The sequence below is a fragment of the Pristis pectinata genome, chromosome 10 (assembly GCF_009764475.1).
Source record: "Pristis pectinata isolate sPriPec2 chromosome 10, sPriPec2.1.pri, whole genome shotgun sequence".
Classification (NCBI taxonomy): domain Eukaryota; kingdom Metazoa; phylum Chordata; class Chondrichthyes; order Rhinopristiformes; family Pristidae; genus Pristis; species Pristis pectinata.
In genome coordinates this window covers 63,976,346-64,045,243 of record NC_067414.1, presented here as the reverse complement: position 1 = coordinate 64,045,243, position 68,898 = coordinate 63,976,346, and the positions used below count along the sequence as shown (strand labels likewise).

Genomic DNA, 68,898 nt, shown 5'->3' with positions numbered 1-68,898 from the left:
TCACTGACCTGTTTGCGCAGGCCATGCCAGACGAACTTGCTGGCGACCAGTCGAACAGTTGATCTGATGGACTGGTGTGCCAACCCGTGTACTGAGTCTAAAACGCGTTTCTGCCAGGCGCAGGAACTATAGGGTAGGGTTGACCTGTTGCGATATCGCAAAGGAGGGTCTGCTGACCTGGACCAACTAAGAAATCTTGGAGCTGCAGGCCTGAGACTGCGGCTCTGTAGCTGGGCAGCTCGTCGTCGGCTTGCTGTGCGTCAGCCAGGGCTGTGTAGTCAACACCCTGGAATTCCTGCAGGCCTTTGACCGTGTTGGGACAGGCAAAATGGCGGATAGCATCTACCTTGGCGGGTAGGGGTGTTGCTCCTTCGCTGGTGATTCTGTGGCCGAGGAAATCGATAGAGTCAAGTCCGAATTGGCACTTGGCCGGGTTGATAGTGAGGCCGAAATCATGGAGACAGGAGTACAGTTGGCGGAGGTGGGAAAGGTGTTCTTGGCAGTCACAGCTGGCGATTAGTATGTCATCTAAGTAAATGAACACAAAGTCCAGGTCTCGGCCTACCACGTCCATCAGCTGCTGGAAAGTCTGCACGGCGTTCTTAAGGCCGAATGGCATTCGAAGGAATTCGAAGAGGCCGAATGGAGTGATAAGCGCAGTTTTGGGGACGTCGTCAGGGTGGACTGGGATTTGGTGGTATCCCCGGACGAGATTCACCTTGGAGAAGATGTGGGCCCCATGTAGGTTCGCCGCGAAGTCCTGGATGTGAGTGATGGGGTAGCAGTCCAGGGTGGTGGCGTCATTCAGCCTGTAGTAGTCGCCGCAGGGTCTCCACCTGCCAGTGGCTTTGGGGACCATGTGCAGGGGCGATACCCAGGGGCTTTCTGACCCGCGAACGATCCCCAGCTCCTCCATGCGGCGGAACTCTTCCTTTGCCAGGCGGAGCTCGTCTGGAGGTAGTCGTCGTGCTCGGGCATGAAGGGGTGGCGCTGTGGTAATGATGTGGTGCTGCACCCCGTGTTTGGCATTGAATTTGTAAACTGAGGAGCCAAAACCGATGGGAACTCAGCTAGGAGCTTGGTGAACTCGTTGCCAGACAGGGAAACGGATTCTTGGCGCGGGGCTGGTAATCTGGCTTCTCCCAGGGGGTAGGTTTGGAAAGTTCTGGAGTGCACTAGCCGCTTCCCTCACAGGTCAACTAACAGGCTGTGGGCCCGAAGGAAATCAGCTCCCAGGAGTGGTCAGGCGACGGCAGCAAAGGTGAAGTTCCAGGTAAAATGGCTGTCGCCGAATTGTAATTGAACTGTACGGGTACTGAAAGTCCGTATCGTTGTGCCGTTTGCGGCATTGAGTACAGGACCTTGTTGCCTGTTACGAGTGTCGCGGCTGGTCGGGGGCAAAATACTGACCTCTGCTCTAGTATCGACGAGGAAACAACGCCCAGACTGCTTGTCCTGAACGAATAGGAGGCTGTGTTGGTGGCCAGCCATCGTAGCCATCAGTGGCGGCTGGCCCTGGCGTTTCCCTGAAACCTGCAGGGTGGGCAGCATCGATGGGCCTCCGCGCCCCACCTCTGATGGTAGAAACACAGCTGGTCGCCAGTGTCGTCGTCTGTGTTTCTGGGGTGTGGTCGCTCAGTTGCTGGGACTGGTTCAGCTAGGTGTTGGGCTCGCGGCCTGGCGATTTGGCCGACGGACAACCCGCTCTCGCGTTTGGCCTTCCACAGGACATCTGCCCGGGCAGCTACCTCATGTGGGTTGCTGAAATCTGCGTCAGCCAACAGCAGGTGAATGTCATCGGGTAGTTGTTCAAGGAAGGCCTGTTCGAACATTAGGCAAGGCTTGTGTCTCTCAGCCAAGGCCAGCATCTCATTCATTAGGGCCGATGGGATCTGTCCCCAGGCCGTTGAGATGAAGCAGGTGGGCGGCGTGCTCGCGACGGGAGAGACCGAAGGTCCAAATAAGAAGGTCTTTGAAAGCCAGGTACTTATCCTCCTCCGGAGGAGACTGGATGAAGTCTCCGACCTGGGCAGCTGTCTCCTGGCCCAAGGAGCTGACCACGTGGTAGTACTTTGTGGAGTCAGAGGTGATCTGCCGAAGTTGGAATTGTGCTTCAGCCTAGTCTAACCAGACGCTGGGCTGAAGCGTCCAAAAGGTGGGCAGCTTGAGTGCCACTGCGTTGGCTGCTGCGTTGTCGTCCATTGTGCGGGTCCAAAATCCGTTTGGACCGTCGGGGTCACCAACGTAGGGGCTGCTACTGCGATGTGAAAGCAAGACATTAGTCGGTGGGCTGTAGAATAAAAATTGATTTATTTTCCCGCCTTGTGCGGGCCTTTTAAGAGGAACGGTTCCTGCCCACCGAAAACGGAAATGACGTATGCGCTATGTCATCAAATTTTTCCGGCGCGCGGGTTCTCCCCATCGCTTGGGGAAGACAAAAGCCCAACGCCATCTTGGGCCTCGCCGCTCCAACAACGCGCAACCCGACCACCGAGCCGGTTCGCTTGCTCGGACGGTGAGTTGCTACAACTTCATTGTTTCTTACTCACTTTCATTTCATATATTTGGAAAATAGACGAATAGGTTAAATTTATTTATGAATATTAATGTGGTTTCAGATAATTTTCGAAATGACCAGCTGCCTCACCATCACGTCATATTTAAATTAAAATATTCTGTCCCAGAAATTCATATTCACTCAGCCTGGTTCAAATGCATGCAATGGATAAATGTTAAATACTGGTTAAAGTATTTAAATAAAGCTCTTGAATTTGAAGGTCCTTCTGTGATATTGTTCATCCTCTTCACCTGACTTGCCATGTGAGAAACTCATTCAGCAACTGATAGCTCTGATATGCTAGCCAGACACTTCAATGGTGCTATTACCTCACTAAACTTCTCGATAAAGATTAGTTGGTATCCTCCCATCTTGGTTAATTTATAGGCATCCTTTGATCTGGAGGCCAATTTAACTGTGGGTTTTCAGTGAACATTTCTCTTTCTTAAAAGAATTAAACCAGCCAACTACAGAGTAATTAACACCATTGAGAAGGTTATTGCAATCAGTGTTAAAAGATCATGGGTAGAGGAGTTTGGTGGTGACATTTTTTTTGGTGATAGTACAAAAGACTCGGCAGGGAATCAGAGGTCTATTGAGCAAATGGAAAAGAAACTCCGTGTTGGGTGGGAGGATTTGCCAAAAAAAAATGACAGCTCATTTGCTATTGCAAATTTTACATGATGACTGAATATTTTGAGATGGACAATATGATCAAAATATTTGGCAAGAATTTCAAAAAAGGAAATTCATTTTGGCCTTATAAGTTGCTATAAACTTCATTTAATTAAATCCAACTCATGAATCCAACTCTAACTCAGTGAGAATTCAGTAAGCAGAACCCTGCCCCAGCATTAGTGGTCTGCAACCCCAGCCAGACTTAAGTCACCCCAACAATCAGGGAATTTTAAAAAAATTTTCATTCAGCTCACAGAATTAAAGTTGGGCTGGAGAATGTACAAAATCAGTAAAGTATAACAGCAACTTCAATTTCTATAGCGTCTCTACCTTAACAAAAAACATTTCAAGGTCTTAATGGGGCATTATTCAACCAAAAAATCCTGCCAAGCCATTTAAGAAATTTTATAAAAGATGAATGTTTTAAGGAATGTTTTAAAGAAAGGAAGCGAGCCAGGGAGATAGAGAGGTACAGGGAGGGCATTCAAGAACTTGGTGCTTTTCTTGCCAAAGGGATGGTAGCCACAATCTGGTGAGCAAGAGACCTGAGTTATGGGAACCCATTAGCATGTTTAGAGCAAGAGCAGATCACAGAGATGGAAGGGGTAAGAGTGTGAAGGACTTTGAAACAAGGATGAAAGTATTAAAATGAAGATGTTGCTTAACCAAGTCTAGGGTAGTCACAGCACTGGATTGTAAATAAACAGTGTGAAAATTAGTAGATGGGCCAAGAGATGTGGAGAAACGTCTAATTTCAAAATTAGTCAAAACAATTTTTTTAGTTCTATTTAATGTACTCACCAATAATTTCCACCAGTGTAAAAAATAAAATGTAAAATGGTTCACAGAGCAATTTTGCTCCTGAAACTGAATACAACAGAAGCTTGTATCAAAATTAAAAGAAGTTGAAAAATTGGAATCTGATAGTGGCTGGTATCATTGACTTCTGGCCTTTTTCATTTGTTGGAGTTGATACATTTCTACCCTCCTTTCTTACTCCTTAGCTTTGACCCATACCCCAGTGGATCTGCTCTCCACTCTTCCCCCGCACCTGCCTATCACCATCTCTTACCTGCATCTACCTATCACCACCTTGTGCCCACCCCGCCTCCCCTCTTTTGTCCACCTATCACTGCTCTGCTTTTCCCTCCTATATATTGGGCTTCCCCTTTTCCTATCTTCAGTCCTGAAGAAGGGTCCTGACCTGAAATGTTGACTGCCTGCTTTTCTCCACGGATGCTGCCTGGCCTGCTGAGTTCCTCCGGCATCATCATGTTTTACATCCAGATCCCAGCATCTGCAGTCCTTTGTTTCTCTGCGGTACAATATCTATCTTTGATTTCTAAGCTCTTATACTCTGGTACTTTGGGCAGGCAAGATATTGAGCCTGAATTTAACTAGACTGGCCCAGCATAAATGAGATGTTGTTGTATAAAACTAAAGTTATACCTTGACACCCAATCTACACTGGTACTCTAGCTTATATGATTTGGAAGAATAGCCAGAATGTCCACCAGTTTGTAGCTGTATTTTAATATGGAAATCTTCAGACATTGATTTGGCCTTGATTCCAGTTTTGAAGTAAAATTGATCCTAAATCTAATTTTAATTTAATTTATGTAAGCACCATACAAATACTGTGGGCCATTTGAGGACTAGCGATTCTAAGCCCACACCAACCTTCTCCTTCACCCCACCTACCCCATATGTTCCCAGCCTTTCAGACTGACCAGCTAGTGAGTTAGGTTTGTATTTTTACCGGTGGACTAGAAATTAATTCAGGTAACATCAAAAAATGGTGCTGTGGCAGTGAAAGCCAACATAACCCAGGGCAGAGTAATTTTGCGTATATCTCTGGGTGCCTCGGTGTCCACCAGGAAATTCAACTCATTTTTCAGCATTTTTTTTGGCATAGGACTCCCCAAAATGATGTCAACATACAAAATTCATCTACAATGAGAAATTCAGCATCACTGGTTCCTATTTATTCACAGAACAACAAGCCTTTAAAGGGCCAACACTCAAACTGCATTCTTTGTCCCTGCTGAGGGTTCTCCCCTCTGATGACCTCAAACAAAACTGCTCAGTCACTTTGCCCATTGAGGTCAGGACAGCAATCAATCTCAGCATCTTGCCTCAGGATCACACCAGGCGGCCACTGCTAATCTCTGCCATTTGTCTCAGTTTTCTGCTCACTGCTGCATTAGGAAGGTCACCCAAGCTCCAGACCCAAGGAGAAGAGACATCATCTACTTTCCTGCAGCTCCCAAGCAGGTGGAGAGGACATGTGCATTTGCTTGTATTACAGACTTCCCCAACATGCAGGGATTTAGACACAGCACATATGTCCTTCTATAGACTTCCCTGGCAAGCTCCAACCAGGACCACCCAGCTGTGGTCCTGGAGGATCTCCGTAGCTTCCTTGCACAAAGAGCAGGTCTCCTGCAGGCACTGTCTCTCACCAGCCTCAGCAGATCCCTCTGAGCAATCTCCCGCCTTCTCCCATCATTGCAGCAATCATTCATTCAATACCAACACTCCCCAGTAGCTGGAAGAGTGTTGCTTATGTGATGATATCTCCCTTTCGGAGCTGGCTGAAAAGATCATATCTGCAATGCTAAATGCTAAGAACTAAGAGAACTTGCAACATGCCAATGGGAAACATTGCTCTGAAGACGGCAATAAAAGTTTCCCCTGGCAACATTATTGGGTGAATCTGGCAACTGAAGTTCTCATTCTTTATGCAACTTTCATAAATTGTGTTTTAGAGTGGAGCAATTTCTAGGCCAACATTTCTCTTTTGGCATGTGAGCAATATTAATTGGATGCTTATTTAGGCGAGCTAGGGCCATACTAATGACAGGATTCTCAAAATGCCTCCTTATCCCTGTTAGCTCAACAAGCAGATACCTATCACAATAATGATTAAATAAAATATTAATGTGAATTGATAAAGCTGGCTGTTGCTTCCTTACTGCAAAATTACTTTAGGCAAGCTGATTTAGTCCATATTATCAATGGTGTTTAGAGATGGTTCAAATATTGTTTGTCTTGTTCCTCTTCAGGTGACTTGCTCTGGCGTAGTGTATCTTTGGACTTTTTGAAATTCCATTATAAATTAATAAGGATTAGTAAGTCATATTCTAACCCATAACAAGATAAAAATGATATGAAGTATTTGGATAGGGCATGGATCTGATCATGGTTCCAGTGGGATGGAATTTCTACATGGTCTCTATGGGTTTCTTGCCATGCTCCAGGTGGAGTCAACAGACCCTCATGGAACCTCAACCTACAAGAATGTGAACAGTCATTTGTAAGGACCAAATCTCAGTTATAATTTGGAGTTAATCATTATCAATATTATAAATAGTTTCATGTAATTACATGTCATAATGAAAATCATGTGGAGGGATAGGATTTTATTTTGTATCTCATAGGAAAGGATTGATATCTTTTCAGTTAAAGCTCAGCCCCTTCATTATTTGATTCATGTTCTGCTTTACTGTAGCATTTTCTGATAGTCCAGAGAAATAATACTGTATCCTTAGTGTAATTGTTCACGGCAATAATTTCCATGTGGACCTAAAATAATGAAAGCCATCTGAATTTGTCCAAGTTAGCTGTTGGAGGCATATCGTATTCCTCTGCAAGTGACGTGTTGACAATGCTGCTGTGAACTTTCAAAGTATTGATAATGCCTGTTGTAAGGTTATATATAATATGTATAACCCTTTTTATTTGTCTTGAATATCTTAGAAAGTAGCTTTCATTCCACAATAGGTGCTAGGAACATCTCTTGCTTTGAGATTCATTTAAATGCCTGGTACTGCTTACAAAACTTTGATTTACCTTCTAAATTCTTGCATTCCTAACCTAAGGTTGCAGACTCCTCTCTCTTTACAGTGATGTGGGCTACAGCAGTTTTCCAGTACCTTTCTTGACTAATTGTTATTCATGTGTAAGGAAAATGCAATATTTTACTATTGAACTGGTAACTTAGAGGTCACAATTTAGAGAAAAAAAACGCAATAAGTTGTGAGATTTAATTAATTAAGTCAGACATTTTATGGATAGAAGCTAGGGAAATACCTGAAATCATCATAAAAACCCATTTAGGTCACCAATGGCCTTTGGGAATAAAGCATGCAATATATACTTGGTCCTCTCTACACATTACTGCAGTATTAAAATCCATAATTGACACCCCATGTCCTCTGGAGAGACCTGGCATGTCACCAAGTTATAAAAGAGTCACTCAAACAAAAAGTACCAACATAATAATAGGCTTGCAAGTGTGAACTTTCATGATCCAAAGATTCCTAAGAATATTCTTCAAATAAATTATATTTTAATAAGAATTGAAATAAGTGTTAATCAACTAAGAGGTGGCAGTATATGGGGCACCATGAAATTGGTCTTAAAGGTTTTCCAATTAACTCTCAATATTTTCATTGATTATTGTTGAACTATTCACAAACTCCACATCTGGACAGTGTTTTATAGGAGACAGATTACCCATGCTGGTGAACCTGCTTTGCAGACTTGTACACCTGGAGCTTGTATGAGCCCTCCCTCATCTGGTAGAACTGTCTCTCTTGGAGATTCTTCCACTGTAATAGAATGTGGAAAGACGATTCAATGAGCAGGAAGGATCAGCAAGAAGATAAAGCCAAATTCTATAGAAGTTCTGGATTCTACAGAATGGTGTCCAATACTAAGGGAGAAAGTTTGGTCCCCAGTCTGTGTTGAGTTGGCTGATTTCACCGGAGGCAGCAGAATACTGCTAGACTCAAGGCCCATCCTTAAGGGAGAATGAAGCAGAGAAATTTTGTCGGAATTGGGAAAGTTCCGAAGAAGGGTCTTTCAGCTGAAATGTTAACTCTGTTTCTCTTTCCACAGATGTTGTCTGACCTGCTGAGTGCTTCCGACATTTTTCGTATTTGTTTAAAAATTTTAAAACTAACTGGTTGAGATGGGTGGGTTAGTAAGTTTGCAGATGACACAAAGATTGGTGGAGTTGTGGACAGTGAAGAAGGTTGTCAAAGGACATAACAGAATATAGATCAATTACAGATATGGGTGGAGAAATGGCAGATGGGGTTTAATCTGGGCGATTATGAGGTGTTGCACTTTGGGAGGTCAAATGTAAGGGGAAAGTACACAGTTAATGGCAGGACCCTTAACAGCATTAATATACTGAGGGGTCTTGGGGTCCAAGACCATAGCTGCCTGATGGTGGCCACGTAAATAGATCAGATGGTAAAAAAGGTGTGTGACATGCTTGTCTTCTTTGGTTGAGGCACTGAATATAAGAGTAAGAAAATCCCGTTGCAGCTATATAAAATTCAGGTTAGGCCACACTTGGAGTATTGTGTCTAATTCTGGTGGCCCCATTACAGGAAGGATGTGGTGCCTTTGGAAAGGGTGCAGAAGAGGTTTACCAGGATTCTGCCTGGATTAGAGGGTGAGCTATGTGAGCTATAAAGGGTGATTGAGAGAGACCGTTTGCAGGTAAAGAGATGTTTGGCAAATGGGTGACTTTTAAAAGTGAGCTAGGAAGAGTTCAGGGCCAGCGAGTTCCTGTTAGAGTAAAGGGCAAGGCTGGCAGGATTGGGGAACCCTGGTTGACGAGGGATATTGAGGGACTAGTCAGGAAAAAAGGAGGTATATGTCAGGTATAGGCAGCTAGGATTAAGTAAGTCACATAAGGGATGTAGGAATACACAAGAGGCAAATCTGGAGGACAAAAAGAAGGCATGAGATACCTTTGCAGATAAGGTAAAGGTGAATCCTAAGAGATTCTATATTAAGAGCAAAAGGGCAACTAGGGAGATAATAGGTCCTCTTAAGGATCAATGTGGTCGTCTGTATATGGAGCCACAGGAGATGGGCGAGGTCATAAATTAATATTTCTCATCTATATATACCATGGACAAGGTCATGGAAGCCAGGGAGTTCAGAGAAGGAAATATTGATCTCTTGGAACATATCTACATTACAAAAGAGGAGGTGCTGGTCTTAAAGCACATAAAGGTGGATAAATCCATGGGGCTGGACCAAGTATATCCTTGGACATTGTGAGAAGGTTGGGAAGAAATTGCTGGGAACCTGCCAGGGATAGTTGCATCATCATTAGCCACAGGTGAGGTCCTGGAAGACTGGATATGGCTAATCTTGTTCCTTTATTTAAGAAGGGCTGCAAGGACAAGCAAGAGAACTACAGGCCAGTGAGCCAAACATCAGTGGTGGGAAAGTTACTGGATGGTATTCTGAGAGACAGGATCTACCTGCATTTGGAAAGGCAAGGCCTGATTAGGGGTAGTCAGCATGGTGTTGTGTGTGGGAAGTCATAACTCACAAATTTGATTGAGTTTTCTGAGGAGATGACCAGGAGGATTGATGAGGGCAGGGCAGTAGGTGTTGTCTACATGGATTTTAGCAAAGCCTTTGAAAAGGTCCCACATAGACGGCTGGTCCAAAATGTTAGATTACATGGGATCCAGGATGAGCTAGCCAATTGAATATAAAATTGGCTTGGTGGTAGAAGTCAGAGGGTGGTAGTGGAGTGTTGATTTTCACATGAGAGGCCTGTGACCAGTGGTGTGTCGCAGGGATCGGCGCTGGGTCCACTGTTGCTTGTCATCTTTATTAACAATTGGATGAGACTGTAGATACCATGGTTAGTAAGTTAGCAGATGACACAAAAATATGTGGTATAGGGGACAGCGGAAAAGGTTATCTTAGACCAATTAGGAAAATGGGCCAAGGAATCACAGGAGGAATTTAACTCGGACAAGTGTGAAGTGTTGTACTTTGGTAAGTTAAACTGAGGTAGGACTTATACAAACAGCAGGGGCCTGGAAAGAGTTGTAGAACAGAGAGATCTAGGGTACAAGTATGTAGTTCCCTGAAATATAGACAAGGCGGCGAAGAAGGCATTTGGCATGTTTGCCTTCACTGGTCAGGGCACTGACGACAAGAGTTGGGACGTCATGTTGCAACTGTACAAGACATTGATGAGACCGCACTCGGAGTATCATGTGCCGTTCTGGCTTCCTAACTATAGGAAGGATATCATTAAGCTGGAAAAAGTGAAGAAAAGATTCACAAGGATTTTACTGGAATAGGAAGGCTTCAGTTATAAAGAGAGACTGCATAGGCTGGGGTTTTTTTTCCCCTGGAGCATAGGAGGCTGAAGGCTGACCTTACAGAGGGGCATAAACAGGATGAATGGTCACAGTCTTTTTCCCAGGGTAGAGGGTAGGGGAGCCTAAAACTAGAGGGCATAGGTTTAAGGTGAGGGAGGAAAGATTTAAAGGGGACCTGAGGGACAACCTTTTCCCATAAAGGGTGGGGTTATATGCAACGAGTTGTCTGAGGAAGTGGCAGAGGCAGATACAATTACAACATTTAAAAGACATTTGGACAGGTTCATGAACAGAAAATATTAAGTGGGATATGGGCTAAATGCAGGCAAATGGGATTAGCTCAGGTAGGCAACTTGGTTGGCACAGACAAGTTGGGCCAAAGGGCTTATTTCTGTGCCGTATAACTCTATAATTCTATGGCTGAATAGTCAACTCTTGTTCCTATCTTTCTAAGTTTTCTTCTATATTTGCTGCACTGTTAGTTCCAAGCTGAGCTCTTAACCTTACATTTGCTCCACCACCAGTATCATTTACTCCTTTCTCCAGAAGATTGACTTTTTCTGGTTGCCTCATCTTATTTGCTGCTGAAACCCTCGACCATGCCTTTGATTGCTTGGAATAACGGAAATGTTAACTCTGTTTCTCATACCGCAGATGCCTCCTGACCAGCATTTTGTGTTTCTATTCCAGTGCCCTCTGTAAACCTCAGTTTGCCAAATTCTACTATCTGAAATGGATTGTTATTAATTTGGGGCCAATGTGCTCTAATAACTTACCCTGAATAATTTTGTAAGCTAAGTGGCACCCACAACGGATTCTGAGAAATGGCAGACAAATTAGTCCACTACCATCTCACATCAAATGGGAACAGCATGCTTGTATTGTCCACAATTTCCACTGTTGTTTAATTAATGTTTATTTTAAGTAGCTTAAACACCCCACTGCATGACCAAACTTCACTGTCCTGAGACCTTACATTCAGTGATACTGCCCAACATGCTGAGGATTTCCAGTAATTTTGTGTTTTATTTCAGATTTCCAGCATTTTTTTTACAATGCGATGTACAAGATGTTGGTGAGACCGCACTTGAAGTATTGTGTACAGTTTTTGTTACCCTGTTATAGGAAAGACATCATTACGCTGAAAAAAAAATGCAAAGAAGATTTATGAGAATGTTACCAGGACCCAAAAGCCTGAATTATCGGGAGAGGTTGGGTTGGCAAGGACTTTATTCATTGCAGCATAGGAGACTGAGGTGTGACCTTATAGAGGTGTATAAAATCATGAAGGACATAGATAGGGTGAATGCACAGAGTCTTTTTCCCAGGGAGAGGAAACCAAAAACTAGAGGGTGTAGGTTTAAGATGAGAGGGGAAAGATTTAACAGAAACTTGAAGGGCAACTTCTTCACACACAGGGTGTTTCATATATGGAATGTACTGCCAGAGGAAGTGGTTGAGGCATTGAGGCAGGTACAATAACGACATTTAAAAGGCACTTGGACAGGTACAATGGACAGGATAGGTATAGAGGGATGTGGGCAAATGGGCACCTGAGTCAGCATGAATGAGTTGGGCCGAAGGGTCTGTTTCCGTGCTCTGTGACTCCATGGTTCTATATCGACCTCAATATTATCCAACGAGAACTAGAGGGTTATCACTGAGCCTAACTTCAATCAGCTCACTCTAAGACGAGCCACCAGGCAATTTCTTGCCAACCGAGTAACTCCTCCCCACCCCTCCGCGCATTTTGCCTATATAAATTAGAGTCAGAGCACGTTCGCAGACACTATCTGTAGTTAACATTATCTTGATGATCTGCTCCGAGTTTCGCTCTGAGTTTAATGATGTCATCGGAACCTGTCTATATTATATTAGTTCAACCCATTTCAGCTTCTCTGCCTCAATTTTCTGCAATCAGGTCATTAGTTTAGAATCAAACACCGAATCTTCTCTCCTAAACAGGAACACTCACCTATTAACTTAACTTCACGCCACAATTATAAAATTATTTATGAAAAGATTTCAGCCGTACTTGTGCCGAACGCGTGAGTACCTAGTGTAACCTTTGGACTTTCCGATAACTTTTGCAACTGCAGTGAACTTCACAAACAGATTGCCCGATGATTATATAAATAGTGAGCCAGGATACTGCGTAGTCACTTCGACAGATCACTCGAAGGAACATCGGCAGCTCAACATGGGCTGCGCCGCGAAGCTCAGTCTTCTGCTGCTGCTCAGTAGCTGGGCTTCTGCACGTAAGTTCATAACAATTCATTGGCCATGAAATGCCATTTAAAATATAGCACATTCGTACGACTTCTTATTTGCTGTGTACTCAAGCAAATATTCAATTGCTGATTAATTTCATCTGTAACCTACAGTTCATATCTTACAAAGGAAAGTCAGTAATTCATGCATATTCCGATTAATATTCGTCCAAATTCGTTCGCATTCATTATGCTTGCTACTATTTAGTTACGACGAGAAGATAAATAGTTTTAAATGTTTCCTTTAAAACATTGAGAGAAATTATAAACAATTAATTCATTTATTTCAACCAAATTAATTAAAACACATTTTAAAAAGAGATATCGTAATATTTTCCTCTTATCTTTAAGTAGTTCAACGACGTTTGGCATAAATAACAAAAATCCAATATTGCATCAAAGCTGTTTGATTACCATGTTTATTAACGAAGAAACAAACAATTCGAAGGATAATTACTGAAAAATCATCCATTTAATGTAGTCAGGGGAACCTTTGAAAAGAAACGCGTACCCATCATGGTTAAGTGTTCACATTAAAATCTATCTTCACTTTCTAGAACTTGGATCCGAAGACAGAAAGAACACAATATGTCCAAGTAAGTAGTCTTAACTATATCACTATTCCTGCTGTCATTTGGTTAACCTCAAGTATTTTGAAACCGCAATAATCTCAGTAACTCCAAAATCTCAAATAACTATTTCCAAAACGGAGAAGAAGTCACATCTTGTTTATTCAGCAATAAATTGGCACAAAGAACTGGAATTATCCGTAACGAATTGATTAAATTGTTAAAATTACTATTCAGATGAAGAACAGGAGGCCTCTGGGGCAATGGTAGAATTTGGAGAATATTTAATACAACTTAAAAAAAAATTAGCTTGATGAAACACGGTCCTCTTAGTTCCGTGCATATGAAGACAAACTTGCGATGAAGTTGGAGCGGTGATCGGTGGAAGTTCGGTTGGGGAGAAACAGTTCTGTACCAAGGTCGGCTGGTGGAACAGTACCGCCTGTTGGGGGCTCGCTCTAACTGCTTCGGTATCCCCAAGACTTGGCGACTGATGGTCGGTAGTCTAGCATCAATTTCAGGTGAGGTCGTTTTATCGGACATGGGAACGATAATATGAATTTATTTTGTCCAATGTAGAACAGTCCACTCGCTTCAAAAATCTCAAGAAGTTTTCATATCACTATGAAGCTGAGACCTCCAATGGAATATTCGGGACAGCCAACTCACGCTCCGGTGTCCAGATAGCTTGCAGAGTAAGTTGGAATTTTTTGTCGATGTTTTCCGACGTGGGGGAGTTCAGTATTTAAACCAAATCTTACTCAGAGAAAGGGAAGGCCACCCCATGATGTTCTATATTTATTTCCAAAAGCGAAATACTGCGGGTGCTGGAAATCCGAAATATAAACGGAAAATTGCCCAGAAACGCCCACAGAATCAGGCTTCGCTGATGCTGACTTGCTGAGTAGTTGCAGTTTCTCTACATTTTTTCCCAGAATATACTTCATTCATAGTATACAATCGGTTCACGTTTTTCTCTACATTCATTGTATCATCAATTCAATATGTTCTCTTACAACGCATCAATGCCACACATATTACCTCCTTAAGTACACCTGTAGAGTGTCTGAGAGACCTGCCCCAATCCTTCAATGCCCAGTGGCAGCAGGGCCCAAGTCTGTAATCCTTCCCCACAAAGCCTTTGCCATAGCTGCACTGAGCTTCAGTGTGTCCCTCACACCTGCTCTGCTCCCTGGCAAGTGCCACTCAGCATCATTTGCTTGTGGACATCTCCCAACACCGGAAGACCAACAGGTTTCAGGCAGACCAAAGTGGGTCTTTCACCAAGTTGATAATCTTCCAGCAGCAGCTGATGTTTATCTCAGTAATGTGTCCTTGGGAAGAGCCTGCAGAGTACAGAGTCCCGTGTTACACACCTTTTTGGGGCCATCCTTGACAAGGACCACCTCTTCCCTTTCCAGACCTTCTTGGGAAATGCACAGTTCACAAGGGGATGAATGGTACTTTTAAATTTCAAATATATACTTTATTCATAACATAGAGCTGATAGCAGAGCCTCTGCCTCAGAGCACCAGAGGGCCAGGTTCAATCCTGATCTCAGATGCTGTTAGAGTTGAGTTTGCATGTTCTCTGTAACCTCGTGGATTTCTTCCGGGTGGTCTAGGTTCCTACAACGACCCAAAGACATGAGTGCAGATTGGTAGGTTAATCGGTCACTGTAAATTGCCCCTGGTGTGTAGATAGACTCTGGGGATGGGGGGAGTGGGGAAGGGAGTTGATGTGAATGTGGGGAGAATACAAAGTGGGATTAACATATGATAATTGTTGCTGGGTTTTTGATGGTCAGTGTGGAGTCAGTGGGCTGAAGGGCCTGTTTCTGTGCTGTATCTCTCTGTGACTTTATGACTCCATAGCATATACAGTAAATACTATTGGTATACATCTTTCTCTGTGTTCACTATAGCATCAGTTCAATATATTCTCTTACAATGTGTCAACACCACTCATGTTTCCTCTTTGTGAAATGTTTCAGAGGCTGTTACACAGGGCCCAACCCTCAATGTCCAGGATGGTACTTTTACTGAACTATTTTCAAATAACTAGCCGACTGTAAAGTTGACCAAAACCCATTCTTAGTAATTAATGTTTCTTGAATTAACTTTGGGGTGCCATCAACATTCTTCATTTACTCAAAATAAAAGGCTGTCCAAACACTGAAATAAAATAGTTGTGATAAGTACACGATTTAAAAAAAATCTGGGTTAATTTCTCTAAACTGCATTTTTGGATGTTGATGTAACTTTTAATTCACATGTTAATTTGCAAATGCGTCAATCCCAGATATGACTGCACATTATTTATGTAGCATATTAATACTATGGACTAAAATTGAAAAAGAAAGCTGAAATCATTAGCTTAATCTGCCTTCTTTCTACAGCTGGAACTTGAAGTACCTCAGTACTGTGCCTACAGCATGCGGATAAGTTCATGCAGCTTGAAGGAAGTGCACAGCATCAGTGCTGATGGCAAGCCAAATTTGGGGCCTTCTAAAGACAATGAAGAGTTCCAGCAGGCTATGTCCAAGTAAGGAACCCCAGCATTTCTGAGCAATAGTGGCTGTAATTTCAGTGGGTGTTTTCCCATCAGCTGCTGAGGTTCCCAAAAGTTTGTGGATGACACAAGGAGCTAATGGTTGAAGTGGAGATGACAGGGAGTTGGTGGAAAGTGATATTCCACACCACTTGGAGTTGTTTCAGTTAAGCAAGGTGCTATTTTGTCTGCAAGCAGATATAATGATAGAAATTACCATTACTAATAATGGCAGCTGAATAGTAATGCATTTATCAGACACTGTTCTGTTTTACTGGAGGGTTTAAGCCATTTGAAATAAATGATCAATTAATGGCATTGGAAATAGTGGATAAAACAAGCATTTAATCTCCCTTTGATGTGTGGTAGTTGTGGTGGACTAATTTATCCATCATTTCATGGAATCTGTGAATGCCACTGAGCTTACAACATTATTCGAGATACAGTCCATCCCCAGATTAGGAATGCCTGATTACTGGACAGCCCTATATACGAAAGAGCTCCTGTAATATTATTAAATTCAAAGTCCGATGTACTTACATATGTTCATTCCTGCAAACAGCAGAACTAGTTCTCTTTCTCTCTCTCTCCACTTCTAATAATTATTCTTTCTTATCAGTCTTGTGTGTCTTTGATGCCATTCATTACAATACTGTGGACGTTACCATATCGAGTGGTCACCATATCAAGTGATTTTTTTGTATATTTTCTGACTTACGGACAAAATTGACTTATGAATGTCTCTAAAAACAGAGCCATTTGTTACCCGGGGACGGTCTGTACATTGTTAGGACATATTGACCCCCAAATTAGTCTTTTCAGGTACATAACCAGTTACAAAAAAACAATTACCAGTTTAAGAGCGCAGGATTTAGTGCTGAATGCTACTTAAGCTTCAGCAGACACCGTGGAACCTGAAATGGGATTTGCCCGGCTCCCACTTGGGTCTGCAATGATCAGCTTCAAAGAGAGTCTCTACAATGGGCATTAGGCCTTTCATTTACGCATGTTAGAACCTATCCACTATTTTCAATACAGCAAACTGTTGCTAAGAATGCTCAGTATTGCTCCAAACCAGTATCAGTTTAGATATCTTTTAGCCATCCACAGTCAAGGAACTGTGGCGACACAAACGATTGCAAATGCTGGAATCTGGAGCAACTAACAATCTACTGGAGGAACTCGCAACAAACAATCTGCTGGAGGAACTCAACTGTTCCTCCAGCAGATTGTTTGTTGCAAGGAATTGTAGCCTTTGATTCAGTGAAAACAGGCGCAATGAGGTTTCTGGGACAATTCATTTAGACTTCTCAAAAGGCAATGATCATCCTAGAAAATTATAGGAATAATTTAATGCTAAAATAAGGAGTACTTTGGGGGATTTCTAGATTGATGAACTAAAATGGGAAAAATAACCTTCCTCATTCATAAGTCATGTAATGTGGGATAGGGCAGAAGAATGGGATTGATGTAGACAGCTGCAGATGAAGAGCTCGCACTAGTATAGTCATGATGAGCCAATTGAGTCCTTCAGTGCTGTAAATGTTATGATTCTATGAAATATATTACTTTATAGATATGACCTGAAATTCACCACCACACATGGACACATGGATGTCACTTTATACCCAAATAAAAATGAACCAACCAACATCCTCAACATCAAGAGGGGTATAATTTCTGCTCTTCTGGTGCCAGTGGTATCTAGTAAAGATGAACAGTTAATTGACATGGTAAGAATTTTTAAATTAGTTGATTACAAATTTAGTGGTTTTAATAAAAGAGTTAGCTTCTAGAAGTTCATTCAGTAGCAAGATCTTACAGTCAACCTCTTGCATAATATTGTAATATACACTCACGACTGTGTGGCCAGATTCTGCTCTAACTCCATCTACAAGTTTGCAGATGATACCACCGTTGTAGGCCGTACCTCAAACAGCGATGAGTCGGAGTACAGGAAGGAGATAGAGAGCTTAGTGGAATGGTGTCATGACAACAACCTTTCCCTCAATGTCAACAAAACAAAAGAGCTGGTCATTGACCTCAGGAAAGGGGGCAGTGTACATGCACCTGTCTACATCAATGGTGCTGAGGTCGAGAGGGTTGAAAGCTTCAAGTTCCTGGGTGTGAATATCACCAACAGCCTGTCCTGGTCAAATCATGTAGATGCCACGGCCAAGAGGCTAAAGAAATTTGGTTTGTCCCCTTTGACTCTCACCAACTTTTACCAATGCACCATAGAAAGCATCCTATCTGCATGTATCACGGCTTGGTACGGCAACTGCTCTGCCCAGGACCGCAAGAAGCTGCAGAGAGTTGTGGACACAGCCCAGCGCATCACGGACACCAGCCTCCCCTCCTTGGACTCTCGTTATCTTGGTGTAGCAGCCAGCATAATCAAAGACCCCACCCAACCAGGACATTCTCTCTTCTCTCCTCTTCCACGTACCACCAGACTTAAGGACAGCTTCTACCCCACTGTGATAAGACTATTGAACGGTTCCCTTATACAATGAGATGGACTATGACCTCACGATCTACCTTGTTGTGACCTTGCACCTTATTGCACTGCACTTTCTCTGCAGCTGTGACACTTTACTCTGTACTGTTACTGTTTTTACCTGTACTACATCAATGCACTTTGTACTAACTCAATGTAACTGCACTATGTAATGAATTGACCTGTACGATCGGTTTGTAAGACAAGCTTTTCACTGTACCTCGGTACAAGTGACAATAATAAACCAATACCAATATTAGCTGCCTCTCTTGCTGAGGTGTTCAACCTAGGACTAAAGCAAAGGATCAGTGGGACAAGAGTAAGCATTCAACCCTCGACTTTATTCTGACATTCATTGTGAATATACCTGATCACGTAGCCATCTTTGTCCCATGTCACACATTATCTTAATAATAAGTTAATAAAAAGCCTTAAGTCTCTGTGTTTGAGTTAACAACTGATCCACCATTGTTTGCTGTTGGCAGAAGAGTGTTCGAAACTTCTACCACCCCTTTCATGCAGAAATGTACCTCTTTACTCCTGTAGAGCTTGAGTTTAATATTTAGGCTAGTCTTTTGTTCCTCAACGAGCAGAATTGGTTTCTCTCTATCTACTGAAGCGGTTTTTCTTTCTACCTTGAATATTTCAAATCTCTTGTTAGTCTTCTAGATTTTGGAGAATGCAGAAATCATGTTATTTCCATTATTCCTCTGTTGGTTTTCAGATACTATTGTACTAATTCTTCACTGCACTAAATTCAAATTAAAAACAAATAAATGTATTAAATGTTATTAAAAATCATTCTCCCCTTTTGTGACCCAGGCAACTGTGTATGGTAACTGCACGAGCAAGATCACAGTGAACAACAGAGCAGGCAATCTTGCTACTCGTATGACAATTGCAAGAGACCTTACTCACTGTGACAAATTCACACCTGTTGTAGACCACACTAGTCCTTTGGCAATGGTTACAAGAATGGTAAGGAGAAAAAATTGAAGTATGAGTATTCTTTGTATTGCATTTGTATTGTGCTTTATATTGCAATTTAAAAAGTTTCTTTAAAAATTTCATTATATAATATTCTTTCCTAATTTTTATTTATACACTTACAGACATCAGTCACACCATTGCTTCTGTCTAGCAGTCAATCTTGCAGCTACACCTTTGATATGAAGAAGCTCGTCACAGAAGCCGTTTGCAATGAAAAACACATTTTCCTGCCTGGATCTCACAAGTATGTTGGTTCTCTAAAATATGGCTCTGATTCAAAGCTTGCATGTTCCCAGACTGTTAAAATGTCTTTTAATCCATAAAAATATCTGTCCCACCTCCCAATTCATTTATTTTTATTAAATGTATTTATGTTAATCTGTGAGATTTTAAATTATGTTCTAGTCTTACTCTCTAGGTCAATTTTGGGTTGCGCTGTTATATGTGTTACCACACAGCCTCTGATAGTGACCGTTATCATGGACAAGCTAATGGTTCTTTTAAAATGCCTTTTAAAATTTTACAATAAGTGTAAAGGACATTTTTGAATCTTCCAATTAGTTTATAATTTCGACTATAGAAAATCAATTCATTAGATATCAGGAATAAAGGCTCTCAGTGCTATTTAGCTACCACGTCCTTTGGCCATTGCAATTACTACAGGGGATGGGATAAAATAGAACAATAAGAGACAATGATATACTGGCTCTTTGTCTGGCAGACTCTCTGTTTTCCTTACCTCTCAAGATCTTTACATAACCTCCTATTTGCACATGTGCCTCACCTTTACTACTGGGCTATTTTCCTTATGTGCTGCCTGCTCTTCAAAATATGTTGCTGTTCCTTCTCCACTTACCCAGTGTGTAACATTGTGAGATCCCTCAATGCAAGCTTCTTTCAGAACATGCCCAGAGTTTCCCATACCTCATACAGGGACTGAACTAGCAGGTCTCTGACCATGGACTCTTGCTGCCAGAACTTTCAGCCACCTAAGCCAACAAATTCTTGGACCTAGTTGACCTTGGAGCTGGAGCTGCAGAATGCTGACGGAAATGCTGCCCTGCCTCCCTCCACTAGAGGGCTCACATGCATCTTATCTACCCATCAACATGGCCGCTCCTCCGGCACTCTTTAAAGTCTTAGAAAAGTTTCTGAAATCTATTTTGTGGACTAATATTCTCATAAAAATTGACCTCCTCAATGCCTGGCCCTCTGCTGCCCCTCGCTCAAGACTCCTTTTTCCCTTTTCATTTAACATCACATTTGGGCTTTGCTGTCGGGTCCAAATGAAATAACCATTTGCTAATGGAAGAGTAACAAGACTTAACCTTGAATATTTGTAAGGCCCTTGACTGCTTCCTAATGGTGGGCAGCAGGCTTATTCTGACCAGATCCTTTCCAGCGCATGAGGTCACAATCCACCCACTAGCTTTATCTGAATATCTGAAAATCAGTGCAAGTTTTCATATTGCTGTTTCTTCAAAAACGTTACAGTGGATATGGAAACAAGTTGTATTGGCACTTTTGGCATCACTTTCTCCATAGGAGTGGTAGAGTTTCATACAGAAGCATGCCAGCAACTGTTTAATATTACCAGAAAGCAGCCTACCTATCTGCTCATAATAAAATGAATATAGAAAGCTTACTGATTTAGTTTCATTCCAAGCTGCAGTAATTCTGCAGTGATTAAAATTAATGTCTGCATCCCAAGGTCATATTATGTGATTTTTGCCTCCAGGACACACTGCATTACTTAGGTTGTTAACAGAATTATCAATTATAAAGTAATCAATATAAAAGTGATTTTTCTTGCTTTATTAGAAATCAATATGGATCTGCGTCACTTGTAAAGCAAACTCTCAAACTAAAAGGAGTCACTACAACTAACAGCCATTACTTTACTGGTGGTAAGATAGATCTTTATCTGTAAATGTTTGATGGAAATGTATAATTATTTTGTTTAGAATATCCCTTTTGCATTGTTTTACATCTTGAAATCATATCCACTGGTAATGTAAAGAAACAAGTCTCTAGCTTCTCATTTCTAACTTTGGTGTGTGAAGTACAGTTTGATTTTCAGTTTTGCATTTTTGAATGTAATAAGACATAGGTTTGACATATTGTGTAAGGATTATTTTGGATATGGATTATTTTGATATTGGAATCTGATTCTGAACCTCACTGATAACTTAAGAATGCTTCACAGAATTTTAATGAATGGGATATCATGGAAATAAGCACCCAAAATTCCAATATACAAATGTGAAAATAGAATTTTTATTATGTTACAAATCATATCATTTATATTATAAACAGGTGGGTTCACTTTTATTTATCCCTCAATCCTGTTTTTTGTATAAATAGAGGGGAACTGGTGGGTGGCAGCAGGATGAAAATAGAAATGAGAAAGTGACTTCTGACTAGAATGAGATGCGTGATGTTGGTGTAGGGTCTTGCTTTTGATGGGCAACATGCCCATTGGAAACAGATGACAGTTTCAAAGGGTGTTGAAGGGCACAAATGAAGCTTTAGCCCAGTAGTGTGGCCAGCTCCTCAAAATGCTAAGCCTCTTGATTATAAACATCAGGAACTATGTTGTAGTTAAGTTATGAGCTGTAATCTCCAAAGCCACGTGGAGAGCTGCTCTACATATATCCAGGCTTTGAGATGCTAAGTATCTGACCCGAAGGAACAGGCTTCTCTAAAATGGTCACACAAATTACAGCAGGTTCTGGCTTGTGCCTCCTCACATTTCCTCTCTCTCCTGCATAAGTCCCTCTGAAAAGGGCAAAATCAAATCAAACTTAATAATTGCACCAAATTTTCTTATCTGTAGCTTCATTGTGAAGGAGAAAAGTTGTATTTTAATAGGCAGTTGATAAAAATCTAACCCAATTTACAGCAGAATCGGCTCTCAGAGAGCTCTGATATTTCCTTTGTTTGTCCAAGAGGTGCATTACTCCTGCTACTGACACACGCATAATGTCCAGGCCTTCCCACCTCGGGTCTGACCCCTCTCACTCACCCCACTATGTGCAGCTTTTATGTCCGTGGTTGGATTCTCGACTGAACAATCATAATTCTGACAGGCATCTATTTGGCCAGCTGCCTCATTTGACTCATGTTGAGTATGCAGCAGTGCTTTAAGCAGCTGACATTGGGCTTCTGCTACCATAAATAATTGTCTTCCAATTAATACCCAACTGCCATCTCATAATGCTAATCGTGGACTGAATGACAAGGAAATAAAATGGTCATCAATTTGAGTTTATTACTGAGAGAAGACCGAGAGTTCTTTATAAATCTTTTATAGGTGAATCAACAATCAAGAAAGAATTGACTTTGGAACATGTTGATAACAGAGCACAGAGCGCCGATTCTGCACTGTCAGCACTACGGGACCTGGCCAGAATCTCAGAGGATGGTCAACAGCAACAAAGGGCTAACCTGTTTCAAACGTTTGTGTCTGAACTGAGGAGGGTAGATGGCAAAACTCTTGAAACAGCTCTGCCTCAGCTACTTCAAATGGAAAAACCCAGGTAATCAAGATCAATTGGTGCATGTTGTGGGAGTGACCCTCCCACAACTCTGAAATTTCTGTCCTCTGAGACAAGTAATTACTAACTTTCTATTCATAATTTAAAGTACACAAATAACAGTTATTGCTGCTAATAATGGATTATTAATATTTTAAATATTGATATGTGTGGCCCAGCAATGCTCTTTGACAAGAAGGAGCAAAGGCTTCTTAAAGCATTCAAAACTGTTAAGGCATGTATACAGTCAAAGAAAACATGAGCAGCCATCCTGAATAAAGATACAATATTGTGTCCAGTGCTGCTGACACCATCTGGTGAAGTTAAGCAAAGCTGAACAATGAGCCACTGGAACAATGTTCGATCAGCATTGCTTTGCCAAGCTAATAGCTCTGAAATATGATATCTTTGTTATTTACCTTACATAATTACCTGAATGCATTCTGTTATTCCATATATAGCTAACTGGCTTTAACATCTCAGTGTAACATTGTAGTTGTGGCGCCATGGATACACCAGAAAGTTATAATAAAGAGAGAAATGGCTTGAATCTCCCTGAACCAGTGACTTTTCCGTTATGCTCCAAGAGTCCAACAGCACAAACTGAACCTCGACAGATATCTCCGCAATTCTGTGGAGAAACCTGTCCACTGTTCTTGTGCTGAGATTGACCTGCATCAAGTCTAGCAAACTATTAATGCCAATAGAACAAAGAAAACAGCTGCTTGGAAAGGGGGCATAAATCATGTAATCTTGTTTTATTTAACTGAGTTAATTTAAAGGCTTCAAATAGTAACAATGCAATAGCCAGACATGACTGGTAATTTCTCTATTAATCAAGATTGTTGAGTTCAATTCTGTAACTGGCTTAAATTGATTTTATGCTCATAACGTACATAATAATCCCCTAGTTTTGAAATTTTTATGGAGAAATTATCCTTTTATTGGGAGAAATTTGTAGTTTCTGCTTCCACCACTCTTTAAATGGACCAAATGTTCTGAGTAACTTAATGCTTCGTATGTTCCTCCCCAATTCAAACTCACTTGACTGACAGGGTCTTTTTAATAATTATACTTTGAATGATGTCAAAGGATTTCTGGGGGCATGGCCTACTGGTTGTACTTGGATAGGCAAACACTGCACTGAACCTTGCTGAGCAGCTGAGAGTTGGTTTATCTGAGGAAAATTGTTTCTGCTTCCCACTCCAGCTTAGAGTGGTTTCACAGTGGGTGACTGATAACGTTAGGCAGAGGATCTGGGCTATTGCATTAGTAGTTGAGATCATGAGGACAAGTTTGTATTTGATTCTGAATTTAGCAATGTATGATCTTTGCTGGCAGAAAATGGCAAGCTTGTTGATGTTGGTAAATAAAAATCATCTAAGTTACTGGACTCAAACCATCCCTTTTCATTTTAAAAGGTCCCTCACTTTTCAAGCACTTCTCCAGTGTGGTACCTCAGAGTGTTTTGGAGCAATCTTAAAAATGCTGCAAAGCAAATCTGTTCCCGAATTGCTGGCAGATGCAGTTACCTACTCTGTAGGACTCATGGCTTCACCATCTGAAGACAGGATTCGGGCCATCCTTAATATAGCAAAGGTTCGGCAAACAAGGGGTACGTTTTATGCCCTGAGTCACACAGTGAGAAGGTAAGCACATGATGTCATAGTTAACAAAACATCTGTCTTCCAGATAAAGAACCATGTAATTTCACTGCTCATGTATTAGAGGTATACAAGATATTGAGAGGAATAAATAGAGTGGACAGCCAGCGCCTCTCTCCCAGGGCGCCAATGCTCAAAACAAGAGGACATGGCTTTAAGGTATTGGGTGGAAAGTTCAAGGGAGATGTTAGAGGGAGGTTTTTCACCCAGAGAGTGATTGGTGCATGGAATGCACTGCCTGGGGTGGTGGTGGAGGCTGATACATTGGACAAGTTCAAGAGATTGTTAGATAAGCATATGGAGGAATTTAAGTTAGAGGGATATGTGGGAGGAAGGGGTTAGGTAGTCTTAGGTGTGGCTTGAAGGGTGGCACAACATTGGTGGGCTGAAGGGCCTGTATTATGCTGTATTGTTCTATCATTCTATGGTTCAAAATATATTTATCATGGATACTAAACTGGTAAATGCATAATTACCTCATACCTTATCTGTAACTTAGTAAGTGCTATAAGAACAATACTCAAGCTTTGACATCATGATATGTGTTTATAAATGGAACTAATTTTATGCTAACAATTCTGTTAGGTTTTATGATGAAAAGAAGCATGTTGTGCCAGAAGTAAAGGAAGTTGCGGATTACTTATTGTCCATAATAAGAAGTGAGTGCTCTGGTGATGAAAACAAAGTCTACCTTACTCTAAAGGTAACAGATATAGAATGTGACAAACATAGAACATCTCAACATTTTTAAATGGATTGAATACTACTCTACTTGTGACCTTTGTTTTCATTCTTTAGGCACTGGGAAACATGGGACAAGCAGTGGAGAATGCAGATCCTGAAATTAAGGCGTCACTGTTAAAATGTGTTAAAAGCAGCGTGGCTTCCTCCTCCATTCAGCAAGCTGCTGTTCAAGCTTTCAGACAAATGACCTTAACTGATGAGGTATGCACTGTTTTCTATTGAGAAGCCAGTAGTACTGGAGAAAACCAATGAGCTAGTTGTGATTATGTCACATCAACACTCAGCAGAAAATTTGGAGAAAAATTGAAAAGCCATGGGGAAAAAGTACATCCACAGTTTGGGGAGTTTGAAAATGTTTAAAGATGCTCATCCCTGATTGCTCTTGATGAGCTACCCTTGTGAATGTTAAGAGTCCATGTGGTGAAGTTCCTGAACTTTGTTCCATTGACAGGCAACATCAAGTCCATGTCCACCTGGTCAAGCCCTATAAGAATTTTGTACATTTTAATGAGATCATCTCTCATTCCTCTAAACTCCACATGACTTTAGCTGATGAGGTACTGATTCTTCTGAATAGTGTGAAGATGTCTATATATTGTTTACATTGAGAAGCCAATAATGTTGGCAGTCAGTGCAGGGTACCACTGTGGCCGTTCCCCTCAATAACAAGGATATCGTTTTAGATACTGTTGGGAGGGGAGGGTGGGGGGAGATGACCTATCAAGGGAAAGCCACAGTGGTCAGGTCTCGGGCACAGAGTCTGGCTCTTTGGCTCAGAAGGGAAGGGGGCAGAAGAAGCAAGCGGTAGTGATAGGGGATTCATTAGTTAGGGGAAAAGGCAGGAGGTTCTGTGGACAAGAATGAGACTCTTGGATGGTATGTTGCCTCCCATTTGCCAGGTCAGAGATGTCTTGGATCAAGTCCAAAGCATTTTTAAGGGGAAGGGTGAGCAGCCAGAGGTCATGGTATACGTAAAAGTGATGAGGTCCTGCAAAGTGAACTCAGGGAGTTAAGTGCCAAGTTAAAAGACAGGACCTCCAGGGTGGTGGTCTCAGGATTGCTACCCGTGCCACATGCTGGTGAGGCAAGAAATAGGAAGATAGTGCAGTTTAACACGTGGCTAAGCAGATGGTGCAGGAGGGAGGGCTTCATATTTTTAGATCATTGGGCTCTCTTCCAGGGCAGGTGGGATCTGTACAAATGAGATGGTTTGCACCTCAACTGGAGGGGGACCAATATATTAATCATCAGGGAAAATGTCACGGCAGTGGTCAGAGAGGACATACTGAAGGGCTCGACTACTGAGGCAATTTGGGTGGAACTGAGGAATAAAAGATGGATGATCAGGTTAATGGCACTATGTTATAGACTTCCCAATAGTCAGTGGGATTTAGAGGAGCAAATTTGTAGGGAGATAGCAGACAGTTGCAGGAAATATAAAGTTGTGATAGTAGGTGATTTTAACTTTCCACATATTGACTGGGACTCCCATACTGTAAAAGGACTGGATGGGATTGAGTTTGTCATATGTGTTCAGGAAAGTTTCCTTAATCAATATGTAGAGGTCCCAACTAGAAAGAGAACGATACTGGATCTCCTCTGAGGGAACAAGACAGGGCAGGTGACAGAAGTGAATGCAGGGGAATACTTTGGATCCAGTGATCATAATTCCATTAGTTTCAAGATAATTATGGAGAAGGATGGGACTGGTCATAGAGTTAAGATTCTAAACTGGAGGAAGGCCAATTTTGATGGCATCAGAAGGGATCTGGCAGGTGTTGATTGGGATAGGTTGTCTTCTGGCAAAGAAATGCTTGGTAAGTGGGAGGCTTTCTAGAGTGAAATATTAAGAATACAGAATCTGTATGATCCTGTTAGGTTAACAGGTTTGGGGAACCTTTGTTATCAAGAGATATAGAGGCACTGGTAAAGAAAAAGGAGGTGCTTATCAAGTATAGGCAGTTAGGATCAACTGAGGTGCAAGAGAACACTTAAGAGAGAAATCAGGAGGGCTAAAAGAGGACATGAGGTTGCTCTGGCAGACAAGGTGAAAGAGAACCCCAAGGGTTTCTATGGCTATATAAAGAGCAAAAGGATAGCAAGGGAAAAAATTGGTCCTCTTGAAGATCAGCGTAGTCATCTATGCGTGGAGCCGAAAGAGAAGGGGGAGATTTTAAATGGATTTTTTGCATCTGCGTTTACTCGGGAGATAGACACAGAGTCTATAAAACTGAGGGAAAAGGGTAGTGAGGTCATGGACCATATCCAGATTACAGAAGAGGAGGTGCTTGCTGTCTTAAGGTGAATAAGGGTGGATAAGTCCCCAGGGCCTGACAAGGTGTCCCCTCGGACCTTGTGAGAGGCTAGTGCAGAAATTGCAGGGGCCCTGGCAGAGATGTTTAGAATGTCCTTAGCCACAGGTGAGGTGCCGGAGGACTGGAGGATAGCTAATGTTGTTTCATTGTTCACAAAAGGCTCTAAAAATAAGCCAGGAAATTATAGGCCAGTGAGTCTGATGTCAGTCGTTGGTAAATTATTGGAAGGTATTCTGAGGGACAGGATATATAAGTATTTGGATAGACAGGGCCTGATTAGGGATAGTCAACATGGCTTTGTGCGTGGCAGGTCATGTCTAACAAGTCTAAGAGTTTTTTGAAGAGGTTACCAGGAAGGTTGATGAAGGGAAGGTGGTAGACATTATCTACATTTAGCAAGGCCTTTGACAAAGTCCCGCCTGGGAGGCTACTCCAGAAGGTTGAGTTGCTTGGCATTCAGGATGAAGTAGTCAATTGGATTCAACATTGGCTTTGCGGGAGAAGCCAGAGAGTGGTAGTAGATGGTTATCTCTCCGATTGGAGGCCTGTGACTAGTAGTGTGCCACAGGGATCAGTGCTGGGTCTGTTGTTGTTTATCATCTATATTAATGATTTAGATGATAATGTGGTAAACTGGATCAGCAACTTTGTGGATGACACCAAAATTGGGGGTGTAGTGGACAGCAAGGAAGGCTATCAAAGCTTGCAAAGTGATCTGGACCAGCTGGGAAAATGGGCTGAAAAATGGCAGATGGAATTTAATGCAGACAAATGTGAAGTGTTGCACTTTGGGAGAACAAACCAGAGTAAGGCTTACACAGTGAATGGTAGGGCTCTGAGGTGTGCGGTAGAACAAAGGGACCTGGGAATACAGATCCATAATTCCTTGAAAGTGGCATCGCAGGTAGATAGGGTTGTAAAGAGAGCTTTTGGCATAGTGGCCTTCATAAATCAGGGCATTGAGTACAGTAGTTGGGATGTTACATTGTATAAGACGTTGGTGAGGCCAAATTTTGAGTATTGTGTGCAGTTCTGGTCACCTACCTGCAGGAAAGATATCAATAAGCTTGAAAGAGTGCAGAGAAAATCTACACGGATGTTGCCGGGACTTGAGGACCTGAGTTACAGGGATAGGTTGAATAGGTTGGGACTTTATTTCCTCAAGCGCAGGAGAATGAGGGGAGATCTTATAAAAGTATACAAATTTATGAGGGGTATAGATAGGGTGAATGCATGCAGGCTTTTTCCCCTCAGGTTGGGTGAGACTGGAACTAGAGGTCATAGGTTTAACGTGAAAGGTGAAATATTTAAGGGGGAATCTGAGGGGGAACTACTTCACTCAGAGGGCAGCGTGAGTGTGGAACGAGCTGCCAGCGGAAGCGGTGGATGTGGGTTCAATTGTAACATTTAAGAGAAGTTTGGATAGGTACATATAGGTACATGAATGAGAGAGGTATGGAGGGCTATGGTCCGGGTGCAGGTAGGTGTGGGACAAGGCAGAAGACCAGGCCGGCATGGAATAGATGGGCCGAAGGACCTGTTTCTTTGCCGTAGTGCTCTATGACTCCAAAACCAACAAACTACTCTGTTTAAGATCTCCTCATACAAGGCACCAGAATTAATCTGGAAAACCTTTGCTGTGCTCCCTCTATTGCAGGTACATACTTAGGTAGGTTTGGTTTACTATTATTATCACATGTACTGAGATACCATGAAAAATTTTTGTTTTGCATGCCATCCAGGCAAATCATGCCATAGAAATATATCATGTCTCGGAGATCAGATCTGTGCAAAATATTTCATGTGTGAGTTCACCAGACCCTTATGTTATTAGATCAAGATATCTCAGTTTCTGTGAGTCAAATCCTCTTGCTGTAAAGGTCCACATAGAGTTTGTATTTCTCATTGCTTGCTGTCCCTATACATTGAATCTCAGTGATTCATGTACAAGAACATCCAGATTCTCCTAAGCACAAACACCTTTCAGTCTCTCACCATTTAAAAAATATGCTGCCTTTTTTTTGGTTACAAAGGGGATGACCTCACATTTTGCGACAACATATTCCATCTGCTATATCCTTCCCATTAACTTAACCTCTCTATATCTCTCTGGGCTCTCTGCATCATTCTCACAACCCACATTGCCACTCAGTTTTGCATCATCAGCAAACCTGAATATATTACACTTGATCTGCTTATCTAAATCGTTGATATAGATTGTGAACAACTGGGATCCCATCACCAGTCACTGCAGCTTCACACTTGTCACAGCCTCCAACCCCAAAAATGACCCATTAATTCTTACTCTGCTTTCTGTCCATTATCTAATCCTCAATCCACCTAAGTATATTGCTCCAATTACCATGCACTCTATTTTTTTTTAATAATCTCTTGACTGGCACCTTATCAAAGACCTTCTGAAAGTCCATATATACCACATCGCACTTATCTATTCTGATGGTCATATTCTAAAGATACTCCCAACAGATTTCATGAACATGATTTCCCTTTCATAAATCCATTTTGACTCTGTCCAATCCTTTTATTATTTTCCAGGAGCCCTGTTACCACTTCCTTGATCTGTGAGACCCTCTCTCACTGCTCCCCTTCTGTTATTCCTACTGCTCTCCTGACCTTCAACCATGTTCTCACCCAGACTCACTACCACAACCATGTGTCCTTCCTTGGCACAGTTCAGATAAAGGTTATTGACTCAAAACATTGACTGTCCTTTTCCTTCTCTAGATGCTGCCTGACCCATTGAGTTCCTCCTGCAGATTCCAGTATCTGCAGTCTCTTATGTCACCACTTCCTTAATAATATATTCAAGCACTTTCCCTGGTACAGGTATCAAGTTGACTGATCTGTAGATCCTTGTGTTTTCTCTCTCTCCTTTCTTAAATAGTGGGGTTACATTTGTTACCTTCTAATCTATGGGCTTCATTCCAGAATCTATGGAATTTTGAAAGTTGATGACCAGCACATCCTGTCTATCCATAGTAACCTCCTTTAAGACCCTGCGATGCAGTTCTTCGGGTAATGGAAGTCTATCGCTTTGTAGTCCCATTAATTGCTCCAGTACTGGTTTACTACTAGTGCTAATTTCTTCAAACTCATTATTTATTCCAGACCTGTGATCTTCCACTATTTCCAGGAGGTTTTTTGTGTCTTTTTCTCTGATGTTTCCTCACTAGGATTTCTCTTGTTTCAATCTATAAGGCCAAATTAACTTTAGCTATATTTTCCTTTTTGCATATCTATAAAAGCTCTTGCAGTCTGTTTTCATGTTTCTCATTGGACTACCCTGGCATTTTACTTTCTCTTAGCAATGCCTTGATTTTGTTTTGGCGAATTCTGAAATGTTCCCAATCCTCAAGCTTGCTGTGTTTTATTGGCAATATTATAATCGTTTTCCTTTGTTCTAATACTAACTTTAACTTCTCTTGATAGCCACAAAGGGCCAGCACATCCACTTGATGGAGTTTCTGCCTTAAAGGGTTTACTTGTAAACATTGTTATTAATTCTTATAAATGTTTTTCATTACTTGTTCACTGCTCATTCCTTTGAATATAGTTTCCCAGTCTACCAAGGCCAACTCGTGATTCATGCCTTCACTGTTAGATTTATTCAAATTTAAGACCATGGTTTCAGCTAGATAGAGGGATATGTGGGAGGAAGGGGTCAGATAGTCTTTGGTGTGGTTTGGAGGTCGGCACAACATGGTGGGCCAAAGGGCCTGTATTGTGCTCTATTGTTCTATGGTTTGGTTTGGACTAAATTGCTTTCAATCAGTATATAAAATTTATCATATTATGATCACTGTTGTCTAGGAAAGTCCCTTAACGCAGATCATCCTATTACACAATATTACATCTAACAAGCCTGTTCCCCTTTGGTTCTCCACACAGTGATCTTGCAAACCTTCTTTTACACATTCCTTGAATTCATCCTGCTCATTTATATGGAGATTAACAACCCCCATGATTATTGTATTAACTTTTTGATATCCACCTGTACTTTCCAGCATCCCATTACTATTTGGGGATCTAAATACAGCTACCACCAATGTTTTTGCCACTAGCCATTTCTTAGATTGATTCCACATCAATTTTCTGACTGAAGATCCTTTATCCCATTCTTTAACATCAGAGCTACTATGCCTCCTTTGCCATTTTATCTATCTCTTTTGAGTATTTACTTTTCAACCTTCGTAATTTTCCAACCACGTCCTAATAAATCACTGTTTTATCATACTCACTTATTTCTATTTGTGTTCTTCACCTTCAGTTTTGATTTTCACCATTTTCCCTGCTCCAACTTTTATTGGAGGTACACTGTAATGTTTACATGTCCTCTACCTTCCTGATAGATGCTTTTTATCATTACACATTTTGCTCCACTGCATTATCCAGTCTCCCCTCAACTGTTGAAGTTCCTCTCAGTAGAGCCACTCCACTAAGTCCTGAAAAAGGGTCCTAATCTGAAACATTGATCGTCTGCCTTACTCCACAGACGCTGCCTGGCCTGCTGACTTCCTCCAGCATCTTATTGTTTTTTCATCTAGATTCCAGCATCCGCAGTCCTTTGTTTCTCCACTCCACTAAGTTTCACCACTTAGTTTACGACCTTATGTATAGCTCCAGTTATATGATTCACAAGGATACTGGTCCCAGTTCGATTCCAGAGATGTACTAGAAAAAATGCTGAATGATTCTTATTTATTTGTTAATAATTTTACTTTCAGATTCGCAATGAACTTCTGGAGGTATATACAGATAACACTTCACCTATCTTGAAGAGACTGGGGGCCTACCTTCTTGTCATGAAGAAACCAACATCTAGACAACTAAGAAAAATCATAAAAAATCTCGCAAAGACTGAAAATGAACAAGTGAAAAGCTTTGTTTCTACACATCTGAGGAACATTCTGACATCCAAGGATCCCACAGTCCAAGAGTAAGTGAATTTCAAATTTTCACCTTCAATTTTCATGTTCAATAATAAAGATACAGGTGTGACCATGGCCCTGATAACCCAAACTGTTAACAGTGTTGTTTCCTTTCTCATTCTTTTCTAACAAGGCTTTGTTTTCTAAAAGGTGATATTGAGTATTATTTTATTCCTTGACCTTACTACTAACAGGGACCTGGAATTTATGCATGTCTATTACATGGTGCTAATTGAAGATACTCCCTAATGTAACATAGGTACTCGTGCGTAACTCAACTAACTTCTATATTTTTTTGCACAGGCTGAGAAACAAATTGGCCGATGCTCTAAAAGAAACAGTACTTCCAGCACCCAAGAATTTTAGAAAATATTCTAGAAACTATCAAATATATGAGAAAATTTCTCTTCCAAGAACACGCAATACTCTGGAAGGTGGATTGCAAAGCAATATAATTTTTGACCCAAACACTTATGTGCCGAGAGCTGTAATGTTAGAGACCACTTTGAATGTTTTTGGTCAATCTGTGGACCTGTTTGAGGTAGGCATATATGTGTTTTATCCAAATGTGATTGTAGTTGATATATACTATAGCCCCAAGCAAATGTCAATATGCATCATCTAATCTTTATAGAGTTTTGAATTATGTAAGTTAATATAGCTTACTCCAATGGCTCAGTTTGCTGCTCGCTGTGGAACTCAACCATACAACAACTTCCATTTTTAAAGTAGGGAATAACATCTCAACAAGTTCCAAGCCCAAAGTGAACATGAAAGCACTGCAGTTGATTTTGTTTCCAGTGAACTTGTGGGGCAAAAATAGCCAAGCTTCTTGTAACTGATGGTTGATTAGAGCCTGCCCCTTTGATAAGACCTGTGTTTGCATGTCAGTTGAAAATGGGGCTGAATTCATCTGTGATGACCTCTTAGAAGGATAATCTTTTGACTGTTGTATTTAAAGGACTGCCAGAGCTAGAATAAGAAAGTTCTCTTAATATTAACTCCTCCCAGTCACCACCGTCAACATCTGCATCCGGTGGCAGGAAAGAGGGCCAAGGAAAGAATGGGGAACTTCTGACAGTACTGTTGGGCTCTTGCACTACAACTGGGAACCTGATACAAATTTGACATGTGCCATCCAAGTTTTCAGGGACTTGGCAGACCCTACTGGCTCCAGTAGGTTGGTGCTGCTTGGAGACTTGGAAAATGCAGCAGTGATCCCTTGACAAGATCTTCAGCCTCTTCTGCTCTTCATAGTTTTACATGGCTGCTGCAATCATAAACTTCCCCAACTTCGTAGAACCTCCCTTGATATTACAGTGAGAATACTTAGGGGGCAGGGAAGAGCAACCAACTCTACACCCTGCCTCATCTTCTTCAACTGCAAATACCTCCCACATCCTTGCAATTAACAGGCTCTGTGTCTCTGCAGAGAATGGCAATTGCAAATAGGAGGGGCAGTGAACTGAAAAACAGAAAATGGTCGTAATATAAATTGTTCATATTTCAACAGTACAACAACATCCAATTATGTAATGTTATTAAGATAGGAAAAATATGAAAACCTAGTTATAAATAATTATTTAATAATTATAATGTGATACATAAGAATTAAACAATATTATCATTTTATCCAGATTGGCTTGGAAGGCAATGGATTTGAACCATCGCTCGAGGCAATATTTGGACCAAAAGGATTTTTTCCAAATAGTGCAATGAAGGCACTATACTGGGTGGATGGTGAAGTTCCAAAGAAAGTATCACAAGTGCTATTCAAGTGGTTTGGAATCAACAGAGATGAAGAATATCCAAAGGAAGTATGTATTTGAAAAATAATCTAATTTGTACAAGAATATATCTGTTTGAGTTGGCTGTCTCATACTTTATGTTTTTGCTCTTTGTGAGGATCTGATGAAGGAACTTGCCCAGAATTTTCAGAATATGTTGAAGAAAGTTGAACAACAAACGCCAGAAGTAGAAGCTTTCTTGAGAGTCTTTGGAAATGAACTAGGATACGTTAAAGGTAGCGATTTCAAGTTGCTTAAAGAAATGATGTCAAAAGGTTTCCAACTACTCCAAAGACTTCCAGCACAGGTATTGAACATCAAATAACAATTGAAAAATGTAATCATTTAAACAAAGATATTCAAATATCAAGGTTAATTGGCTTTCTCTAGAGAAAGACTGTAACATTAGTTACATTTGGCCAACATGAATATCCTTGTGGCCAGTTGACATTATCTGATGATTTTCGATGTTTACCTCCTTAAATGCGATGAAGCATATACATAACATATGATACTATTGGATAGGGAGTCCCAGGATTTAGACCCAATGACAATGAAGGATTGGCAATATGCTTTCAAGTCAGGACAGAAGGGAACTTGTGGGGAGTGCCTGCTGTTCTTGTCCTTGGTGGCAGAAGTTGGGGATTTGGGAAGTAATGTCAGAGTAGCCTGGGCGAGTAACAGTAGTGCATTTTGTAGTTGGTGCACAGTGTGGCAATGGTGGAGAGAATGAATTTTAAGGGTGGTGGTTGGGGCACTAACCAAGTGGGCTGCTTCCCCTGGATGGTGGCGAGCTTCATGAAAATTCTTGAGCTGCACATCCAGACATGTAGGAAGTATTCATTATCATCCTAATCTGTGCCTTGTAGACAGTGGAAAGGCTTTGGCATTTATGGAAGTGAGTCATTTGCTACCAGATGCCCAGCCTTCTCTTACAGTTACAATACTTCTGAGCCTAGTCCAGTTCAGTACCTGGTCATTGATAACCCCAATGATGTTGATCGTGGTGAACTCAGTAATGGTAATTCCACTGAATAATCAGAGATAGATGGTGGTATTCTCTCATTGGAAATGTTCATTGCCTGACATTTTCAGGTATGAATGTTACTCGCACTTACGTATAATCTAGTTATTACATTTTCTGTGAGAGCAAATGAAAGAAAAATACTTGCTCGGAAGTGACGATATTCACGGAGATATTAAAGTAATGCATTATCTTTATACTTGAGGACTATTTGATGCATTGATTTTAATGCCTATTATTATTTGCATTTGTAGCTCAAGTCAGCTTTCCTATACGGTTTACGTGGTGACCTGTTTGCTCACTACATCTTCATGGACAGCCAGTTTAACTTTCCCACTGGGGCTGGTCTCCCTCTCAAGCTGTCTATTTCTGGTACAACCACACCTGGTGTCAAAGCAGGGATGACATTTGAAGGAAAGAAGGTAATATTTAACTCACTTTCTCAAAATTGGCATTTGACTTTTTTTTGTAATGTTTTAACATAAGTGTGGATGAAGTTTCAGCAATAGTTTGGTTGAGGTAGGGGTTTAGTTGAATAATTATAATGAGATAGAAAAAGGCAATCAGTAATGGAATGGGCATGGGGATCTGGAGCTCATTTTAGCATCAGTCTCTTCACACTACATGGAACAAGTGATCATAAATATAAAATAAAAAACAGTTGAATTAAGCTGAAATTGATTATTGAACAATCTTCATCTTGCTTTCTGATGTGCATATACATTGGGTGAAGGTTCACATTAGAATGATTCATCACTGATTTGTGAACTTATTAAGAAAAACAAATATTTCTTCTATTGCAGATCAATGGTTTGTTTAAACCCGAAGTTGCAACAGAGTTCGTGATCCATCTGGGTATCAACGTACCTAAATTTGCCAGAAATGGAATACAGATGAATTACAATATGTATTTTGAATCTGGCATTGAAGCTCAGGTCATGATGAATTCTAATCAGATAAAATTCAATATTCCAGCACCCAAAGAATCAGTCAAACTCTTAAGTATTAGGTTGGTGCAAGATTAATTTTTCAGAGTTTTAAAATGTTTGTAAACCCATTCATGACCATGTATTTTAATGTGATCTTTCTGGTCCTTTGCAGCAACAGACTGTCTCTAATATACAGTACAAAAACTGAGGAGATCCCATCCATCATGGAGAACAGAGAAGCATGGAAATCATGCAGGCCTTGGTTGACAGGACTTAACGTCTGTGGAAGTGTCACATACTCAAAAGCAAGTTCAATGGATGATGCACCAAGTTATCCACTAACTGGAGAAACAAGGTCAGTATCATGTCTATGATTCAAATATTCTAACATCAACCAGAAAATCAACTATTAACAAAATGTAATGACTGAAGAGCAAATAGAACATAGGACCTGTTAATAAATTTAACACCAGTCACTGAGACAGTAGGGAAACAGAAGCTGTTTTTCACATTGCCTGATCTTCAATTATTGCTCTAAGACAAGATAACTTCAATGCATCTAGTAATCCAGCAAATGGTGACAATGCCACACAGTGGAACAACAGATAGTGCTACTTCCTCACAGCTTCGGCAACCCAGCTTTCATCCTGAACTCTGGGGCTGTCTATGTGAAATTTGTATGTTTCCCCCATAACCATTTGTGCTTCCCTCTTGTGCTCCCATTTGCTCCCGCCTCTGAGACATGCAAGTTGTAAATTGTCCCTAGTAATACGAGGAATAGTAGGAGAATCAGGGGGAGTTAATGATCATCTGTGAAGAAACATATATCCTCACTTGGAATGGGTTTTGAGTAAAGCAGTCTACAGGGCATAAAATTAGTTATTTGCTTTGAAGGATGTGGGTGACTCTTCCAAAAGTGCCCTACACTAAACAATCTTTATTTGGTAGAATTTCATGGAAACTCCAGGAAATTCATCCCTTTTTACATAAAAATTAGTACACAGACACTAAAATAACTTAAAAAATAGTCTTGAATACGGAAGTTCCTTTCTGATTGGGATAGAAATGAGAGCAAGCAATATTTCAATTGTGTGACATTTGGTTACATCCCAATCAGAGTATGACATTCAGTTTTTCAAAATTCTCAGAAAAGATATATTAGCTTCAGAGGTGTACAATGAATATTTGCCTAAATCATACTGTGGCTTAAAGGATTTAAGATGGGAAGAAAGATTATGTAAAATTGGTTTGCATTCTCTTGTGCCTAGAAGATTAAAGGATAATCTAACCAAGGTGTTTAAAATCATTAAAAACAGGGTTGCTACACTATTTTCATTGGTGGGAGAATCTTGATTAATGGGCCAAAATCTTAACATTTAGGAATGAAAGTAGAATATATTCTCGCACTTATAACCATTCAAGCAATAAACTTAGTGTGCAAAAATATGATACATAACTGTAAATAGTGGAAAACATACTTTTAGATAAGAATTAAAATTTGTTCTAATCACAAGGCACAGGACAGGACCAGTTCAATCTAGTCCATTAACCCTCTGTCTCTCTCCTTAGATGATACCTTACCTGCTGAGTATTATTACAATGTTTTCCATTATTATTTCCAATTTCTACCACCCATTGTATTTTGTTTTTGTATTACTTCTGTATATATCAGTGACATTCACTATAATAATATTGCTTCAATTCTGGATCAACTCTAAAAGATTAGAATAAAGTTTAATTGTAATCTGGAAGTACTTTTTCTGCCAATTAAAGTATTTTTTTATAAATATCAAATGTCTGAACATTATTGGAAAAGCCTGGTCCAGTGATTTCAATTTATTCATGTCATATTCATTTCTCATGTCCTAGATTTGTGATTGAAATCGAACCTACAGGCACGGTTACAGACTACTCTGCATCACTAACATCTCAGTCCCAGAAAATTGAAGAGGGTTTGGAGCACTCTCTAAGGTTTGCAGCCGAGGCAGCAGGTGTGTTGACCTACATGGTTTTGTACAATGTATTGAACTACAGCATTCCACTAATATGCTAGTCCATTAGTCTCAAAAGTCCAACACAGCTAGGGTGCAGTGAAGGAGCAGGACAAAGGCTGAAATCTGAAGAAGCAGAACTTTGGCCTTGGCAATGTTTCCCAAACATTGACCCATGACGTTGGAGAGCAGGGTCGAGCAATGAATTCTCATATCGAAAAGTTCCCTTCCACTGAAAAGGAAACAGAGGTGGCATGGTGGCACAACAGTTAGTGCTGCTGCCTGATGGCTCCAGTGACATGGAGTCAATCCTGACTTTGGGTGCTGTTGGTGTGCATTTTGCGCATTTTCCGCATGATCAATAGGGTTTCCCCCAGGTGCTCTGGTTTCCTTTCACAACTCAGAGACATACAGTACTAGTAGATTAATTGGCTACTGTAAGTTACTTCTGACTGTAGAAATGAGGCAAAGGAGTCAAAGGGGTGTTCATGGGCATGTGAGAGAGAATATATTGAAGGGCCACATCGAAATAAGGAGGCGGAATGGGATTGATGGGGTTACCTTTTTAGGAGCCAGCATAAACCTGATGGGATAAATGGCCTCTTTCTGTGTCATAGTAAGTAAGTAAAAATCACAACACCATAATTTTGCCTACAGCTCTTTCCTCCATCATCTCTCCCAAAACATCAGACATATGAAGTGGACCATTTAGGTGAAAGAAGCCACAGAAAATTAAAGTGAGAACATCAGCAACAACTCTCTTCATTAGTCAGTGCTAATCCTCCACTTCATTGGCCCTGCCAGCTGCATTAAAACAAGTCTTCCATAATTTTGTGTCTGATGTCAGAAGTTAAAATCAGCATTAGCATAATTGCCAGGCAGTATCCAATGGGGAGGTTCTACAAACTTTCATAGTGATGGCCAGCCCATCGCTCTATGTGAATTTACTGCAGCATTCTTGGCCAACTGTACTTTGAAGATGCCCTTCCTTGCATCGAGGAAAGCTGAAAGATAACTAGTGTGATTTAGTCATGAGAGCTGAAGTAGCCTCTTAGTTGTTATGGATCTTTTAAAGATCAAGAAAGCTTTTGGTCACCTTAATGTTGTGGGGATGAAAGACACGATGATGCTCGAGGAACTCAGCAGGCCAGGCAGCATTCGTGGAGAAAAGCAGGCGGTCAACGTTTCAGGTCAGGACCCTTCTGGACCGAAGATAGGAAAAGGGTGAGCCCAATACATAGGAGGGAAAAGCAGAGCAGTGATAGGTAGACAAAAGAGGGGAGGCAGGGTGAGCATAGGGTGGTGATAGGCAGCTGCAGGGGAGAGAGGGGAGGGCAGATCCACTGGGGGATGGGTTAAAGGTAAGGAAGGAAAAAAAGGGGGCTAGAAGAAAGAGAGAGAGGCTAGGAAAGGGAAGAAAGGAAGAGGCATGGTTGGTGGGGGGGGAGGGGGAAGAGGTATGGAGATTACTTGAAGTGAGAGAATTCTCCTGACAGTGCAGGTGCATTGGAATTGGAATTCTCCTTGGCATTGGAATTCTCCTGCCCCTACACCACTTCCATCACCTCCATCCAGGGACCCAAATAGTCCTTTCAGGTGAGACAGTGATTCACCTGCACCTCCCTTAATATCATCTGCTACATTCAGTGCTTTAAGTGTGGCCTCTTCTACATTGGTGAGACCAAACACAGAACTAGGTGACCATTTTGCAGAACACCTGTGGTCCGTCCGTAACCACGACCTGCATCTCCCCATTGCCAGTCACTTCAACTCCCCCTCCCACACTATCACAGATATGTCAGTCCTCGGCCTCCTCTACTGTCATGAGAATTCAAAGCACATACTGGAGGAACACCACCTCATTTTCCATCTTGGAACCTTGCAGCCTAACTGTGTGAACATTAAGTTCTCCCACTTTAAGTAATCCCCACCCCCAACCATGCCTCTTCTTTTCTTCCCTTTCCTAGCCTGTCTCATTTTCTACCCCCCTTTTTTCCTCCTTACCTTTGACCCATCCCCTGGTGGATCTGCTCTCCCCTCCTCCCCCACACCTGCCTATCATTATCTCTTACCTGCAGCTACCTATCACCACCATGTGCTCACTCCGCCTCCCCTCTTTGGTCCACCTATCACTGCTCTGTTTTTCCCTCCTACATATTGGGCTTCCCCTTTACCTATCTGCTGTCCTGAAAAACAGTCCTGACCTGAAACATTGACCGCCTGCTTTTCTCCACAGATGCTGCCTGGCCTATTGAGTTCCTCCAGCATCATAGTGTTTTTCATCTAGATTCCAGCATCTGCAGTCCTTTATTTCTCTCTTAATGTTGTGGGGGACTGGTAAATATTAAAATAATTCCACTAAATGTAAAACATTTTACTCATGTCATCCTATCAGTCATAAAATTATTTGCATTAAAGTAATATCAGCAAGTACTGCAAGAGAATGGTTGCAAGTCTGCCTTGGTTTCCTGTACATTAAAAAGCAACAGCAGTAAAAAGGGAGATGCCTGCACCTGAACTCCAGATAAAGTGGCACTGCATATTGTAATCTCCTTTGATGAGTGATTTCAATGTATGTTGAATTGTTTAGAACTTGTTCAACCTTGTTGTGGTTAAGTGTGAGAGCTAACTTGCACTGTGATAATTATAAATTGTTGTCATTTAACAGGCAGTGAAAGTACTGAGGTGACAGCTGAAATTAAGTACAACACCAACAAGCACAGTCTTACAGCAGATGTTCGGATTCCCAAATTTGATACACAATTTGGCATGAAGCTAGGAGCTGAAGACAAATCTGCACGGGACAAGACCGCATATATTGTTAGGTTTGATCTCACAAACAAAAATATACCTGAAGTGACCTTCAAGTGCCGAGCAAGGTGTGTATAAATAGTGCATTGGACCTATATTTGTATATTACAAGGAAGGATTGCTGATGGTAAAACAGGGAAAGAATCCTCACCAGAAACACCTAACGTTAAACAAGAAAAGCAACTTTTCAAAAAACATGAGGTGATATTTTACCTATCCAATGAACTATTGTGGAATTTGGTTGGAATCTTGCCTTTTTAAAAACTAGAGGAAAAAAATCAGCAAATACTTGAAATACATTTCAGGCTTCTCAGCATCTGGGAAGTAGAAGGATTAATGCTTTAGACATAATGCTTTGCTTCTGATATTTCAGTGCAGTCCAGATGACCAAAAGCATTCTCTTGCAGTTGTAGGATGTTAAGTGAAATGATTTTGAACAATCCCAGCCAAGTTCTCAATGGATCCTGAAACACAACACAAACCTTATCACTAATTAACACATAATGAATAATTTCACTTTAAAGAAGCCACAAATAAAGTGTGCTCTGACAAATCCACAATGTACAGTTAAGAGGTGCCTTAATGTTAGGTTTCCAGCTCTTTTTTGGGCCTTGGGGTATTTGGAAAATTCCTGAATTCTTATTGAAACACATGCCAATTCTACAACACTGCCAGATCATACTTCAATGTGCACAGAATGCATAAATTTATGTACATAAAATGTCATTAATAATGTAAATACACTGGTAATGATAGTATCAATTCTGATCAGCACTGTTCTTCTTTTAAAGCTATAATAATGAGCAGAGAGATCTCTTGCTGCAAGGTCTTTTCTCCATTCCTCAGCTGGATGTTAGGACAAATGTTGAAACTCAGATTCAGCGTTTGCCTGATGGATTGTTTACTGGACTCCTCTTGGAAGCCTCTGTCTCTCAGGTTAAGGCTTCGTACCAAACCAATTTCAGATACGGTATGTTACTGATAATGTCTATTTTAAATTTTGATTTTCTTTTCTTTATTTTCTTATAATGCAATTGAGGAATTGAAAATAGGAAGTTGCAACTTAGGCCTGTCATTTTCATTATATTTTCCCTTGAAATGATAGCAGTTATACCACTTCATGGAGATTCTTTCACCATTAATGAATGGGCTAAGGGCACATTGTCCATTTTATCACTTTCATTGGAGCAGCAGCATGCAAATTCTTCATCAATATGATTTTCAGGATTGCATAGAAAACTAGTTCAGAAGGTCCAGAAGTAAATTAATCAATATAAAATATTAAATTGAACTAATGCCAAATGAGACGTTCTGTAACAGCATGGAACCAATTGGAGACTAGACACTTTGCACAGGAAGAGAAGTAAAACTATTCAAAGTATAAAACACTTTTTCTACTTCTAATAGTTTTGTCCTGTGGATTCTAATCTACCCATTTTATAGAAATGAAAGAGGAAAAAAAATCAAAGAATGTATTTTGTAACTCTGTGTCATTTAGTTTGTAATTGAAAAAGAAATGGTCAACAGCTGAAAAGCAAAATAGGAAGTGGGTGGTCACATTATTGCCCACTGAAGCTTAAAACTTGCCTCATTCAACTTTCAAGTGGGCCAATATGAAGCTGGCCTCAAAAAATGAGAGACTAATTAAATATATGTAACCTGGAGCTTCTGTAAATTTATGGGCACAAATTCAAACTTTATGGTTAAATGGACAAGCTTTGTACTGCACCCACTGTCCACTTAATCCGGGCTTTCAATAGTCTAAGTGGCAGTCCTTAATCAGATCGAATAGAAGTCAATGAAAACACAATCAAGGTTTGGTGGGTGTGGAAAGATTAAGACTGCCCTTCCTGGAGCGATCAAGAGTTCAAGCCCTCACATGACTCTTCTCATTCTTACCTGGCTGTATCAGTGTGGGTATCACTGATTTTCCATCCTGGAACACTCAAACTAAAGCAAATATTTTGTTTGGTGTTTGCAGCTTGACTGACACATGCCAAAGAGTCTCAGGTTTCAAAATGTTTTGGGTCATGTGCCACCACGGATGGCAGGGGGATAAGCTGCCACTTGACGATGTTGTGACCATTTTGGATGCTGAATTAAAATCACTCCTAATGGTTGTATTACAGAGTACTACTGATCTGGAATACAGTAATATTGCACTGAAAATGAGACAAAAATAATTTACAGTTGAACTAGCTTAAAATCCTTAAAAGATTTTTCTTGTGTCAAAATCTGTGCAATTTTTTGCAATCTGTTTCACTTTCAGACTCTAAGAAGGTCCAAGTAGCATGGAACTCAGAAGCAACGTCTGACCTTAAAACACTTAATGAGAAAATTACGAACATAGGAGCAGTTGACACATCTGCATACCGAAAGACCCTAAATAAGCTCCTTGACACCATATTTCGTAAAAACTTTCTCCAAACTGATATGACGACAAGACACATTGTTTTCAAATCATTTGAGGTAAGACATTGGGGGAAAATATTCATCCTTGGATCAGTAGCACAAACTATTCAAGATAATAGCTTTCTGATTTTCATTGCCCTCAGTGGAACCAAATTTCAGAAGTTGAATTCATTGCATTGATTCCACTCTATCACATAGTTAGTACTCATGATCCAAAGAAAGATACAAAATTTTGATTTTATTGGAAAGAATTATTAGTTATGGGCCATTAGAAAAAAATTACATAAATCTGAAATAAAAACAAATAATGGTGAAAAATGCAGTAGATTATTTTAAAAAACTGCCAAAAAAATGATGAGGCTACAAAGGTTGCAACATAACCTGTCCCTTTTCTTTACAGACATCAAATAAAAGTACATATTTGCAGCATTTCTATTTTCATACATTGAAACACACTAAGTTACAATCATTCCATAATTGCACGTCATACAACAACAAATGGACATCCAGCAAATAAAGATTTCCAAAGGAATATTTTGCACCAAGCTGAGTATTAGTTGTACTCTTGCCCCTATATTCACATCTTTTGCTAATGCTTTTCTCAGTTCCTATCATACTGTTTCCCAGTTTATCTTGACTATAAGTCCAGTCTCCTCTGCTACCTACTCAATTCCCAGCAAAGTGCCGATCACCTGACTTCTCTTCCTGGCCTTCTTGTCAACTTATCTTGTTCATGGCTTCGTCTTCTAAAGTATTTAGCCTTTACTATCATTACACACACTCCTCAGAAAAACTTCCTTGGCCCCTTATAAATTGCTGCCTCACATCAACTTCCCTGTCCAAAGTCATGGAATGCATTGTCATCTCCTCGATGCATGACCATGCATTAATACAGTACCCACATTAAACATTTGGTCCTTGCTGTTCCACTGAAATGGTACTTATCATGTCATAAGTAACCTACTATATAATTATGACAAGTGACAAGCTACTCTTCCTGATCTTCCTTGGATGGTCTACAGGCTTTGGCATTGCTGATTATGCCATCCTCCTATAACATCTCTTGCCCTTTCTCTGTTTGTGCAGGTCTATACTTGATGGTTCTGTTCCTATCTATCCAGTCACGGTCACAGAATCAGCAGCAGTAGTTTGTCTTCCTTCATCTGTACCATTATCTCAAATTCTCCCAAGGTCTATCCTCCATCCCATTCCGCACCACCCCATCCCCTTTTGTTTCTAATCTACCTACAGCCTCTCAACAACATCATACAAATGTTGTCATTTTTAACATGCACCCTGATAACATTCAGTTTTATCATACCTCATCACCTTACATTGATTCACATCTGTTGCACCACTTGTCTGACATCACAAGAATTTCTTCCAAATACTGTATATGGCTCTGCCATATACCCCATTGCATTGTCACCAATTCATGACTGTTTGCAGTCTTGCCATCCTTTGAGCTTGAGCTATGCTTCCAACCCTAGAGCTCCTTGACACCAAGGCTACCTACATAAAATCTATAAATATGGACATTTTGTTCTACTTCAATTTATCTACAGTTCACATTCTTATCCATGAATTGTTACTTCTAGTCCAATTTTTAATCTAGCCATTATGTAAACTTATTTTGATACTTGTTCCTTAGAAGCATGAGTGAGGATTTTACCTTAATAAAATTGCAATATAAATGCAAATCATTGTTGTTGGATCGTCATTTATATAAGATGAGTATATATTCATCAGTAAGAAGTGAAAGTTTGAGCAAAGTCTTATGGATTCATCTGCAGAATATTTGTCTTTTTCACCTGAAGGGGATTATTAAGCAAGGCAGGGTAACAAACACACGTGTTTCATTTTTGGCAGGCAATCAACATATGGTTACAACAGATTGATGAGAAAGTTCCATTTATTCTCACCTTTCAAAACCATTTGCAAACTCTGAAGAACTTGGATTTGGAGCAAATGACACAATATTTCATTCTTCCAGAAAAATTGTTTCTAAAGAAGTAAGTTGTTCTGTTTACTTTATCAAGGAACAAAGAGTTGATTTTTAAAACTAGCTGCAGAAAGTTTGATCTTTGCCCTCCTCCTGTTCTGATTACCAAGCAACATTCTCAAGGATCCCAGGCTGCAGGCTCCCATCACTGGGTTATCCACCTGGCAACTGGCCAACTTGCCAATTTGATTAGTTGCCAGTTGGGAAATGAAAAGATATAGCTATAATGATTCCCTACCATTAAATTCATTTTGCCTTCAATTTTCCAGCATTCTCCCACTTCCCTGTAAGTATTGGGGTGAATCTTGCGGGCTGGATTCCAGGATTCCTATTTAAAATTTCAGTAGATCTTCAACTTCCATGCATGAACTATCTAATGCAGAAGTCTGAGTCCTACTAAGTGACAAATGACACTGCATCTGTCACTACAATCCATTGCTGAACACCACATGGAGAACAGCAGTGGGGTTCATTACAGTGGGGATTTACCTCTTTGATCCTGTACCAGGTTAGATCCATAATAGCACAAGAGCTCTCCATTGAGTTAAATGGAGATTCTAGATCTGATAATTAAGAGACATAGGGAATGATAAGTAACTTGTGGAATTATTTTACTTCCGTTTAATGTTTTTAATCATTTCCAAGTGTACGGTGTCTCTAATTATTTTTTATTTATTCAATTTTAGCAGCTTAAAAACTTCTCTGAAAGTCAGGGACATATAATAACTGTTAAAATCCTTGACAGCTTTGACAGAAGACAAAGCTCTAACTTCTATCAGAGGCTTCAAAGTTGGACCTCTGCACAATGATACCTGCTGCTTGGTCCCTGTAGAGATCTCATTGCTTGACCCAAGGCTGCAAGTAGTTTTGCCCATCATGACCATGTGAATATGGGTGGTAGGAAACCACATGAAGCAACTGGGCAGTAGGCTGGGTCCTGCAAATTTGCCCATTGGGTCCAGTGAATCTACAATCAGTAATGATTATATAAGAGGCTCAGAAACTTTGCTAGGATCTGAATCATAAGCAAATGTTGATATTTAGGAATGAATTGTCTTGCATTTTTAAGTTACTCCATAGTCTCATCTCACCTTATCTCATCTGACTTCTGTCTGCCTTTGCTTCATTATATTCTTCCTCCACTTCACCTTGTAGCTGCTTGTTTAGTGACATTGGCTCTTCATTAGAAAGTCTCTAGTTTTCCATGCCTAGCTATAATTCATTTTGCTATTAGTATTTTGCTAAAAAATGCATCTTTCAATTCCTTAGCGCTAACCTTTTTTGTCCAGTATTGACCACATCTTTTTCCTCCTTACCGTGAAGCATGCAGGATGGCTACAATTTGTTACAAGTTTTTATCATTTTTTAAATAAAAACCATAGCTAATAGTTTTGTTATCCTTCTTTTTCCTCCCCTACATCTTTCCCACCATAGTCAAGGCTCCATTGCAGGTACATTTGGGAACGAGAAAGTTGACATTCAACTTCCAAATCCTTTTGCTGGGACCGTGTTTAAAGAAGTCACACTTTTTCCAAGAACAGTGAGATTACCTCCAATGGCAAAGGAAATGCTTGGAATTAATTCATCATCAAATGATTATACCATACCATCGGTATTTATTCCACTTGTTGGAGAAGTAACCTCGATTCCTTCTTTTACCATTCCCGAAACATACAAGCTCCAGATTCCCTCAATTGACAAGCTCGAATTCTCCTCCCAGCTGAACAGTAATTATTATAACTGGACCTCCAGCTTCACATCTGAACACAATACAAAGCAAGACAGAAAGCTATTTTCAGTTGATGTAGATATCAAAGCAGACTCGCTTCTGGATTATTTGTCATATCAACTGAAAGGTGAGTGTTTTAATAATAACTTTTGAAGTAATTGAATCTTTTTCTTTATGATATCCATATTTTGAAAAGCTAGTTTTAAGTTTATTGAGAGCTTTAATTTATTATGATATGCCACATTTTATTTGACCACATTTGATGTCATTAATTTCCTACTTAGTCACATATTCTCTTTGATGGGAAGGCAATGGTTCTGAGCCTTTCTCAAATGATGATTATATTTTAAATAATAAAGTGAAATACATGAATTGCAGTGGCTCAAGAAAATGCTCATGACCCATTGTTTGACAGTAACATCCATCTCCCATGCAAGAATTTAAAATAATAGTATTACAAGAATTTGGCCTGCAATGTTTGAAATCAACACTGTAAAGTTCATGCTTTGAGGAATAAAAAGAATAATATCATAGTTGATAAATAAGTTTGCTAATTTTTGAAAACTGCTTTTATTCAAACTGCATTTGGCATGAAAACTAAATACAGTTGTTGAATTTTACAAACTTCCATTGGCATAGATATTACACCTTTAATTTAACCATTATAAAAGTATCATGCATTTAACTGCTGTGCCTAAATTTAATTCTAATCACAATTTAAAGTAAATGCATTTTTATGCATCATAGGTTCTGCACTCTCAAGCCGAACTGGAGAGGATGTATCTACGGACATTACTGGATCATTTAAACATTCCCTGCTTACAACTTCGGTAAAGCTATTAACAAAGAATCATGGTTTAACTGATAAATCTGAGGTAGAGTTTGAATGGCATGCACTCAGTATAGGAGCAGCAAGGACCTCTTTGATTTCATCATATCAGTTTGGGGTTGGACATGGTTCTAAATTCGAAATACAAGGGCATGCAAGAGGAGCAGTGGATGTATCTTCATTTTATTCCACCTGGAATTATACCATGTCTGAAACATTTAACTCCCACAAAGAAGGCAGAGGAAGTTCAATTTTAAATTTCAACTCTGCATTGCTCCAGATTACCAACAGAATGAACAATGAATTTAGTAGTGATGGTTTCACATTTTCCTCAAACACTGACAGCTCATTTCTAAACCTAAAAAATCTCATCAAAGTAAGGATAACAAATAGGAAATATGAAATGAAATGCGACACTTCAGGCCAGTCTGCTGATGGTGACTTCATCAACAACATAAAATGGATTAACAACAATAAAGGACTGAAGGTAGAGAACAGACTGCGTGGTCAAATGTTTAACACTGCCATAGAAACTGTAGATCAACTCCTCTACAGTGAGGGACAACTGAGTTTGTTATTGAACTCAACAGGAAAGAATAAAGAGATGGATGCAGCCAACAGATTAAGTTTTACAGTATCAGCAAAACAAGCTGAAGTTGAACATAAATTTCATGTAGGTTATTACAACAAACATTTCCACACTGTATTGGCTGGTGTATTAAATGATGATGGTCTGCAGCTAAAGTCTTCTGTAGATTTCCCTGGTGTAAGTAACCATGGTACTCTGAACATTGGGAATGGTGGTCTGAAAACTGAAGTGAACTCAAAAGTTAACATATATCCTATCAATTTGAAACATAGATTCAGTATTAATGTTCAGCAATCAAAAGCCATCATGATATTTGATATCCAAGATGATAATGGTAATTTAGTTAATTTGAATTTAAATGGAATAACAAATAGCAGTGGAATACACATGTCCTGTTCTTATTTGGGTGTTATTTTGGAAACTAAAACAAACAATAACATAATTCTTCTTCTTACTAAAGAACAGGGGCTGGTTCTTCTCACAACAACAGAGGCGGCATATAAAGAGGTTATATTTAACCATACGAATCATTTTACCATTGATTCCAGGGCAATCAATGCAGTAATGCAGACCGATGGTCACCTTAATTCTGAAAGCACCTACCACCAAAATTTCAAAGTGCTGGTGCAAGCATTCAAATTTTCCGCCAATTATGATGAGAGATTTAAATACCAACAGCTCGACCTTACCCATACTGGACAACTTCTGCTTGAACCGTTCAAGATTGACTTGAATGGTGTATTTGTGGGAAAACAGATGGCCTACCAGGTGAAACATTCTTATGGTTTGCAATGTGCTGAATGGAAAGCTTTATTAAGTGCAAACACAACAGGAAAAGTGCAGTCAAATAAAATTAATCACAAGTTAAACTTGGAAATCATTGGACTTTCTGCATATTTCTCCAGCGATGCATCTTGCAAATCAAAGCAATTGCAATTTCAGAATCGGATTCGCACTGCAGCTCTTCCATTTGTCTTCACCTTTGATGCTGATACTGTTGCCAATGGAAATGTTGATCACTGGGGCAATCACAGTGGAAACCTTAACAATAAATTCCAAATGAAGGCAGAACCATTTGCCCTTGCACTTCATAATAGCTACGAAGGAACTTCTGAACATCAAATGAACAATCAGAAATTGTTAGGGACACTTCTGAAAAACACTCTAAATGTTATGTTGAATCCAGGTGAGCAATCAAGCACATGGAAACTAGAAGGTCAGTTAAACAATAATGGCTACATGCAAACTATCAATGCCTACAATAATCCAGACAAAATTGGCATGGAAATTGCAAGTGAAGCAGTGGTTGATTTTGGCCATAAGCTTTCCTCTAAGGGAGAGAACACTGTTGATCCAGCTGAACCATCGAAGATAAAAATTTTAGGTAATCTGCAATACGATAAAAATACGAATGTTCATGTTTTTGACATACCATTCTTGGAAGACTTGCCCAGGTTCTTTGACTCCTTAAAATATGTAGTCTTAAACACTTTGGAGGCCATGAACAACTTTTTGTTGAACATGAAGGTTAGTCAGTTTGCCCAGAAATACAAGACTATTTTACGCCAAATAAATGATTACATTAAAGGAGTGAATTTAGACTTAAAGATTAATGATGTGAGAGATAAAGTGCTCAAGTTTGTAACAGAGTATGAAAAATTGGCAGAACAACTTAACTTTGCTTTGATTGAGGCTTCCAATACCATACTGACCAATGTGCAGACTTATCTTAACTTTCTGAAAGAATATGACACATCTGAATTGAAGGACACCATTGTAAACTTCATTGACCTGATTATGAATGAAGTGATAAAAATTGATCAACAATATGAAATAACCCAAAAAGCTCTAAGTATTGTCACTCAAATGCAGAAATTTCTTGAACAACTTGCTCTGCAGGAAACTGGCATTGCTAAATGGATTCAGAAGCTGTATAAAGTGTTTCAAATTAAATTGATGGAAGTACAGACACAACTCCAGAACATCAATTTGCAGGAATTTGCTGATAGACTAAAACAACAAATTTCAACAATTAACTTTAATGAACTAATTGAAGAACTGAAACAAGCACTAAATGCATTCTTTCACAAAGTAAATGAGCTAATTAGGGGCACATACCAGATTATTCAGTTTTTGGCTGAGGTCTCAGGAACAGATGATACTATTAAATTCATCAATGCCAAGATACAGAAGGTTATTAAAACATTTGAACTTGATATTTTGGTTGAGAAACTTTTAAATGAAACTGTGCAGCTCATTGAACAATACAAGGTGAAGGAAACAATACAAGGAATCATAACCAATCTTAAAAGAATTGATGTGAAATCATATATTGATAGAGCAGTTCAATATATTAATGAAGTATCTGAACAGGTAAGATTATATGACTTCCAGAAAATAATTGACAAAATTAATGAATTCCTTAACAAAGTTATTACAGACTTGAAAGAATTCAATTATAATGCTTTTGTTGATAAAACAAACAATTGGATCCAAGAAACAAGCAGTGTAGTCAATGATAAAATTAGAGACTTAGAACTAGCAGAGAAAGTCAAGTCTATGATAAAATATGGACAAACAATTCAGTCTTTAATAGTGGACTACATGACACAGAGAAACCTCAATGAATTGATTGATGTGATGGTGGATGTACTCAGAAGTATAGCTGTGGCAATTCACAATGATCTAACAGCTGCATATGGTGACATGATTGAGGATCTCCATGCAAGAATCAATAAAATGAATATCCCTGTTGAATTGCAAAGTCACTGGCAGGATGCTGTCCATTATTATGAAATGCTTGTTCATCACCTCTCAACAGCATATGAAAAGGCAAAGGAAAAGATTACAATTTTGGCAGAAAAGATTGAGCTCACAGATGTTGTGAATCAGATGTACATTTACCTGGAAAAAGGTTTTATTGTTCCAGAGCTGAACCTAGGTCTAATATCTGTGCCCAAGTTTGAAGTCAGCATTCAGGTGATTAAGCAAGGACAGTTTGTCATTCCATCATTTACAGTACCTCTGACAAATCTAACAATACCATCTTACCATGTCAGTTTAAACAAACTAAAAAATATTAACATTCCTACAAGATTTGAAGTTCCATCAATTGCCATTTTGAATTTATTTACTATCCCTGCCTTCACAATTGACTTGGAAACAATTAAGGAATTCGTTGTCACAACAATTCAAGACATAAAGAATTTTGAAATTCCCACAGCAGAGTTCCCTATGTTTTCAGATTTGGATTTCCTCATTAAGCCACTTCCAGAGATAAGAATTCCTGAAATCGATTTCAGTGCGTTACATGTGCCTGACATAAGGATTCCAAAAGTGAACTTAGACAACTTCATGCTGGATGCTATTAAAATTCCAGAATTCCAACTGCCTCATATACCTCACGAAATGTCTGTTCCTGCAATTGGAAAACTCAGTGGTACATTCAGTATTTCATCTCCTGTTTACAATTTGCACACCAGTGTTGGAATTCACAACAACACAGTTGTTCAAAGCAACCCTGAACTTCTAGCTTATATCACAGCAAAAGGCAAATCAGATTTAGACATCCTATCCTTTGACTTAGAAGCTAAATCCCAGCTATCAGCTCTTGAGCAGAATCTTTTGAAAGTAAGTGAAAATGTAAAGCTTGACCACACAGCTATCACCATCGATCACAAAGGAACACTTGATTTCACAAAACCATTTGTGAATGGAAATGCAGAGACCTTGATCAAAATTACCTCTGAACCCTATACAGCAGAAGCAAAGAATATTATAGGAATTAAAATAGACGGCGGACTTTCCACAAAAATGGAGACAAATTATCAACACTACTTCAATGCACCAAAATTACTGTTATCAAGTCAAGTGTCCCTGAAGAATACTGTTGAAACCATTGTTAGTGAAAAGAGTGCAACAAGCACTGCCGCAACAACTGCTCGTGGAAAATTCTCTTTTAAGGACTACTCTGATGAAGGATCATACATAAGTGAGCTGAAATTGAATCTTGATGAACCTGCTCTTATAATTGCATTCGTTGGTATCACAGACACTAAATATGTAAAGATGAAACAAAACTTCAAGACTGAGATCCTCCCTTCATTTAATGCCAATTTAGTGTTGAATGCAGAGACAAACATTGTACAGGTTGGAAATAGTACCATAAGTGTGGATGGAACTGCAGATCTAGCATCATTGAAAGTAAAATTGATGGGATCTCAACATACTGACCTCCGTGGTCATGCAGTAGGTACAGTGGAAAATACATTTACCTTCACAGCGGAACCATTTGCAGTTGTTGCAAAAGCAATTAATAATGTCAATGCAAAAGTTTCTTTCCCTTTGACACTTACTGGAAAAGTGGAGTTCCTGAATAACTACGAACTGATATTAAATCCAAATGAACAACGTTGTGGCTGGCAAGTAACTTCAAGATTCAATGACTACAAATACAATCATAATATTTTTGCAAGTAATAGTGAAGAAAATATCAATTTGCTTCTTGCATTGAATGGTGATGCAAACCTGTATTTCCTGACCATGCCCATTTCCATCCCGTCATCTCCTATTACAGATTATTCCCTGTGGGAAGACGCAGGACTCAAATCACTCTTGAGAACAACACGCCAGACATTTGACTTAAGCATAAAGACTGAATACAGTAAGAACAAGGATGTTCACAACCTTAGAATTGACTTGACACCTGTTTATGACTGGTTTGGAGATCTTCTTACAATATCTGAAAATACCTTTAAACAGGTCAGAAACAGCATTTTGACTTTATCAGAAAGTCATAGATCACAAGTGAATCCCAGTGCAAATTACTTGCCAAAATTTCTTCATATACCAGGTTATACCATACCAATACTGAAGGCTGAAGTCTCTCCTTACAGACTAGAGATCCCAAATTTCCATTTTGTTGTTGCAAGAGAAATTACTACTCCAGCCTTTAGATTACCAATTATTAGTTTCACTATGCCTTCCTACACTTTCGTTATACCATCCTTTGAACTTGCATTAGTGAATATTCCTGACAGTCTTTACAAATTGTCGTTTCCAAAGATCAAAATGCCAGCAATACAACCATCTATTAAGCTTCCAGCTATGGGCAATCTGACTTATGATTTCTCACTCAAATCAAGTTTGGTAACACTCAGTGCTCATGCTGAACTTTTCAACCAGTCAGATATAATTGCTCGTTATAGTGTCTCATCTTCATCTATCTTCACTTCAAACTTCAAAGCAGAAGGAACAACAAGCCTGGCAAGAAGGCGAAGACTGAAATTAGCAACAACTATTTCTGTTTACCATGAGACCATTCAGGGAAAGCACAACAGCACCCTAAGTTTAGCATGGAGGAATATTGATGCTTCAATTAATACCAAAGCAAACATTAAATTTCCCAATTTTGTCCTTAATTTCACAAATGATTTGAGTGGTAATACAAGGTCTAAGCCCAACGTGCAATCAAAGGTGTCTCTTGACTACAGATTGTTAGTGCCTTCATTTGGAACTGATCTTGAAGGAAAAGCTCTACATTCACTCACCTTGGGCGACCTTGCATCCTACTTCAATTTGGAAACTTCAACTAACGCTCACGTTGGAGGAAGTGTGTCTTTCGCAAACAAATTCTCCAGCAGTTTGAACAATGAAGCAAGTGTGTACCTCAGTTCAAATAACATTCGTTCTAATGCAAAACTTGATTTAACTTCTTCAGCTAAGATACCTGCTGGTAATAGTTTTAACATCGTGATGAATGAAAACCTTGCTTTAGAGGCAACCACAAGACGTATTTTTGCTGTGTGGGAGCATTCTGGTAATAATGCAGTTACGCTTATGAAAGCATTTACAACAAAAGGTAGTCAGACCTCTAAAGCAACACTGGAATTAGCACCGTGGAGTGTGACAGGAAATCTAAATGCCAAATTTAGTCAACCCAGTAGTTGGTGGGACAGGGCAGATGTACAACAGCAGGTGACCGTAAGTATTACACCAGAGACCCAGGCATTGAAGTGGAATAATAATGGTCACCTATATTCAACAAGCTTCAGTGATGCAGTAGAACTATTAAACAACAGAACAGAAATACGTCTTGACTTGGCTAGTTCCTTGCAGGGATATGTGGATTTTCTGAAAAAAATATGGCTTCCAGTTTATGAGAAAAATTTGTGGGATGTACTGAAATTTGACTTGACTACCAGTGAGAAGGAGCAACAATACTTAAATGCATCTGCATTAATAGTATGCATAAAGAGTGAAGGTGGCTTTCTTATTCCCTTCCCAATCCAGAAGGTAGCCAATGGACTAAAAGTACATGTCCCTGAAGCAACACTTCATCTTCCTGAATGGATCAAAAATGTACCAGAACTGATTCTTAGCAACCTACTTCCAACAGCTGGAGAAGGCTCGATTCTCAATGAAATTACATTTCCAACAATCACAGTACCATTGGTAAACATTGTTGTGCCCTCATATAAATTCCACTTGTCAGAATTAAAACTACCAAGAGTCTTCATCACTCCCGAATTTAGAGTTCCATATACTACTTATCAAGTGCCATCATATACCATTAACTTCACAGATATTACTATTCCATGGAGGACAAATATTCTTCAATTTGAAGTCTCTTTGCCAGATTTTCCTACTATAAGTTTTCCTGATGTGAGCATTGATTCTAGGTATATTGAATATAACAAAATCCCTTATCTTGAAGTGACAATCCCAGAATTCAGAATCATGATTTCTCAGTTTACTCTACTAAAATCTTTTGGAGTTGCTATACAGCATCTGAATTTGGGCAGCAATGCAAAGCAGACAGCAGATTCTGAACCACCAGCCATAATAATCCCAGCAAAGACATTAGAGATACCATCACTGACAATACATCTGCCTCTAGCAGTAGCTTTCCCAGCATTTAAGTCTTTAACTGGAAAAGTCGATGTTTTGTCACCAATATACAATACTACATGGATTGCAAGTGTGAAATCGGATGAAAACAAAGCAAATACCTTCATGGCAACAGTGGAAGCAACATCTAGTTCTACTATGCGGTTTCTGGAATATGAATTAGAGGGTAAGTTAAAAATACGGTAATATCTTTTAATCTTAAAAATTGCAATGTTATTGGGCCTAATAAATGACACCTTAACTTTGAGTACTTTTTCCATTCATTTTATTTTGTTTCACCGTTACTTATACCAATCATATTCTGGGCACTCTCTTTATCCATTTTTTAAATTGTTAATATGGTTTTTAGTTTAAAAAATTCCTATTTTAGTTTGGAAGAATTCCTAAAATATTTTTTATAATTGCTCAAATAATTTATTTTGTTTATCAAAATGTATGTATTCATACTTAAAAATTTTACGTGTTTCAATACTTTGTGGAAAAAATATCATTGAATCATAAGACATGAAAACATATTTTTGAAAGAAAATTTTCCCCTCTTTTATAGCAAGTGAAACAATAAGTGAAAAAGATGATGGCTACAGTGTGAATGGAAAATATCTGCTTTCCCATCCTGACTTAAGTATAAACTGGCTGGAAAATTTAGTTATTCAGAATTCAAGGTATGTTGTACATTTTTATTACAGTTTTGGATGATGTATAATGTGTTTCATTTTGTTTAACTTTTAATTAGCTCCAAAGGACCTAGGTTTGGCAGAAAATTGATTTAAACTTTGAATGCTAGATTTGGGTGAACTACAATAATCATTAGGTAGCACAATGGCATTGCTAGTAATGCTGCTGTCTCACAACTCTGGTGATCCAGGTTCAATCCTGATTTCTGGTGCTGTCTGTGTGGAGTTTGCACATTTCCCCCAGTGACTGTAGGGGTTTCCTTCTGATATCCCAATTTCCTCTCACATTCTAAAGATGTGTGAGTTGGTAGGTTAATTTGGCCTCCAGAAATAGCATCTACCATGTGGTGAGCGGATAGGAATGACAGGAGGATAAAAATGAGATTAGTGTAGGATTACTAAAAATGTTCTTTGATGGTCAGCATGGGCGGGGGTGGGGGGGGGGGTGCTGGTAAAGGACCACTTTCCATCATGTATGACGCTATGGCTATTATCTGGTCCTACAATCCATTGCAAAACTGATTACAGTTCAAATATTATTCCGTAATCCAAAGATTTTCTATTCCATCACAAGCTATCTCCATCCTCCCCTGCCCCTCATCTTTCTCCTCCAAATATCAGTGTAAGAAATATAAATCTTTGGACAGAGATTAAAAAGGAAAGAGGGGAGAATAAAATGGGATTAGTGTAGATGGGTGTTTCGTGGTCAGCACAGACTTGGTGGGCTGAGGAGCCTGTTTCCATGCTGCATGACCTTGTCCATGACCATGACCATGACCTATACTAAACTCAGATTTATTTTTCACAAGGATCACTATCAATTCAGTTGTCTCTCTCCTCTTTGTAAAATCACCCTATTCCAGCCCTAACTCAGCCTCCCACCCTAGGGTTTTTACTTGTGACATAATGATTGTGTGCTCCCTGAGTTTGCCTACCATAGTCTACCTCACTGAAACTGAAAGTCTACCAAAATCTGCAGCTCATAATGCACCTCAGGTCTGATCATCCATCACACTGAAGGTTGTTAACCAATACTGGCTCCCACTCCGGCAATGCTTCCATTTTAAAATACACATCCCTGTTTTCAGTCCTTCCATGACCTTATTCCGCCATTTGTCTCTTCCTTACTCTGAATTTTTACAGTAATGTAATCTTTATACATATCTGCACAACTCCAACTCTGCTCACTTATGCATCTCAGAATTTAATTGTTCCTTCATTGGAGGCTGCACTATCTGCTGCCTTGGCTGTAAGTTGACACAGTCCCTGTCACATCATCATGAATGGTGGTGTTCAATTTACAACTAATGTGAGGAGGAGGAAAAGGCTCCAAAAGCACCCCTATCCTCAATAAAAGCGTCCAGCAAATGGACGCCAAAGATGAGTGAGTGTTTGCAACTGATTTCAATCAGAAGTCCCAGGTGGTAGATCTACCTTGGCTTCTTCCTGAATGTTCAGCCAGTTTGATTCTGTGCACATTGTATAAGAAATGGCTGAACGCCCTGGATACAACAAAGGCAATAGAACCAGACAACATCCCTGTTGTAATATTGAAGATGCATTCCGAAACTAACCATGTATCTAGCCAAACTTATCTAGTCTATCTAGTATTATCATGTATCTAGTCTAGTTACAACACTGGCACTTGCCCAATAATGTGGAAAATTGCACAGATTTGTCCTGCTCTTTTGTGAACAGGATGTGTCTAATCCAGCTGACTACTGTCCTATCAGTCTGCTCTAAGTCATCAGTAAAGTAATAAAAGATGTTGATGACATTGATGCCAAGCAGCATATGCTCAGCAATGACCTCTGCACTGATGCCCAGTTTGGGTTTTATCAGGACCACTCAGCTCCAGATCTCATCACAGACTTAGTTCAAACATAATTTAAAGAACTGAATGCCAGGGGTGAGGTGAAAGCGACTGCCCTTGACAATAAGGCAGCATTTGATCATGCATGTAGCATCAAATAGCTCTGATAAAACAAAAGACAAAGCACATCAGGGATAAAACACTGCAGTGACTGGATAATTGTGGTTCATATGGATCAATTATCCAAGCAGCAGGACATCACTGCAGGAGTTCCTCAAGGCAGAGTCGAAGGCCCAACCATCTCCAGCTGCTTCATCAATGACCATGTTAGATCTGGTATTGTCTAATAAGAAAGGATTCATTGATATTCTGAAATTTAAGAGATCTTTAGGGAATATTGATTATAATATAGAATTTTATATAAAGATTGGAATTGATTTTGTTTAATCTTAAATCATGGTCTTAAAATCTGAGCAAAGCAAACTATGAAGGCACAAGGTACGAGTTAGCTATGGTAGATTGGGAAACCACACGAGTAGACTAGCAAGAACACAAACTGTATGAGCTTTCATAGGTTTGTCAAAAGGAAAAGATTAGCTAAAAATATACTGTAGGTCCTTTACAGGTGAAGGCAGGTGATATTATACTGGAGAATTAGGAACATACAGAGAAATTAACAAAAAAATGTCTGTCATTGTAGGAAATACAGAAATCATCCCAGAAATAGTGGAATATTATTGACCAAAAGTAAATGAGGAGTCAAAGAAATTAGAATTAGTAATGAACTAGTATTGGAGCAAATTATGGGAGTGAAGAGTAATAAATCCTATGACCTACATCCTTAATTTTTTTGAAGGAAGTGGCAATGGGGATCCACTGTTGCCCACTTCCAAATTTTCATATATCTTCAGTGGTTCCCACATATTGGGAGGCAGCAAATGTAATCCACTATTTAAGAAAGGGAAGGAGACAAACAGAACTATAGATCAGTCAGACTGACATCAGTAGCAGGGGAAATTGCTGGGAGTCTGTGGTTTAGGAAGTGGTAACAGGGCATTTGGAAAATTATAATGATTGGGCTGAGTCAACATGGATGAATGAAAAAATCATGTTTGACGTATCTGTTGGGACATTTTAAAGGTTTCCATTGGCAGAATAGATAACAGCAAATCCATACATGTAGTATATTTGGACATTCAGACCACCTTTGATAAGGTCCCAGCCAAGAGTTTACTAAACAAAATTAGAGTGCAGGATTTTGGGGGTAATATGCTGGACTGGGTTAAGGACTGGTTAATGAAGAGAAAACAGGGGAAGAAGGGCAAAGGAAAGGCAGATGGAATGTAAAAATGTGAAGCCATTCATTTTGCTGGAAAAAAATACACAGAATACTTTTTAAATGGTGAAGGATTGAAGATTATTGTGTTCCGAAAGATCTCAGTGGCCTGGTACACCAATCACTGAAAGTTAACACAAAGAATAAGCAAGCAATTAGGAAGGCAAATAGTATGTTGGTCTCTATTGCAAGAGGATTTGGCCACAAGCATTGACACTCTGTTGCTCTAATTTCATAGAGCCAGAATAGGACTGCATCTAGAACACTGTATGCTGGTCTAGTCTCCCTCCCCAAGGAAGGATAAACAGCACCTGTAGCTGCAATATGGGGAGTATAATGAAGGTTAACTGGATTGATTCAGGGGTTGGCAGGACTGAGGAGAGATTAAGCAGACTGGGCCTTTGTTTTCTAGAGTATAGAAGAACGAGAGATGGTCTCATTGAAACATGCAAAGTTTTTAAGGGGCTTGACAAGGAAGATGCAGAGTTAATGTTTCTCCTGGTGGGCGGTGTCTAGAACCATGGGTTACTGTTTCAGTTAGCTATACAGGACTGAGATAAAGAATTTATTCATCCAGGGACTTACAAGTCCTTGTGTATTTATAGCTAAAAGAACTGTGGAGGCTGAGTTGCCGAGTATATTCAAGAAAGAGACTGATAGAATTTTTGATGTTAAGAGAATCAAGTGATAGGGGGTCAGTGCAGGAAAGGTGCATTGATGTAAAGGATCAGTGATGATCTGACTGAAAATGGAAGAGCAGCCACGAAGGACTGATCTTACATTCCATCATGTTCAGAAGTGGGGATGTTCGCTGATAATTGCGTAATGTCCAATTCCATTTACAACTTCTCTGAAAATGAAGAAGTTTGTGCCTGCTTGCAACAAGATCCAGGCAATACTCCGTCATCGTGGAAAGTAAATTTGTGTTAGGCAATGACCATTGCTAAAAGAGCCTCACCACCAGTTCTTAATATTCAATGGTGTGACTATCACTGCGTCCCCACCATCAGAGTTCTGGGGTGTAATGGGGAGCAGGGTGCATTGACAAGAAACCCATCTGGATCAGAAACATAAATACCATGGTCACAAGGGCAGGTCCGAGGCTGGATATCCTGTAACAAGTGACATCTCCTGACACAAAGCTTTGCCACCACCTTCAGGATGGTGCTTCCACTTGCCTGGGTGAGTGAAGCTTCAACAACACTATTCAGGACTAAGTAATTTGATTAGCATCCCTTGATTTATTGTGGTTAGACTGAATATCTGTTTTTCCATGTTCATGTTTAATTGGTTTAGTACAGTAGATTTTGCACTGTGGAGGCTCAGTTGCTGAGTATATTATAGAGAGAGATTGATAGATTTTTGGATGTTAAGAGGATCAAGCGATGTAACGTTAGTGCTGTAAGAGGAGTTGTATGGGGTTAGAGTAAAGGATATAGGATGTAGATTAGTGCAGTGTAGTAAAAAAAAATCAGCCATGATGTTATTTGATGCTTCTTCTAGATTCTACAATTTTGACAGAATTCAGATGATTTTAATAATATTACATTTCAAAAGAATAAAAACCTTGTGGGTTTCGCAAACCCTCTTCTGTTATGCTTAATTACAGTTCAGGCAGCAAAGACACAAATCTACTTTAGGTACTCTGGTATAAATAGAAAAGCAGTAATTGAAAATTTAAAAGTATCTGTGGATGAAGGAAATCTGAAGTAAAAACAGAAAATGCTGGAAACTCTCAGCAGGTCAGGCAGCATCCGTGGTAAGAGAAAAAGTTAATGTTTCACGTCCAGCATCTTTCAAAATGAATTATTGTACCTAAAGAAAATGCCATTTCTTTTCCACAGTAAATGACCATCTATTTATTTTGTTTTCTTTATCAGGTTAACTACTCAATGTGATGTAAGCGTCAAGAGTCCAACTTTCACAGACCTTAACCTTCATTGGCATGGAGATAATAATGGAATTTCTTCATCAGTCTCCACTCCATCTACAGGACTCCTTGGAATGAGAATTGAAAAGAAAAAGCCAGATGTTCTATATGGAAAGCTATATATCCACAAACCAGTATGTTCCTTATTCATGCATATGAAAAATAATGGCTAAAGTTATTGAAGCTACTAGTATTTGTTATTTTTGTTAGAAACTTTATTTATACAGCACGGTATCAGGCCCTTATGGCCCAGTGAGTCCGCACCGCCCATTTAAACCCATGTTAACCTACCTGTACATCTTTGGAATGTGGGAGGAAACCAGAGCACCCGGAGAAAACCTAAGCAGACACAGGGAGAATGTACAGGCTCCTTACAGACAGCGACGGGAATTGAACCCTGATTGCTGGCACTGTAATAGTGTCACGCTAACCACTACGCTACCGTGCTGCCCTACTGTGGTTAGCCACAAAAGAGGTTTCCTTCCATGGTCCTTGCAAGCACTATGTTACATTGTGGATGCTCAGGTGAACTACTGAATTGCTTGAACAGCTCACTTCTCAGCTGCTTCAATTGCATAATAGTCCCCACATGCAATGTAATCGTTCTTAATTTTCTTTTAACAGCCATCCGCTGAAATAGTTATTTTGGAAACCAAAGTCTTGTTGGAGAATACCGAAAATCTTCAACTGATGTTCAAATGGGGAAACACTGTAACCCCAGATTTCGTAGGAGGTCTGAAGGAGACAATACCTCTGATGGTTGAAGCTGTCTATGACTGCGTAAACAAGTATCACACTGAACATCTTGGAATTGAGATTAATGCTGTCAGTCCAAGAGTTGAGGACTTGATGAAACAGAATGTCAATGAAGCCTACATAAAAACAGTCAATGGCATTAAAGAAGCTGATGATCGTTTCCAGTCTGCAGTTGATGATATTGCCTCAAACTATCAAAACGTGAAAGACAAAGCAAAGAAATTGTACAAGACGGCAGCAGTAAAAGTAGCAAATGTAGATTATAACAAAAAGCTCACCGCATTATTGAATGCCATTTCTAATCTGACGCAAGAGTATCAGAGTACAGTAAAAGACTCAATTGATGCAGCAATCAGTTTTCTAAAACGTAACAGATTTCAGGTTCCTGGACTTGATGGACTTTATACAGTTGAAGAACTATATAGGCTCTTCATAAAGCAGGCAACGAAGTTTGTGGAAAGGCTTGTCAAGGATATTGATGGTTTTGTGGATGAAAATCTCAGAAATGCAGTCAAGTACATCGAAGAAGTGGAGCTAAAAGTATCTGGCACTAGCACATTTTTTGATAGCGCAGAAATAATTCATCGGTTAAGAGTGTCTCTACAGAAACTTCAAACAAAGCTGCTTGAAGCTTTGGAAGGAATGCAGAATTTTAATTATGAACAATGTCTACATTCCTTAATAGAAAATATACAGAACGTTACTGAAAAAATGGTTTCAAAGTGCAAAGATCTGGATAACATAAATTATGAAGCTGTGAAATCTAAAATTCATCAGTGGTACGATGATAGTGTCAATTCAGTATATGCAGAACAGTTGCAGATCTATTCAGGTAATTTGAAAGAATATCTTTTAAAACAGATTCAAATGAGCCAAAACCTGTTGCAAGCCCTTGTTGAAAAGGTGCGGACAGAAAACATATATTTGAAATCAATTTATGAAGGACCGTTTGCTAGTCACTTAGAAGCATGGACAATCATTGTTGATAGAATTACTGAAAAGTTAGTTCAATTGTTGGCAGAAATTATAGAATATTCACAAGAAAATCTAAAATTTATTGATAAAGGAGCTAATATTCTGAGGCAAGAAGCAAAAGTGCTCATTAGTCATTCTGTTCAGACTTTTGATGAATATTATAAAATCATGCAGTTGGAGTTTCAAGAAGATGGGCAAACAGTAGTTGCTGAATATATTAAAAGAGTTAAAGAAAATTTGAAAGGGGTACTTGCAGGCATGAGGAAGCAGATTGTTCCCTATAAATTTGTACTTAAGAGCAATATAGATAGAGTTTCTGTGTACCTTGATAGAATTTATGCAAGTTTAATTGTTAATGCAAGAAGAGCAGTTGATTCATTTATTGAAAACTGCAGCAAATTTACTCAACAACTATTCAGGTTTCTGAAATTGATTTCTAATGAACTATTCGCTGGAATGATTGTGAAAAGGCAACCTGGAGAGCTTATAATTAATGTTCCTCACCCTCTTGAATGGAAGTCATTTGATGAGGTTCCCCACTTGAAAAAAGTAACAATGAATCAGCTAAACACAACTTTTATCAGGGGACAACAGATGCTACAAAGAGGTACTGCTCGAGCATGGGAACTAATTATGGAGGAGTATCAGAAAAATAAAATGCTACTGGAAGAAAGGAAAACAAAGCGTAAACCAAAATTTTAAAATGCATCTGAATATTTAAAGTTGTGATAAATCAAACCATTTAACATGTACAATGTACCATTCTTGTGAATGGAAAGCAAGCAATCATTTATTATTTCAGTTTTCAAATGAGAATAAATGCAAAGTTCTTAAATAACAGCAAGTTTTTAGTAGATTATTTCATATTAATAAAAATGAAAATAAAACAAACATATTACTCCAACTATTCAGGCTATTAAAACATTAAGTAATTTTGGCCATGATTAGGCTTCTCTTTAAATTGGGAATAGTACAGGAGAGAAAGATATTTCTGCTTTAGAACAATATACCTGAGCAAGTTGATGCCAAACGCCTCTTCACCCTGTCTACCTGTGTCGCCATTTTCAGGGAACTATGAACTTGTCCCCCTAGGTCTCTCTATTCTACAAAACGCTCCAGAGCTCTGCCAATTACTGTGCAAGTCCTGCCCTGGATAAACTCCCCAAAATGCATCATCTCACACTTGTCCAAGTCAAATTCCATCTGCCCTTCCTTGGCCCACTTCCCCAGTTGATGCAGATCCTGTTGTAATCTCAGATAACCTTCTTCGCAGTCCACTATACCACCAATTTTGGTGTCACCCGCAAACTTACTGATCATGCCAACTACATCCTCATCCAAATCATTAATATAGATGACAAACACCAGGAGACCCAGCACAGATCCCTGCAGCACACCACTGGTCACAGGCCTCAATCTGAAAACTGACCCTCCACTACCACTCTCTGACTCCTACCACCAAGCCAATTTTGTATCCAATTGGCTAGCTCCCCCTGAATTCCATGTGATCTAACCTTTCAGAGCAGCCTACCGTACAGGACTTTGTAAAAGGCCCTTCTAGAGTCCCTGCAGACAAAGTGTACTGCCCTGCCTTTGTGAACCTTCTTGGTCAGCCTATCAAAACATTCAAATTTGTGAAACACAATTTCCCCTTGCACAAAGTCATGCTGACTATCCTTAATCAGCCCTTGCCTTTCCAAATGCAGGTAGATCCTATCTCTCAGAATCCCCTCTAGTAACTTTCCCACCGCTGATGTAAGGCTCACTGCTCTGTAGTTCTCTGGCTTGTCCTTGCATCCCTTCTTAAATAAAGGTTCAACATTAGCCTCCTTCCAGTCTTCCAGTACTCACCTATGGCTAACAACGATATAAATATCTCTGCCAGTGCCCCAGCAATTTCTTACCTGGCTTCCCACAATGTCCTAGGATACAAGGTCTGGTCCTGGCGATTTATCCACCTTTTTGTGCTTTAAGACCACCAGCAACTCCTCTTTTGCAATGTACATTTGTTTCGTAGAGCCATAGAACAATACAGCACAATACAGGCCCTTCGGCCCACCATGTTGTGCCAACCTTCAAACCACTCCTAAGACTATCTAACCCCTTCCTCCCACATATCCCTCTATCTGAAATTCCTCCATATGCTTATCTAACAATCTCTTGAACTTGACCAATGTATCAGCCTCCACCACCACCCCAGGCAGTGCATTCCATGCACCAACCACTCTCTGGGTGAAAAACCTCCCTCTGACGTCTCCCTTGAACTTCCCTCCCATTACCTTAAAGCTCTGCCCTCTTGTATTGACCATTGGTGCCCTGGGAAAGAGGGGCTGGCTGTCCACTCTATCTATTCCTCTTAATATTTTGTATACCTCTATCATATCTCCCCTCATCCTCCTTCTCTCCAAAGAGTAAAGCCCTAGCTCCCTTCATCTCTCCTCATAATCCATACTCTCCAAACCAGGCAGCATCCTGGTAAATCTCCTCTGCACCCTTTCCAACACTTCCACATCCTTCCTATAATGAGGCGACCAGAACTGGACACAGTACTCTAAGTATGGTCTAAACAGAGTTTTGTAGAGCTGCATCATTACCTCATGGCTCCTAAACTCGATCCCATGACTTATGAATGTTAACACCCCATATGCTTTCTTAACTACCCCATCCACCTGTTAGGTAACTTTCAGTGATCTGTGGATATGAACCCCCCAGATCCCTCTGCTCCTCCACACTACCCAGAATCCTGCCATTTACTTTGTACTCTGCCTGGGAGTTTGTCCTTCCAAAGTGTACCACCTCACACTTCTCCAGATTGAACTCCATCTGCCACCTCTCAGCCCATTTCTGCATCCTATCAATGTCCCTCCGCAATCTTCGACAATCCCCTACACTATCCACAACACCACCAACCTTTGTGTTGTCTACAAACTTGCTAACCCACCCTTCTACCCCCTCATCCAAGTCATTAATAAAAATCATGAAAAGCAGAGGTCCCAGAACCAATCCTTGCAGGATACCACTAGACACAGCCCTCCAATATGAATGCACTCCCTCTACCACAACTCTCTGCTTTCTACAGGCAAGCCAATTCTGAATCCACATGGCCAAGCTTCCCTGGATCCCATGCCCCCTGACCTTCTGAAGAAGCCTACCATGTGGAACCTTGTCAAATGCCTTACTAAAATCCATGTAGACCACATCTACTACACTACCCTCATCAATCTGTCTGGTCACCTCCTCAAAGAACACTATCAGGCTTGTGAGACATGATCTGCCCTTCACAAAGCCATGCTGGCTGTCCCTGATCAGACCATGATTCTCTAAATGATTATAGATCCAATCTCTTAGAATCCTTTCTAGCAGCTTACCCACCACAGACATAAGGCTCACTGGTCTGTAATTCCCTGAACCATCCCTACTACCTTTTTGAATAAGGGGACAAGATTCGCCACCCTCCAATCCTCCGGTACCATCCCCATGGACAACGAGGACTCAAAGATCCTAGCCAACGGTTCAGCAATCTCCTCCCTAGCCTCATGAAGCAGCCTGGGGAATATTCCATCAGGCCCCGGGAACTTATCTGTCCTAATATTTTCTAACAGCTCCAACACATCCTCTCTCTTAAGATCTACATACTCTAGAACATTACCCTTACCAACACTGTCCTCAGCGTCATCAAGACCCCTCTCCTTAGTGAATACTGAAGAGAAGTATTCATTAAGAACCTCACCCAATTCCATAGCTTCCAGGCAGAGCTTCCCACCTTTGTCTTTAATCGGACCTACCTTTACTCTAGCCATCCTTCTGCTCTTCACGTATGAGTGAAAAGCCTTGGGATTCTCCTTAACCCTACCCGACAAAGCCTTTACATGTCCCCTTCTCGCTCTCCTCAGCCCCTTCTTAAGTTCCCTCCTTGCTACTCTATATTCCTCACGAGCCCTGTCTGATCCTTGCTGCTTACACCTTATGTATGCTGCCTTCTTCTTCCTAACTAGTTGTTCCACCTCTCTTGTCACCCATGGTTCCTTCACCCTGCCATTCCTTCTCTGCCTAACATCCTGCAAGAGATCCCTGAACATCAACCACATCTCTGTAGTACATTTCCCTTCAAAAATGTCATCCCAATTCACACTCTCAAGTTCTCGCCTTATAGCCTCATAATTCGCCTTTCCCCAATTAAATATCTTCCCATCCTCTTTGCTCCTATCCCTGTCCATGACAATTCTAAAGGTTATGGAGCAGTGGTCGCTGTCCCCAAATGCTCACCCACCGATAGATCTGTCACCTGACCTGGTTCATTACCTAATACTAGATCGAATATGGCATTCCCTCTTGTCGGCCTGTCAACATACTGTGACAGGAATCCGTCCTGGACACACTTAACAAACTCCGCCCCGTCTAAACCTTTGGCACTAAGCAGGTGCCAATCAATATTTGGGAAGTTGAAGTCTCCCAATATAATAACCCTGTTATTTTTGCATCTTTCCAAAATCTGCCTCCCAATCTGCTCTGGGGGGCCTATGGAATACTCCCAGTAGAGTAACTGCTCCTTTCTTGTTCCTAACTTCCACCCATATTGACTCTAGAGAGAATCCTTCTACATTATCCACCCTTTCTGCTGCTGTAATAGTGTCCCTGACCATTATTGCCACCCCTCCTCCTCTTCTCTCCCCCCCCCCCCATACCTTTTAAAACACTGGACACCAGGAATATTCAATATCCATTCCTGCCCTGAAGTCAGCCATGTCTCTCTGATAGCCATAATATCGTAGTCCCATGTACTTATGCTCTCAGTTCATCTCCCTTATTCCTGATGCTTCTTGCATTTAAGTAAATGCACTTTAGCCCATCTGCCTTACTAATTTTATAGCCTGTACTCTGCTTCTCCTTCCTCAAATCCTATCTACCTGTTAGATCTGACTTTTCCCCATCCCCTTCTTCCTCTGACCTACTTCTCTGGTTCCCATCCCCCTCGCAAACTAGTTTAAACCCTCCTGAGCCACCCTAGCAAACCTGGCTGCAAGGATATTGGCCCCCCTCAAGTTCGGGTGTAACCCGTCCTCTCTGTACAGGTCCCACCTTCCCCTGAAATGATCCCAATGATCCAAAAACCTAAAACCTTCCCTCCTGCACCAACTTCTCAGCCACACATTTATTTGCCGTCTCCTCATATTCCTACCTTCACTATCGCGTGGCACTGGCAGCAATCCCGAGATTGCTACCCTTGAGGTCCTGTTCTTCAGCCTTCTGCCTAGCTCCCTAAACTCACTTCTCAGGACCTCATCCCTCTTCCTACCTATGTTGTTGGTACCAACATTAACCATGACTTCTGGCTATTCTCCCTCCCGCTCAAGAATCCAGTGGACCTGATCAGTGACATCCCGGACCCTGGCACCTGGGAGGCAACATACCATCTGGGATTCATGCTCACTGCCACAGAACCTCCTATCTGTTTCCCTGACTATCGAGTCCCCTATCACTACTGCCTTCCTCTTCTCCTCCCTTCCCTTCTGGTCCCAGTGCCACAGACCTGGCTACTGCTGCTAGGCCCCTGCAGGTCATCCCCCTCAACAGCTTCCAAAGTGGAAAACCTGTTATTGAGGGGAACAGCCTCCGGGGTCCCCTGCACTGTCTGCCTGTTCATTTTCTTTTTCCTTTTCTCTCCCCTGACAGTCACCTTTCTATCTACTTCCTGGACTCCAGAAGTACCTACTCTAAGGGAGATGAACTGAGAGCACAAGTACATGGGACTACGATATTATGGCTATCAGAGAGACATGGCTGACTTCAGGGCAGGAATGGATATTGAATATTCCTGGTGTTCAGTGTTTTAAAAGGTATAGGGAGGGGGGGGAGAAGAGGAGGAGGGGTGGCGATACTGGTCAGGGACACTATGACAGCAGCAGAAAGGGTGGATAATGTAGAAGGA

General features: G+C 40.2%; 1 protein-coding gene across 1 annotated transcript; it reads left to right on the top strand.

Moving 5' to 3' along the window:
• Nucleotides 1-12,250: 12,250 nt before the first annotated feature.
• apoba (apolipoprotein Ba) lies at nt 12,251-63,809 on the top strand. Its single transcript, XM_052024308.1, has 29 exons — nt 12,251-12,644; nt 13,214-13,252; nt 13,805-13,920; nt 15,624-15,769; nt 17,352-17,508; nt 19,098-19,253; nt 19,388-19,509; nt 21,087-21,172; nt 22,579-22,804; nt 24,223-24,450; nt 25,051-25,168; nt 25,264-25,410; nt 32,270-32,481; nt 32,777-33,014; nt 34,111-34,290; nt 34,379-34,567; nt 35,539-35,706; nt 36,088-36,293; nt 36,386-36,568; nt 38,083-38,204; nt 40,873-41,083; nt 41,807-41,985; nt 43,285-43,484; nt 45,297-45,439; nt 46,864-47,285; nt 47,906-55,651; nt 56,033-56,147; nt 61,189-61,372; nt 61,863-63,809. Exons 1-29 carry the CDS (start codon nt 12,587-12,589, stop codon nt 63,669-63,671), a joined length of 14,106 nt encoding a protein of 4,701 aa, XP_051880268.1. The 5' UTR covers nt 12,251-12,586; the 3' UTR covers nt 63,672-63,809.
• Nucleotides 63,810-68,898: the final 5,089 nt, after the last annotated feature.

Bases quoted from the DNA above. Each gene is read 5' to 3' on its own strand.
- apoba (XM_052024308.1), top strand. From the start codon at position 12,587: ATGGGCTGCGCCGCGAAGCTCAGTCTTCTGCTGCTGCTCAGTAGCTGG. The intron at 19,254-19,387 runs GTAAGGAGAAAA...ATACACTTACAG, and splicing joins TGGCAATGGTTACAAGAATG to ACATCAGTCACACCATTGCT. The intron at 56,148-61,188 runs GTATGTTGTACA...TTTCTTTATCAG, and splicing joins TTAGTTATTCAGAATTCAAG to GTTAACTACTCAATGTGATG.